We start from the raw sequence: 70,368 nt of genomic DNA, 5'->3' as shown, positions 1-70,368 counted from the left end.
TATTCCTCCATGGACAGGCAACCATGCCCAGATGCAACAAATGTCCAACAGGAGCTTCCCCACCGAGTTCCTCCTCCTGCCATTTGCAGACACACACGAGCTGCAGCTCCTGCACTTCGCGCTCTTCCTGGGCATCTACCTGGCTGCCCTCTTGGGAAACGGCCTCATCCTCACAGCTGTAACCTGCGACCACCACCTCCACACCCCCATGTACTTCTTCCTCCTCAACCTCGCCCTCCTTGACCTGGGCTGCATCTCTACCACTGCCCCCAAATCCATGGCCAACTCCCTCTGGGACACCAGGACCATCTCCTTACCGGGATGTGCTGCCCAGGTCTTTATGTTTGCTGTCTTTATTCCAACAGAGTTTTATCTTCTCACCGTCATGGCCTATGACCGCTACGTTGCCATCTGCAAACCCCTGCACTACAGGACCATCATATGTGGTAAAACCTGTGTTTACATGGCAGCAGCTGCCTGGGGTAGTGGGTTTCTCAATGCTGTGCTGCACACTGCCAATACATTTTCGCTACCATTCTGCCAAGGCAATGCTGTGAACCAGTTCTTCCGTGAAATTCCCCAGATCCTCAAGCTCTCCTGCTCAGATGCCTACCTCAGAGAAGTTGGGATTATTGTTTTTACTGCATGTTCACTTTTAATGTGTTTTCTCTTCATTCTTTACTCCTACGTGCAGATCTTCAGGTCTGTGCTGAGGATATCCTCTGAGCCTGGACGGCATAAAGCCTTTTCCACTTGCCTGCCTCACCTTGTCATAGTCTCCCTGTACATCAGCTCTGGCGCATTTGCCTACTTGAGACCCCCATCCATGTCCTCCTCATCCCTGAATATTTTACTGGCAATTCTGTACTCAGTGTTGACTCCAGCAGTGAACACCCTCATCTACAGCATGAGGAATCACGTGCTGAAGGATGCAGTGTGGAAAGTGATGTCTGGGTGTTTTTCAGAAGCAATATAGTTACTGTCCTCTGCATATCACTGATAATGCGACTCATTACAGACCGAGATACAGTTTTCATTTTGTTTTCCTTTTATTTTTACTCTTACTTTGTTTTACTGATGATAAGATATCTACTAATGATGATAAGATGATACAGATGTCCAGAGAGAAATATGATCATTATTTGTGTTCCATAGACAAAGGAGAGCTCTGCAACACAAGGCAATGGGAAAGGGACTGGGAAAATTATTACTTATTCAACCAGTGAAATTTCTTAGTCTGGATCGAGTGAATCATCCCAAAACTTCTCCTCACATTGGAAATGAGTTGGACTTGAAAATGCTTGTGGGTCCCTTCAATGAATTTATTCGAGTCTCTGACTCTGAAGAAGGCGGGCTATCTGTGCGCGCCGTCCATGGCCAAGGAACCACTTGTGTGGGAGGCAGTCAGTGGCAGTGCCCCCCACCAGCTGGCTCTGCCTTCCCAGCCTGACCAGCACGACCCTGCAGAGTGCCTCATAGCCCCATGCACCACAGTCCCCTCGGTCTGCAGGGCAGCACCACCAGCTGGGGGCTCTGGGCAGCATGGGAAGGGGCTGCAGGAATGACTCCTCAGGCCAGCTCAGACGTGCTGGGCTGGTGCAAGGCTGTGTGGGATATGGGGTGTCCCAGGAGCAGAGTAGGGTGCTGTGTGTGTACAGTGGTGCTGCTTGAGGAGCCCCAGGGCCAGCAGTGTGGTGCTGTGCTGTGCTGGGAAGTGGCACTGGCCCAGGGGAGAGTGCAGGCTGTCTGGGAAGGTGGATCGGTAGGGTTTTTCTTCTGCAGATTGCAGCAGCAGAGACACTGCCTGTGACCTCCCCTGCTTCATTTGCTGCTTTGGGGCCAGCCCAGCCTGGACTTCTCTGCTGGGCTGGGTTGGGGAGAGGAGAGGCAGGTGTGGAGAGCTGGGGAGGGAGTGGGCTGGGCTGGCCTCCTGGGAGCGACAAGGGGGAACCAGAGAGCAGTCTTGGCTGGGCCTTTGTTCACTGCATATGGATATGACCAATGCTAGTCATCATGACTTTCACAGCAACTCCTCTGAAGAGTTCTCAACATTTTTCTAAAATATATAGTCAGTTCTTGAATCACTTTCCTACAGAGAGGTGGCCATTTCCTTCAGGATTCTCTGGACTTGCAAAGGCTACGTGGGGAAATGTGAGTCTGGATTTGTGCGAGGTCTTCTGAAGCATGAGCTGGTTGGCAGACGGAGTACCCAAAGGATTGTGCAGGGCATCCCCTGCACCCACTGCTCCTGGGAGACCTCGAAAGAGGCCTCCTGATCACCACAGCTCCTTGTAGCCCTGTGGATCCTGGCTCTTAGGTCACTTGTGTCCCAGCATCTGGCTGGCCAACAGCAAGGAGGCAGAGCCTCTGAGGTCACAAAGACCTTCAGAAAGCTGTCCCCAAGACGGTGACACGTATGGAAGGCCAAGGGAAATCCGGGAGAGTAAAGGTGCAAGACCTTGGTGAGAGAAGAGGGACTTGGCTAAGAGAAAGGAAAAATTTCAAAGAGGTGATAGGGGTTCAAGTAAGGCTGATGCTTCTGCAACACTCACTGGGAAAGCATTTGTGTTAGGCCTTGGCAAAATTTCCAACCAGCAACCTGAAAACCTAGTGCTAACCTAGTACTAAATGCTCTCCCTCACCCTGAAAAGAATCCACTGCTCTAAACCCCAACCTCATTTCCTACCTTGAAGTCAAACCCCAAACAAATTACTTTTTAACTTTAGTCTTAACATATTGCTCTTGCTAATCCCTAGTTCTTAATTCCTTGAATTATATTGCCAGATATCATCCTGTAACAAGGTACATAATAAAACCCTAACCAAAAATCTAGCTTACACCCTAAACACTGACTGTCTACCCAAAGCAGAACTCACAAGCCTCCCTTTAAGACCTTGCCCAGTTCCTAAACTTGGAAGGTAAAATACAATCCCTAAACTCTAAACTGAACAACCAAACCTCAAATCCCTCATTCCTGCACTCTTATGATGTAAATGAAGGGATTTGGCCCCACGAGGCTGGGCAGGGCTTGAGAGGTTCTGCAGCAATCACTTGGTCTTGGAGGAGGCAGGGGAGGTGACATAGGTCTGGTCGGGTCACAGGAATCAATGAAGAGATGGGTGGGGATGCTCTGCGGAGGTCGGAGGTCGGCTGTGCCTCAGGACATCAGGAGGCAGCAGGAGGCCCATGGCTGTGCAGGTGGGTGTCAGGGCACTTCTGTCTGAGGACCTGATGTGCCACCTTCAGGCTGATGGCTGGTGTAAACGTGTGTCGTTTTAGCTGTGCAGAAGAAATTGAGAAAGCAGTTCTTGGATCACTTTTCTACAGAGAGGCGTCCATTTTCTTCAGGATGCCCTGGAGCTGATAAAGGCTACATGAGGAAAAATTACTCTGGACATGTGGAAGGCCTTCTGAAGCATGAGCTGGTTGGCAGGCAGAGTATCTGAGGGATTGTGCAGGGCACTCCCTGCAACCCGTGCTCCTGGGTGGGCTGAGAAGAGGCCTCCTGACCACAACAGCTCCTTGCAGCCCTGTGGATGCTGGCTGTGAGGTCACGTCTGTCCCAGCATCTGGCTGGCCAACAGCACAGAGGCAGAGCCTCTGAGGTCATAAAGGTAATCAGAAAGCTGCCCCCAACAGGGTGACACATTTGATGAGGACAGGGAAAAGCTGGGAGAATAAAGGTGGGAGATTTAGGGGAAAGAAGAGGGGTTTGGCTAGGAGGAAGGAAGGATTAGGAGGCAGTGATAGGGGTTCAGGTAAGGCTGATGCTTCTGCAACACTCACTTGAAAAATATTCATGTTATGTCCTGGTAAGATTTCTAACCAGTAACCTTAACACCTACAGCTACTCTAAATCCCGCACCCTGGAAGGAACTCATTGCTCTAATCCCCATCCTCAAATCCTACCTTGAAGTCAAACCCTAGACATGTTACCTTTTAGCATTAGTCTTAACTCTCAATAAAGCCTAGCTTTTAATCATTAGCATTAGATTGCCAGCCTTAACACCAGCCCTCACCCAGTAAAACACCATAAAAACAAATAAACAAACAAAAAAATAACCAAAAATCTAGCCCTTACACTAAACTCTGACTGGCTCCCCAAAGCAGAACACGAAAACCTCCCTCTAAGACTCTGTCCTATCTCTAAACATGGAAAGCAAAAAGAACTCCTAAACCTCATCTACCAGTCTGGTCATACGATCATATAACAGACCCCCACCAAGATGTCACCCCTACAGGCCTTTCCCCTGATTCCTATCCATAGACACTCTACCATTCCCAACCCCAAGCTCTTCAACATCAAAACACTCTTTAATATAAAGAGCCACACCACCACCCTTCCCTCCTTGTCAATCCCTTCTGAAGAGCTTGTAGCCATCCATCACAGTACTCCAGTAGTGGGAGTGATCCCAGCATGCTTCCTTACAGCAACTAGGTCAGAGTTAGCCTGTTGTACAATCGCTTCCAGCTCCTCCTGTTTGTTGGCCGTGCTGCATTCATTGGTGTAGATGCACTTCAGATGAGACATCTGCCTCACCCTCAGCTTCAGCATTGTTCCCCCAGGCACTTCTCTGGTGATCCCTGTTTTATCCCCTTCCCCGTCATAGTTAATGCTCTCTCGATGAGTCCTGCTAGCTCCTGTGCTAGGATTCATTTCCCCCTTGAAACTCTTTCAATCTCTATGGTTCTACTTAGAGAAGCTCATATGGAGCTGAGTTTTGCATTTGAGACCTAAGCAGTGTTGTTAACAGAGCAGTGTTTCACTTACTGCTGAACCGTATCAATGGGTTCTCCATGTCTCATACTGTCCCCACAACATGTAGGTTGGGAGTATGCAGGACAATGCCATGGCACACAGCCAGGACAGCTGACCCAAACGGATTAAATAGATGCTCCAATAGGTGTTCCAGCCCACCATCCCACTACCAAAAACACCTCCCAGCCTGCAGCAGAGAAGCCTACTGGGAAAGAACTGGAAGGCTGTGGGGACCCACCAGCAGGAGCTGGGAAGGCAGTCTGGGTTCCAAGCCCTGCCCAAGGGTCCCACCTTTCTACTTATTCAACACCTGCAAGAGAGGTATCCCTGCCAGTGGGTGCTGGGCAGGTATCCTTGGGCTCCATGGGGGCCCAAGGCAGCAGAGGGTGGGCACTGCCAGTGAGTGCCTCACAGGGCTTCCCAGAGATCCACTTTGCCTGGAAACTGCCTGTGGCTGGCAGGACAGAAATGTCTCTGTCAGTAGGAATAGTGCCCAGGGACCAGGGGCTCTGTCAGCACCACAGCCAGACACTGACCCTATGACGAGACCCTCCCCGACTGCTGTGTTTCTCAGCTCTGCTCCCCTTGATCAGCCTCAGGAAGACACCCAGATACATGGTCAGGGAAACACTGGACGTGGAGCAAAGCCCCCAGAGGGTTTTAATATGAACAAATACCAACATGCAGCATAAAAACAGGGGAATACCAAGAGGGGAAATACCCATGTGCGTCTGCTGACTGCTGGAAAAGGGACACCATTCCCTGATGCTCATGGCTCTCCCAGTGGCACTGAGCTTTCCTCCCTCCCGGCTGCACCCAGCTGCTCGGCAGGGCTGGGCTCTGCTGGCCTGGGGCTCTGGAATTCTTGTGCAGGGGGCTGCGGTGTCACATCCTGGGTGTCCTCATGGGGACATGCCAGAGACACCTCTTCAACATCGTCATAGCCCGTGCTCCCCAGGAAAGGTGACAAGGTGTCTCCCTCAGCTCCAGGGTCCCCAGCACTTCTCCAGGAGTGCAGGCTTCCCCCTGTAAGCATCAAGGCAGGCTGTTGTGGTGGGGCCTGTGGGGTGCCCCTCGGGGCTGTTTATCACCTTCCTCATCCTCACCAGCCTGATACATTCAGTCCATTCTCCAAGCCCCCACAAAATATCCCAGGACAGGTTCTCCATGGATGGTCAGGCTTTCAATATGGCATGGATTCTCCTAGGCCTGGGGTTGGCACCTAGGAAGTGGCAGTGCTGCATTGCCCTCTCACCTGTGACTACATCCCTGTGCCCAGCTCCTTCCTCTGGTGTCCTGGGCACTTCCCAGTCCCCCTGCCCAGGGACAGGATCCTCCCCAGGGTCAGAAACCTCCCCAGCATCATCATAGCCATCTGCTGGGTAACCTCCAGGCAGGACAGGGACATCTGAAAGGAGAGGGAAGGTGGTGGCAATGAGAAGAGATGTCCTGCAGAGCAGAGGATGGGAGGGTGTGTGGGGACACAGGGCTGACATGCTGCTGGTGTCAGGGTCACAGCAGAGCCTTCATGCTTCCAGCTCTGATGATAAGACTCGGTGGCACTGCTGTCCGTCTGGTCTGTCTGCAGGGAGGAGAAATGGAGCCCTTCCTCCCCTCACCACCTCTTATCCCTGGGTCTAGGGTCTTACCCCTCACCACTTACCTTCCCTCCCCACCTCTTATCCCTGGGTCCAGGGTCTTACCCCTGGACCATCCTCCTCCTCATGTGCCTGGGGTAGGGCTGCAGTTGGGTCAGGGACCCCTCTGAAAAGGAGCCTGCAGAGAGCTGCAGTGGGTGCTGTGGGATGAGCCCTGCTGCCCTGACTGGTGGTCAGCACTGCTGGGGATGGGCACCCACAGAGCTGGGGGTGCATGGGGAGGAGACCAGTTCCTTGGAAAGAGACAATTCTCAGAGGGACTCCAACAGCTGCCCTGGGAAAGCCCTTCACTTAGTCCTTGATTCAGGGACAAACAAAGAGGGGCTATCCGCTCTGGGATGGGCAGAGCTGGTGGGGAAGAAGCTCCTTTTTGGGGCTCAGCACCTGGATGCTCTCCCAAAATCCCCACAGCCCAGCGATTTTGGGGACCATGGGCAGGAGCTGCAGGACACAGCCCTGGTCTGGGGCAGGGAGAAAGGGCCCCGCAGATGTGCCTCCACAGGGACCTGCACCCACCTGAGAGACTGAACCTCGGCTGCTTCTCCCACGCCAGGCTGTAAGCGATCTCCTCATACACGGCCTCAGCGAAGGGCTCCCCAGCTCTCCCGGAGCCTGGGGACAGAGGCAGGGCTGGTCTGGGCATGGGCAGAGAGGGACAGGACCCCACTGGGCTTCCCCAGCCCCATTATCGGGGCCAGCACAGGGCTGTCCCCACAGCACAGCCCCACTGTGTTGTGTTGGCACTGCAACCACATCCCCAGGGAGGGCAGCATCCCCATGGAGATGGTCTGGGGCAGCCTCACACCATCCCTTTGGAGACAGCCCTTGTGCCCCTTTGGTCCCTGGGTCACATCCCACTGCAGACCCTACACCAGTTCCCTCATTTCCCCTTCCCATGGAGCTGCTCCATCTCTGCCCCACACATCAATAGCACAGCCCGTGCCCTGTTGCGGGGTGGCTGACACCACAGTGATGGACCCCGCTGCCCCATGCTCCTCCTGCCAGTGCTGCCCAGAGCACTGCCAGCAGTGCATCCTCCCTGTCTCACCCAGCCCAGCTCTCACATTTCTCTTCTCACCCCAGAACTGATGCCTCAGGTTCTGGGCTCTCTCCACCCCTTGATGTTGGTGCCCCATGGTCTGTCAGTCAGTGGGGCAGCACATGGGGCAGGAGGCAGCACAAAGCTCTGCCTGTACCCATCTCCAACACCCTCAGCACGCCCAGCCCTGCCAGGAGGCATCTCCCCCCCAGGACCACTGGGGAAGGACCCACCTCTGCGCCGAGCCCTAGCGCTTCGCACCTGCCCAGCCAGGAGGGCCAGGAGCAGGCAGAGGAGGACCCCCAGGATGATGCAGAGGATGACAGGCACCGAGAGTGTCTCGCTGATGGTGGTCGGACGACCCCGTGGGGGATCTGCATGAACAGGAACATGTCAGGGGCAGCATCAGACAAGGGAGAGGTTGGGGGCAGGACATGCCACTGCTGACCACACAAGGCAACATGGTCTTGGGGGGACAGGGCTGGGTGATGGGGCAGCTCCCACCCCACTGGGTCCATCACAGACTTCTCCCAGCTCCTTCGACCTCCTGGGAGTCTCACAGCCCAGCAAGGAGCCCCTTCCCTTGGCTGTGGGTCACAGCGTGGACATGGACAGCCCCAGCCCCAGGGGAAGGACAGCTTACCTGCTTGTGGGGGGGATGTTGTTGTCCTGGGTGCAGCTGCAGGAGAGGAGAAGGAGAGCTGGGCTGAGAGGCTGGGGCTGTGGCACCAGGCAGCCTCTCTGGCAAATGACCCCAGCATGTGCCCCCTGAATTGTCCCTCCTTTGGGGCTGGGCAGGGTGGCAAGGACAGGGCCCAGCACCTCTGCTCTGGGCTGCTCACAGGACAGTGCAGGCAGCCCAGGGGATGTGCTGGCACATCCAGCCCCACTGAGGCTGCTCCCCACCCACCACCAGCCCCCCACCCTGCAGAAACACCCTTGCTCAGGCCAGCAGCGGGGCCATGCCAGGATCCAGCAGAGCAGATGCCCAAGACAGCTCCTTGCCAAGCCCCCAGCCATGTCTCGCAGCCCCACTGCTCACCTGAGCAATGCACAGCCGCATCTGCCTTATGCTGGCAGGCACCGCTGTCCCCTGGCTGGGCCCAGCAGTCCTGCAGAGACAGCTCCGTTCCCCTGCACTCCATCAGCCACATGGGGCCCGTCCCCTCTCCAGCAGCAGCCTGGCCCAGGGCATAGACCACGGGGCCACAGCCCAGCTGCCTGCACGCCACCTCGGCGTCCCTCATGTCCCAGGCATTGTCACACAGCGTCCCCCAGGTGCCGCGGTGCCAGATCTCCACTCTGCCCGAGCAGCCGTCCTTGCCTCCCACAGCACGGATCTTCTCCCTGTCTGGGGAGGCAGCGATGTCCCATGGCACCAGGACAACTGGGGGAGCCCTGCCAGGTGAGGGGGGCACGTGCAGGGGCAGCTCCCTACCTGTGCAGCTGGTGGAGTTGGGGCATGCAGCCACCTGCGGCCTTTCTGTCCATGTCCCAAAGGAAAGAGAAGTTGGGCTGAAAAGGGCTGCTCTGGGGGTCATGCAGAAGAAAGCAGGGCTGACCTCTGCTTGCACATCCCCATGCTGGGTCAGGGCAGCAGCAGAACCCTGTTCACTCAGGGGACACACACGGCACTGCAGGGGGGACCCAAGTGCTCGGCCCTACAGGGTCCCTGGTTCACAGAGCAGCAGGAGGCTGTCCCAGGAGGGGGGACTCCTGAAAGCCCTGCATGGTCTCCTCTGAGACCTTGCCTGGAGTTGCCTCTGCATCCCCCAGGCAGCTGCTGGCAGCCCGGCTGTTTGCTGCTGGTGGACATGGGTGGCTCTGAGAGCTGAAGTCACCTTTGTGCCACTAGCAGCAACAGGGTCTAATGCAGGAAGTCAAAGCCCCTCTGGGTTCCTTCTCTGCATTTCACCATACCCAGTGGGGAACAGGACCTGGTGCCTTGATGGCTCAGATTTACCATTGCAGGTGATGTGGGTCTCTTCTCGGAGGTCATCACACGACTGCGGATTCCAGGGACGAGAGGGACACTGCCAGAAGGAGCTGTTGCTCTTCCCACACTCCACGTGATCCAGCCATGCAGTGCCAGACAGCTTGGCAGAGTTTCTGATTATTTCCCAATCCCCCTCATTCCCACAGCCCAGCTCCTTGCACACCAGTGACACCGTCTCGGTGGTCATGGAGTTGGAGCAAACGCTGCCCCACGTCCCGTTGTAGAAAACCTGCAGGCGCCCGGAGCAGCCGTCGCTGTTCTCCAGCCTCAAGGCCATGAACTCTGGAAGGAGGAAAGGCCCCAGGGATGTCCTTGGATGTCAGTCACTGATAGCCTTAGCCCTACCTGGCTCTACCCTCGCCCCAGCCTCACTGGCCCCAGCTCTCAGCCCCACGCCCAGCACAGACCTGAGCAGATGACTCCCGCGTCCTCCTTGTGCCTGCAGTCATGCTGCCCCCAGGCCTTTGCAGGGCAGTCCCAGAGAGCAGCTTCGGCCCCGGAGCAGTTGACGCCATCCAGCCAGATCTGCCCGGAGCCCTCCCCAAACCGAGCAGAGCCGGCTGCCTCCAGGGCCCCTCCGCAGCCCAGCTGGCGGCAAACGACGGCGGCATCGGCCAGGTCCCAGGCGTCGTCGCAGACGGTGCCCCAGCGCCCCTGGTAGTAGATCTCCACTCTCCCGGCACAGCGCCCGGCCCCGTCCACCAGCCGCACCCGCTGGCTCCCTGCAGCAGGGAGAACCCCAACCCTCAGGGACTGGCTGCCCTCCCAGCCCCACACCTGGGGGACGTGCAGCACCACTCACCCCGGCACACGACCCCCACGTCCTCCATGACCCCTGCTGCCGGTGTGCTCTGAGTCAGGGAGGTGTTGCAGAGGCTCAGGTTAGCCTCGTGCCCTGCACACCGCACCCCACGCAGCCCCACAGGTCCTGGTCCTCGCTCGGCCCTCACGGGGGTGTAGGCTGCCTCTGCCTCTCCGCACTGCAGCTGCCGGCACACCACGCTGGCCTCCTGCATGTCCCACTGCTCATCCAGGACTCTGCCCCACGTCCCGTGCTGGAAGACCTCCACGCGCCCATCGCACCGGCTCCCTCCGCCCACCAGCCGCAGGGACTTGGGGCCTGGCGAGAGGAGAAATTCAGCCTGGCACTGCCGTGGGGTCCCCAGCTGTGGGTGGCCGTGTCACACACCAGGGGCAAATGGACTTTGCAGCACTGCCCAGCACTCACCTGAGCAAATGACAGCAGCAGCGTTCTCCTGAGAGCACGGCGAGGCCCCCAGGGCAGTCACCGGGCACTGCCCCACGTGGGCTTCAGTCCCGTCACAGTGGAACGAGTCTCTCCAGACGGGGCCGGTTCCTCTCCCAAAATGCCCTCCTCCAGGAATGGACTCAGCAAAGCCACAGCCGAGGTGCCGACAGAGAACGTGGGCGTCCGACAGGTCCCAGCGGGAGGCACAGAGGGTGCCCCATGTCCCCAGCACGTCGACCTCCACCCTGCCCTCACACGCTTTGCTGCCGTTCACCAGCCTGAACCCTGTGTACACAAGGACAAAGGAGGGTGAGAGAGGCCACATTTGTGCTCTTGCTCCCACAGGAGCTGCAGGAGTGACCAAAGAGACAACGTGCGTTTCTCCTCCTGCAGCACTCTAATTTTAGGGCTGCAGACCACCACCTCTCCTCACATCTCCCCCACCCAGCACAGCCTAGTGCCCACACTGCTCTCCAGCTCCAACCACAGCCCCCATGGCCATCATCCCACTCAAAGTCCTTACGTGTGCAGGTGACATGAGTGCCATTGCTGTGGGTGCAGGCCTTGTCCTTGGGGGCCCCCGTGGGGCAGAAGGAGAGGACGGATTCATTCCCCACACACTGCAGCTCTCTGTCCCAGACAGGACCGGCCCCTTCTCCCAGCTGAGCTGCCCCATGGACAGACAGGGCTGTGCCACACTGCAGCTCCCTGCACACCACCTCGGCAGCTTTGGCACCAAAGTGGGAGTGACAGACAGCTTTCCACTGGTCCCTGTCGTAGATCTCCAGACTTCCTGAGCAGGGGCTGTCCCCTCCGACCAGCCGCACAAATCCTGGAGCAACCAAGGAGACCTGTGAGTTCCCAGAGCCCTCTGGCACTTCCATGCCCACCTCCCACCTCATCCCTGAGGTGGCCACATGCAGAGCCCCACGGCAAGCCCAGCAGCTCTCAGTGGGTGCTGATGGCACAAAGAGGTCCAGGCTCCCCTGCTGATCCTCAGAAACCATTCCAGATTCAATGGTGCCCTCTCTCCAAGCCCCCAGCCACAAGCACTGCTCAGACAAACTGCTGCTGCCCAGAGCCCCTGGGCTGCCTGGCCCCAGACCAATCACTGCAGCACCCACAGCACGTGGGCCCAGGGAAATGGGCCCAGGCACTGGGGGCTGCTGTAGCTGGCTCTGCCCCACCAGGCTCAGGCGAGGTTGAGGAACCCCTTGGAATTGCCAGAGAAGCTGCCTGTTCCCTCGGGCTGCTAGGGCTCTTGGGAAGATGCTGTTACATGGGGCACATCTGGGGAGCAGGTAAACGGGGGTCCTCAGGCAGGGACAAAGTGTGGTGTGGACAGGCACGTGCCCAGCCACCAGTTGAGCAGAGGGCAGGAGAGCAGGCAGAGAGCAGCCCTGGGCTGACACGAGCTCCTGGTGTGAGGGCAGGCAGAGAGGAGAGCCAGGAGGTGCTGGCACAGCCCCTCGGGCACAGGGCAGGCAGGAGAGGCTGGGCAGTGGGTCAGCACTGCCTGGAGGGGCCATGTCACTGGGGGCTGCCTCTCTTGGGGTGACCCCGGGACAGGAACAAGGTGCTGCCTGCCACCCTGCTCCTCTGCCCAAGTCCAGTGCTCCTGCCCTCTGAGCAGCCCCTCTGCTTTGGCCAACGTTCTCTTGTCTGCTGGGGGTACAACCCAAAATTCTTGGGCCATTGCACGCCCTTCCCTGGGGCTGCTGGTGGCTGGGGGAGCTGCTCTAGATTCCCCTGGCATAGGGACCAGCCTGCCAGACAGGGCCTGGGTGAATGGAGGAGAAAGATGGGAACCAGGCAGCACAGTGGGGAAGGGTGGGGGCTTTCCTCTCCCAGCCCCAGGCACCTCCTCAGGCTTGGCTGCTCCAGCTTCAGGGCGAGGCTCAGTGTGCTCCCACTGGGCTTTCCCCAGGGACAAGGGACACCAGCAGTGACAGACCCAGCTCAGAGTGCAACTTGACACACAGAGCCATGTTCTGGTGTGCACTTGCTGCTTCCTGAGCTCACAGCCAGGTCCCTTAGACACTTAGACACTTCATCCCAGAGGTAGGGAAGAAGTTCAGTCCTTACCTGAGCATGTCACTCCAGCATCCCAGCTGTGATAGCAGTATGTTGGACCCCATCCTGCGTGTGTGCAGTCAGACAGGGCAGACTCCATGCCATTACATTTAACTTTAGCCATCCAAATGCGTCCAGATCCTGGCCCAAAGTGTGCATCCTCAAAAGCTTCGAGAGCAACCCCACAGCCCAGCTGCCTACAAACCACTGCAGCATCGGGCATGTCCCAGGAGTCATCACACACGGTCCCCCACTGGTCCTGGTGTTTCACCTCTACTCTTCCAGCACAGCGACTGCCGCCATCCGCCAGCCTCACCTCCGCAGCCCCTTCAAACACCAACACAGGAAGGGTCAGGAGAGTTTTGAGCTCCACATTACAGGTCTGTGAGGACTACCTCCCCAGGCAGACTCCCAGTTCCCAGGGTGGGATCCCTGTCCCCATAGGCTGTCTCAGGGGCAGTGGGGGGTTCCTCCTCTCCCCATGGGCTATGCTGGGATGGGGATACCCAGCTCTAGCCCTCCTGGGCCATTTGCTGCCCCACAGCCCTCACCACCTCCTCCCACCCCAGTGGCGCCCTATCCTGCCCATGCCCACCCACACACAACCCCCAGCCCTGCACAGGGCTCCCACTCCTCCCCATCCCAGTTTCCCCCAAACAGACCCATGCCCCTTGAGCAGCTTCCATTGCCCATTGTCTGCCACAGGCACCTCCAAAACCCACTGTCTGGGTTGACCACAAGGATACCAACAGCCCACGTCCCTTCCCCATCCCTGCTGTCAGACTGGCCCCTGTGCTTGACCAGGGCCCCCAAGAAGAGCACCTCTTGGTGCAGATGCCCCAGTCCCCTTCTGTTAATGGGACACAACCTGCCCTCCTGGAGTCAGTGTTTCTCCAGATCCCAGGGGCAGGGAAAAGCACACAACCCCCCTGGGGCATCCCAGACATTGGCTGTGCCCTGGAGATCACTGAGGACCACCCTCATTGTCTGGGACTCCTCCAGATCCAGAGGCACAGTGGTGGGAATCAAGGGGTCCCAGAAAGGTATCCAAGGTCAAGGTGTCTAGAAATGAAGTCAGGCTTGGGCTGCCAAAAACATGGGAGATATGAAAATGGATTACCCCTCCCACCCAGACAGGCACAGATTAAAGAACAGAGCTGAGAGACTGAGAATCTTCTGCCTCTCATTTCAGTGGTGCCTGAAAACAACCCCACTCCCAGAGAGATCCCAGTGACCCCACTGCCACCCAATGTCCCAAGGCTGTGGAACAGAGAAGCTGGCACTTACCTCTGCAAGGCTGCACCCAGAGGAACAGCCACAGCACCCAAGGGGACAGGAGTCCTTCTGTCCCCATCCTGAGGCTCCTGTCCTGACAGCAATGCCCTGCTGCTGGAGCTCCTGGGGACCCACGAGGCAATGACGATGTTGGGAGGGCAATATATCTGTGCAGATGCTGTCCCAGCTGCAGGAGGAGCCAATCGAAGCAGCAGGCACCTTTTTAGAAGTTATCGGCACTTATCTCCCCTCCGACGCAGCCCAGCTCTCCAATGAACTTCTCCAGCGCTCTTCATGACCATATATGAGGGACGGCTCCGCTGCGGCTCTCACGTCACTGCGGTGGGAGATCATCGTGGGGTAGGGCTGGGTGTGGGGGCAGATGGCTCTGACACCCCTTGCAGCCTGCTGTGGGAGCACGGAGCATCTCCTAAGCTGTAGCATCCAAGAGCCCAAGGTGCGATTGTCCGGCCGTCTCCGCGCCATGGGATCCACGGGGCTGGTCCTGCAGCAGGGCTGTGTCAGGCTGGGAAGGGACCAGCCCCTGCCCCTGATACAGCCCCTGCTGTGCTGGCAGCAGCAGCTGGGAAAGGCCCTTGGGCAGGGCCAGAGCCCCATTATGGGGGTGCTGGCTGTCCCGTCCCTAACCAGGGAGCCTCCTGTGGGGTCCCGGCAGCAGCCAGAGCTGGTCCAGGGCCTGCCCTGGCAGCAGAGCTGCAGCCCAGAGCCTCAGGCGTCTCCCTGGCTCTCAGCGTGTCACCCAGGGGCCGTTATTCCCCGCGGCGGGTCGGGAGCTGGAGCCTGCCTGCCACTGCAGGTGCACAAACCGCAGCCCACGTGACATGGCGCCCGAGCAGGAAGACGGTGGTTTCCTCCTGGCCCCGTGCCCAGGCATGGCCCTGCGGTGCCTTCCAGCCTCCTCACAGCTCCAAGCCTGGCACAGTCCAAGAAGTGTTGGGACAATGCTCTCAGATGTACAGTTTATTATATATATATATAAATATAAATACACACATATATATATATACATTTTATATTTTTAGTAGAACACACATTTTTATGAATATATACAATATATATATTACTTATACATTATTATATTTTTATATATTTTATTAGATTAAATATTATTCTTATATATTTTATGTATTATTATATAGTTCATATTATATAATATATAATTACCGATATTATATTATAGATTATATTATATTTTTATTTGATATATATTTATATTACATACAGTATTCCAGTATATTATACATATTATACAGTATTATGTTATATTATACTGTATAATATATTAATTATTTTATTTTATTTTATTTTATTTTATTTTATTTTATTTTATTTTATTTTATTTTATTTTATTTTATTTTCCTTTTTTTATTTTATTTTTCATTACATTAATTTTACATGTATTATACATACGTAAAAGGTTTATTTTTTATAAATATATACATTATATATTTTAATATTTAATATGTATTTACAGTTTGCATAGTTTTTTAGATACATATATAATTTATTTTATTGTCTGGTGGCTGGAGTTGGACTCACTGATCCTTGATTCTTTCCAACTTGGGCTATTTCATGATTCTGCCCAATACAGCTCCAGGTGATGCCATAGCATCTTCACCTGCCATGCGCCTGCTCCTGGCCTGTAGTCAGGCAGCGATGACCTCACAAACACCTACACAAGTTCTTGGCCTGTTCCAGGCCTGCCACCTCCTCAGGCACCAGTGACCTCACAGGTACCTGTACAATCCGTGGGCCTTGCCCTGACCTATCAGCTAATTGATCACCAGTGACCTCCCCACAGACCCACACAAGCCATGTGCTTATTCCTGGCCTCCTGGCTTCTCAGGCACCAGGGTCCTCCCAGCATCTAGCACAGGCCACCCTTGCTCTCAGCCACTTAGTTACACAGGCACCACTGGCATCCAAATGACATCCACAGGCCAGGGGCCTGCTCCTGGCCTATCAACTCCTCAGCTGACCATGACCTCATAGGCACATGCTGCCTAATGGAAGGTGTCCCTGCCTGTAGCAGAGGGATGTGGACTAGATGGTCACTAGGGTTCTTACAACCCAAACCATCCTATGACCCTGTGATTCTCTGATATCCTTGCAGCTGATGCATACTCGCCATGGAAGTAGTCAGGCTCCAGTGACCTCCCAAGAACTTATATGGCCATGCACCTGCTCCTGCCCTGTTGGCTACTCAGCCAAGAGTGGCATCACCAGTCCATTCCCCAGGCATGGGTCTCCTTCCTGCCTGTCATCTTCTCAGGCTCTGGTGACCTCACAAGCTCTTACGAGAGCTGTGGGCCTGCTGGCGGTCTGTCAGCTCCACAGGCACCACTGACCTGAGCACCACATAGACACCTGTTTGGTTTCTGTTCCCAATGAAGTAGTGTGATGCACCAGTAGACAGGTGCCTGGGGTTTCTGTTGGATTTCAGGAATAATCAAGCATGGGGTGCCATCGCTGACATGACATCATAAGCTCCCAAAGACCCACACAAGCCATATGCTTATTCCTGGCCTATTGGCTTCTCAGGCACCAGGGTCCTCACAGCACCTAGCACAGGCCACCCTTGCTCTCAGACTGTCAGCGACTCAGGCACCACTGTTATCACAGGAATATTCACCTGCCATGGGCCTGCTCGTGGCCTATCAGATCTTCAGCTGACAGTGACCTCATAAGCACAGATGATCTATTGGAAGATGTCAGAGTCCCTGTCCATGATGGGTGGTGGCTGCTCATGTCCAGCTGGCTGTTGACCAACATCCCCAGGTGCTTTTCTTCTGGACAGCTTTCCAGTCACTCTTCCCCAAGCCTATGTTACTGCATGGGGTTGTTATGATCCAAGTGCAGAAGCATTGTTGAATGTCATGTGATTGGACTCAGTCCATCAATCTAGCCTTTCCAGATCCCTCTGCAAAGCTTTCCTACCCTCAAGCAGATCAACTGTCCCACCTAACTTCTTGTCATCTGCAAATATACTGAGGGTGTACTTGATCCTCTCATTCGGATCGTAGATCTATATATTAAATAAAACTGGACCCAATCCCAAGCCCTGGGGAATGTCACTGATGACTAAACTGGACATCTGGACAACTGACACCAACTGGACTGAACTCCCTTCACTCACTCACTCTTTGAGCATGGCCATTTAGAAAGTTCTTCAACCAGCAAACTGTACACTTGTCCAAGCCATGAGCAGCCAGATGGGTTGTCATTCTGCAGGGCTACTTCTGGTGAAGCTGAGTGCATGTACACTTGTCCAAGCCATGAGCAGCCAGATGGGTTGTCATTCTGCAGGGCTACTTCTGGTGAGGCTGAGTGCATACTAAGATTTATGCTTTTTCTAAAGTCCTGTTCTCAGTCCTTTCAAACCAACTAAGCATGAAGCTGGTGCTTGTGATGAGCTGGTGCTCAGGTCGTGTTCCAGTTACTTGCTATATCATGTATCATTGTCCCTGAGTTTGTACAGCACTGGCATTCTCGCACTCCCTTTTATCTCTGTTTGCTTGAGTCTGCAGTGTCAATGGTAGTTCAGGAAGACTGGGAGGGGAGTGGCTTCAGGGGAAGCACGAGGTTGCTTCTGTCACAGTGGGACTTCGGTCTGTCTGCACAGTTCAGTGGCTCAAGCTGTGACACAGCCAGGAGTTCCACACTTCAAGGGAATTGCAAAGGTAGTTCCTTCCTGAAGGGCGATGCCATCCTGAGTCCTGTCCTTGCCTGTGCATCTATCAAAGGGTCAATACAAGTTTGTCCTCAGAAGAAAGGCCCCATAACAAGGGGCTGCCTAGAGCTGGGCTCCTCTCCACAGTTTTGACCTGGAGTCTTCTCCTGCAGGACCTCTCCCTGGACTGCATCCTCCTTCAGGCCACATACAACTGCTCCCACATGGGGTCTTCCATCAGTTGCCATGTGGAGATCTGCTCCAACATGGTGCACCATGGGCTGCAGGGGAACTTCTGCTCTACCACCTGGAGCACTTCCACAGCCTATTTCTTCACTGACCTTGGTGTCTGCAGGGTTGTTCTCTCAGCTTCATGAGGCCAAACTGCTTCAGTTAGGTGACTAGACCGCAGGAATGCAGCATTTGGGGATTAGGTGTTCAGGTTAGGGTTTAGGGATTAGATCTTGCCTTCCAGGGTTAGTAGTTGGGCAGAGTATTAGAGGGAGGTCTGTGTTTACTGCGTTGGCTTCTAGTCTGTGTCTAGTGTAGAGACTATGTTATGTTATGTTGGGATTTTCTTCAGGGCTCTGTTGAGGAATCATGTTAAGGCTGGAATTCAATGCTAGGGATGAAAGGCTGAGGAATAGGGTGAGAATTGAGCTAAGAGTGTACGGTAAGGCCTTATGGATTTGGGACTTGGCAAACCCACGCCAAGTGAGATTTGGGGTTAGGAGTAAGAGTAGTGAATTCCTTGCAGAGAGAGGGATAGCATTTAGATGTAGGGGTAGGGCTTACGGTTACTGCTTCAAAATATTGCCAGGGCTTGACATGGATGTTTTCCTAGTAAGTGTTGCAGCAGCACAGCCTTGCCTGAACCCCTCTCACCTCTTCCAGATCTTTCCTTTCTGTTAGCCAAGTCCCTCTTCTCTCCCCCAAATCTCCCACCTTTATTCTCTCAGCTTTCCCCTGGTCTCCCCAAATGTGTCACCCTGTTGGGGGCAGCTTTCCGAAGGCCTTTATGACCTCAGAGGCTCTGCCTCCCTGCTGTTGTCCAGCCAGCTGCTGGGACAGAAGTGACCTCACAGCCAGGATCCACAGGGCTACAAGGAGGTGTTGTGCTCAGCAGGCCTCTTCCCAGCCCATCCAGGAATACCCGGTGTAGGGGATGCCCTGCACAATTCCTCAGGTACCCTGTGGGTCAAGCAGCTCATGCTTCAGAAGGCCTGCCACATTTCTGGACTCACATTTCCCTGGGAGTTCTTCAGCTCCTTTAGGGCATCCTGAAGGAAATGACCACCTCAATATGCAAAAACTTATCAAGCACTGAGTGCACATGTTAGGGAAGTGTTCAAAACTCTCTGTGGTGGGTGAGAAAGTCTTTATGTCTAGATTTGTTTCATTCAAGTGCATTCCCAGGGCACATTGCCTGCAAAGGAAGATGACCTTGAGTCACTGTCTGTCCCACAGTATACTCCTAGGGAATATCTTATGGAACTTCTGCTCACTGGTAGTCATCTCTCCACGCCCACATCTTGTGCACTCTCATATGGAGAATAAAGACATGGACTCCTGATACATTAATTCGATATCCCTCAGAGGAGGAAATATAAACCACTTGTGTAAGCTGTGGCAAGAGCCCAGTCTGGGAATGGTGGTTGCAAGGAGCTGTTCTGGGACCATTGCCCTGAGGCAGCATTTCCCAGAGTGTGCAGAGAACAATGGTCCATCCCAGCCGGTTCTCTGCTGGTCCTCCCTGTCTCACCCAGGAGGCCAGCTCAGCCCAGACCCTCCCAAGCTCTCCACACCTTCATCTCCTATCCTCTCCCCAACCCAGCCCAGAAGAGCATCCCAGGCTGGGCAGACCCCAAAGCATCAAATGGAAAAGTGGAGGGCAGTTGCAGTGTCCCTGCTGCTGCCATCTGCAGGAGATTCCCCTCCCACAGGCATCCTGCAGCCCCCCAGGCCAGCCCCACTCCCCAGCACAGCACAGCACCACACTGCTGCCCCTGGGGTTCCTCAAGCAGCACCATTGCGCACCCACAGTGCCCTGCTCTGCTCCCAGGACACCCCATGTCCCACACAGCCTTGCCCCAGCCCAGTACATCTGAACTGGCCTGAGCAGTCATTCCTGCAGCCCCTTCCCATGCTGCCCACAGCCCCCAGCTGGTGGTGCTGCTCTGCAGAGCAAGGGGGCTGTGGTGCGTGGGGCCATGGGGGCACTCTGAAGGGCCGTGCTGGTCAAGCTGGGAAGACAGAACCAGCTGGTGTGGGGCACTGGCACTGAGTGCCTCCCACACAAGTGGTTCCTTGGCCATGGATAGCCGGCACAGATAGCCGGCCTTCTTGAGAGTCAGAGACTCATGGAATAGCCCGAGCTGGAAGGGACCCACAAGGATCATCGAGTCAAACACATCTCCAATGTCAGGATATGTTTTGGGGTGATTCACTGTATTCAATCTATGAAATTTCACCAGAGGTATAACAACCAATTCAACAGAGAGCTTTCCTTATGCCTGCTGTGTTCCCTGGAGTTGCAGAGCTCTGCTTTTCCTTTTCCCACCCAGATTTAGCACCTCAGGGTGGCTCCACCTGGGACGTGCCCGTGCTTTATGGGTTCCATGTGCTACTGAATCCTGGGCACACACTGTCCCTGCCAAGTGCTTGGGGTCTCCAGGAAGCTCCCGCTTTCCTCCAGAAAGATGCCTGCCTGCCATCATTCCTCTCGCCTATTGTGTACAGAGGCAGGTGAATTCACTGTCTCTGTGGTGCTATCCAAGAATAGGGAACAATCACAGGTACACCCTGGCAGTGCTGCTGTGGCAGGATTCTTCTCCCCTCCCCCTCTGCCATGTGTCTCTGAAGCTCCACCACAGGTCTACAAGGAAGGGTATCAGGCAAGTAAGTCAATGTATGATCCTTTCTTTTATTAAAATACACAGAAAGCCTGACCCACCATTTATACAAAGACTTGGAGTCACATGAGACAGGTACATACAGTGTACGAAGGTATGACCAACGATGTTTCTTTGTGGGGAACACTATGAGAAGTAAAGCAAAGTAAAAAAGAAAAAAAAAATAGAAACAAATAGAAAGATTTCTGGGTCTGTATACAGTTAACATTAAGAACACAGACAGTTTATTCCTTCTGAAAAACCTCCATTCATCACTTTCCACATGGCTTCCTTCAGGTCCTGATTCCTCATGCTGTAGATGAGGGGGTTCACTGCTGGAGGCACCACCGAGTACAGAACTGCCAGCAAAAGATTAAGGGAGGAGAAGGACATAGAGGGGGGTTTCAGGTAGGCAAAAAAGGCAGTGCTGATGAACAGGGAGACCACAGCCAGGTGAGGGAGGCATGTGGAAAAAGCTTTGTGCCGGCCCTGCTGTGAGGGGATCCTCAGCACAACCCTGAAGATCTGCAGGTAAGAAAGCACAAGGAAAACAAAACACGCAAAGGCTAAACACACACTAGGCACAATAAGCCCAACTTCTCTGAGGTAGGCATCTGAGCAGGAGAGCTTGAGGATCTGGGGAATTTCACAGAAGAACTGGTCCAGGGCATTGCCTTGGCAGAGGGGAAGGGAAAAGGTATTGGCAGTGTGCAGCACAGCATAGAGAAAGCCACTGCCCCAGGCAGCTGCTGCCATGTTGACACAAGTTTTGCTGGCCATTATGGTCCCGTAGTGCAGGGGTTTGCAGATGGCAATGTAGCGGTCATAGGCCATGATGATGAGAAGAGAAAACTCTGCTGAGATGAAAAAGAAAAAGAATAAAACTTGTATAGCACATTCCGAGTAGGAGATGGTCCTGGTGTCCCACAGGGAATTGGCCATGGCTTTGGGAACAGTGGTGGAGATGGATCCCAGGTCTAGGAGGGTGAGGTTGAGGAGGAAGAAGTACATGGGGGTGTGGAGGCGGTGGTTGCAGGCTATGGCGGTGAGGATGAGGCCGTTGCCCAGGAGGGCAGCCAGGTAGATGCCCAGGAAGAGCACGAAGTGCAGGAGCTGCAGCTCGCGTGTGTCTGCGAATGGCAGGAGGAGGAACTCAGTGGGGAAGCTGCTGTTGGACATTTGCTGCCTCAGAACATGGTTGGCTGTCCATGGAGGAAAAGACTGTGTCAACTTCGAAAAACTTCTCTGCACAAAACCTCATTTGTGTTTCACAGAAACCCTCTCCACAAGACGTACTGTCTATTCCCTATGAGCTCTGTTTCTTTCTGTCTAAGGGTGCCTAAGGGATCAGGTGGATCATCTGTGTGATCAGCATGATTCAGTACTGTGCTACGGTATGTGGTAAAGTGCATTGCACACGGATCTCAGATGCCCACAGTCCAGAGGCATGCTCTTTGAGCTTCTGCCCCTTCTAATAACCTGACAACTCTTATCATCATTATCATCCCCATGATTCACCCTCATGGCAGGCATGAAAGCAGAGAGTCCAGAGAGTGCCTTCCCTTCAGGTAGCTCCTGCCTTGGACTTCCCTGACAAGAATCTCCCCACAAAATTCCCTGGGGGTGCTGTGGAGCTCTGAGGAGCCTTCCCCAGGCAAGAGCCTTTGGGCACCAGCAGGACCCTGCCCTACCCTGTCCTGTAAGGGGGCTCCTTCCACCCACAGCTTCTCCCCATAACACCCTGGGCAGCTCCCTGAGCAGGCTGAGTGCTGAGCCTGGCAGGCAGCAGAGGCTCTGTCCCGGCACACAGCCCCTGGGGCATGGCAGAAACCCTGCTCTGTACCACAGCCCTGGCCACCCCTGCCTGCACCCTGGCTGCACAGCCTGCAGCTGGCCCTTAAAGAAGGAACCCTCATGTCCTGTCCCTCTGACAGTTTGGGCAGGCAATCCCTGCTCTAGAGCTTGTCATACTCCTCTGCAGTAGAGAAACTCTGAGAGTGCTCCTGAAAAATTCCATAGGCTGCAGGATTTGCCAGCAAATCTGGACATGGAATCAGGAACAAGAGCTGCATGGTCCTGTAGCCACACACTTACCCTGTTCAGGGCTGTGAAGATTTCTCCTGCAGTGAGCTCTCAGCATCCCCCCTCCACACTGCCTTTAACATCTCCCTCCCTTCTCTCAGCTGCTCTTGTCCCCTGCAGGCAGTGCCCCCAGCCCTGCTGCTGTGCAGAGGAGCTGCTCCTGGGCAGAGCTGTCTCTCTGCAGTGCTGCCCGCTTGCCAGGAGCTCCCCTTGGGCCCATGAGCCCGGCCCAGCTCATCAGCATAGGGAGTGCTTGATAAGTCCCTGGGCCTCCAGGGGAATCAACTTTGAAAAACACTAAAGTAATCATTTATGTTCCTTCCCTCCATTGTAGTGGGAGCACTGTCCTTTTTCATTTCAGAATAGGTATGACGTCCAAGGATCACCTTTCCATGTCCTGGTTTTGGGCAGAACACCCACTCAAGGATCTCCCTCCCCCTGCTGAGGGAAGGGTTTCAGCTGAATCAAACCAGGCATCTCATACTTTGTATGCAGTTCAGAGGCTAGAAGGGGGCTTATCTTCCTCTCCCATGCCTCACAGAATCCCACTGTAGTTGGGATTCCTCTTGCCTTGGTTCAGGTGGGCACAAACCAGGCAGTATGTAAGCTGCTTGTCTCAGCTTTCAGCACTTTGAATGGAGACAGAGGCCAAAAGGGAGCTGTTCAGAGGCAGACACCAGGTGATATTGGAGATGGCAGAGTGACATCTGAGTGACATTTGAAGTGCCTAATTCCTCTGGGTCATAAACAGAGATTTTATTATTGCATGTACAATATAATATAACTGTAGCCATTGCTCAAAAGCAAAGAAAAAAAAGAAATAAAAGGCACTCTGTGACCTGGTTGCCATCACTGGAATGCGGTGGGACCACTTCCATGACTGGAGTGCTGCAATGAATGGTTATGGGCTCTTCAGAAGAGACAGACAGAACAGAAGGGGTGGTGGTGTGGGTCTCTATATTAAGGAGTGTTTTGATGTTGCAGAACTTCAATCTGGGAATGATATTGTTGAGTCCCTATGGGTTAGGGTCAGTAGGAAGGCCAACAAGGCAGGCATCGTGGTGGGGATATCTTATTGACCGCCAAACCAGGATGAGGAGACAGATGAGGCATTCTACAAGCAGACTTTGAGCTGGTCAGGACACTGGTTGGAAGAGTGCCTTGGGAGGCAGTTCTGAAGGGCAGAGGAGTCCAGAAAGGCTGGACTCTCTTCAAGAAGGAAATCTTCAAGGCTCAGGAGCAGACTGTCCATCCCCACGTGCCCAAAGTCCAGCCAGTATGGAAGGAGAGAGAGCTGAACAGAGAGTTGTGGCTAGAGCTTAGGAAGAAAAAGAAGGCTTAGGACCTTTGGAAAAGAGGGTAGGCCACTCAGGAGGACTATAAGGATCTTATGAGGATGTGCAAGAACAAAATTAGAAAGGTCAAAGCTCATCTGGAGCTCACTCTCGCTACTGATGTTAAAGATAACAGAAAATGTTTTTATAAATACAAAAACACAAAAAGGAGGACTAAGGAGAATCTCCATCCTTTACTGGATGTGGGAGGAAACTTAGTGACAAGAGATGAGGAAAAGGCTGAGTTGCTTAATGCCTTCTTTGCCTCAGTCTTTAGCAGCAAGACCAGTTGTTCTCCAGGTACCCATCCCCCTGATCTGGTGGAAGGGGATGGGGAGCAGAATGTGGGCCTCATAATCCATGAGGACATGGTTGGAGACCTGCTACAGCACTTAGATGTACACAAGTCAGTGGGGTCAGATGGGATCCACATGAGGATACTGGTGGAAGAGCTGACCAAGACACTTTTCATCATTTATCAACAGTCCTGGCTACCCGGGGAGGTCCCAGTCAACTGGTGGCTAGCAAATGTGACACCCATCAACAATGAGGGTTGGAGGGTGGACCCAGGAAACGATGGGCCTGTTAGTTTGACTTCAGTACCAGGGAAGCTCATGGAACAGGTTATCTTGAGTGTCATCATGCAGCACTTGGAAGGCTCTGCAGAAGTATCTGGATAGGCTGGATGCATGGGCTAAGGCCAACTGTATGATGTTCAACAAGGCCATGTGCCAGGTCTTGCACCTGGGGCGCAATAACCCCAAGCAGAGCTACAGGCTGGGAGATGAGTGGTTAGAAAGCTTTCTGGCAGAGAAGGACCTGGGAGTATTGGTGGATAGTTGGCTGAATATGAGCCAGCAGTGTGCTCAGGTGGCCAAGAAGGCCAACGGCATCCTGGCTTGTACTCAGCTCTGTTGAGGCCGCACCTCAAGTACTGTGTTCAGTTTTGGGCCCCTCGCTACAAGAAGGACATCGAGGTGCTCGAACGAGTCCAAAGAAGGTCGACGAAGCTGGTGAGGGGTCTGGAGAACAAGTCCTACGAGGAGCTACTGAGGGAGCTGGGCTTGTTCAGTTTGGAGAAGAGGAGGCTCAGGGGTGACCATATCTCCCTCTATACGTACTTTAAAGGAGGCTGTAGCAAGGTGAGCATTGGTCTATTCTCCCATGTGCCCTTTTATAGGACAAGGGGGAATAGGCTAAAGTTGTGCCAGAGGTTTAGGTTGGATATTGGCAAAAACTTCTTTACGGGGAAGGCAGGAGGAGCCTGGCCAGGAGAGATGTGAGATTTGGGGGAGGAAAGAAAAGCTTGGATAGCAGAAGCTAACAATTTTGGAGAGGTAAGTATATTCACGTAAAGTCGAATCCACCTTAAAGCTGACAAAATAGTCATGTGAGGCCCTTACCCTATTTTAACCTGTTACATTAATATTTAAATCTAAATGCCACTCCACACCCTTACAGGAATCCACTGCTCTAATTTTTGACCACAATATCCTTAGCCAAAATTAGTCCATAACCCCTTTCCTCTCTTGCTCACCCTCATCCCTGCCCTTAACAATACCATTAAAATGCTCTATTTAACCCTGGTATTCTTGCAGACCTAAATAAAACCTTCAAACAAAGAGCTTGCCCATACCCTAACCACAGACCTGACACCCCAAGCAGAACACCAAACCGTCCCACTAAACATCTGTTTAATCTCTCACCCAGAAAGGTTCGCCATAGTCTCTAATGCCATACATGAACAACTATTATCCAAAGCCTGTCTTCCTGTGCATTAACCTGCTCACCCTTAACCCTTTTCCTAACCCTTAAGTTTAGGTTCTTGTTCCCTTGTGGCAGGACAGGAACCATGAGATTGCTGTGCAGTCACATGGCATTCAAAATGAATGTGAGGGGCCATGGATTTGATCAGCTTGTAGGCCACAAGGAGGAGATGGGTGGGAATGCTCTGATGAGCTCAGTTCTGCATCAGGATCTCCTGAACCAGCAGGAGGAATTGGCCTGTGGCAGTGGCTGTGAAGTCACTTCTGTCTCTGCAGTTGATAGGGCAGCAACAAGAACGTGTCACAGAAAGGGGCTCTGAGGTCACTTCTGTCTGAAGTAGCTGACAGGTCACACTTCTACCTGGGATCTGTACTTTTCAGCTGACATCTGCCAATGGTCCTGGTAGGCCAGCAGAAGGCACCTGGTTGGCATATTACTGTGGGATCCACTCTGCCCACATACCCAGGAGGACCCAGACAGAAAGAAGGCCTGAATGTGGGATGTCCTGTCCCTTCTGTTTGAGTACACAACTGGACAGCAGGAGGCACAAGGCTTGGCTGTGTCTAAACAAGAAGCTGCAAGGCCAGCAGCAGGCCCATGGCTAGGAAGATGCTCGTGAGGTGAATTCTGTCTGGTTGGCTGACAGGCCGCAAGAAGGCCAATGGGTTGGGATGCCTACTTTAGGAGTGGTTTCCACCCAGGTGGAACTTTCTTTGGTAGTAGGAAAGAGCAGGAGAGAAAAACCTGCCAGAAAATGCACCTTGGAAGGTTGGCATTGGCCATGAAGAAGACAAAATGTCCCAAAAAAAGAGTTGTGCTGTGGTGCTAGAGGTCACCCAAAGAGTGTCTTTGATCAGACACTTTGATCAGTTTTGTGTTTCAAGGAACAGCTGGTGAGGGTTAATGAGACATTGGTGAAACCACGGAAATGCTAGGATGAGAGCAAGGTGGTTAACAGAGATGGGTGTCTGCAGATTTGAAGGAAATAGGGCAAAGTGTGGGGCAACATAGGAAAGTCTGGAGAGGACAAATTGGTGGGCACTGTCAAGAAGAGAAGGCACCAGCAGCCCTGACATTTTTGTCCCCTTGGATAGAGCTTCTGAGGAGATGAGATACAGTCATTGCAAGGGGGCTCATTGCTTTCTTGAGACCCTGTGCAGAGGCAGGAAGGTGTCATACCATTGTTCTTCTTATGGCATCACACTGCCCACCACACCCCACAAACCCCCAGAAGGAGCCCAGAGCCAGACATGGGGGTGCAGAACATTCCCTTCCAGTGGCTGGAGTCAGGACCTGGCCCTTTTACTGCAGCACAACAAACCCAGACTTTTCTCAGCACTGTGCTTTGCCTATCTGTAATCATGGCCTCCAATTATCTGTCCTAACAAGTCCCTGAGGAGAATCTCTTGGTAACAGCCCTCAGTGGGGCCCATTAATACTCCAAGTCACTTCAACTTTTCCTTCTGACTTTATGTTCTCAAGTAGTTGCATCATTCTCCTCTCAGTACCTGATGTTCACAGACTGAGCACCAAAATCCACCATGGAACTCATTAAAAGGCAGAAACACCTAAGGAACCATATGTCTTCCATAGTTTTATTCAAGTCTTCAAGACTTGGACAACTAATTGGGGAGCTTTCATGCTGTATTTAAGGAGGAAGATTTCAAAAAGCACCTAATACAAATCTTTTCTCATTTGGAAGGATGAATATTGTTGCATTTCAGTATTGAGCATCTTTCTTCAATTGATATTAATCCAGGGCTTCTCCTATGCAGACACCCATAGGGAGGAATAGCAGAGTCTTGAGGCCTGACAGTGCATGGACAACCTTGCTCCTCACCACCCCAACCCTGACATTTCTCTCATTGGCCACCTGGTGCTTGTATCACTTTTTCTTACACCACACTTCTGCACTGAAGTCTGCAGCTGGATGTTAGAGCCCCTTTGCACCAGCTCCCACCTCCTTTCCTTAGAGACCTGTCTACACACAGAAGGGTTTTTCCTTATTTTAAAACAAACAACAGGAAAACATGCAGCAATTTTCCAAACAGCAAAGCAAGCACCTCATCTTGTATGTCTCCAGTCAGATTTATAGGTATTAAGATTAGTATGATTCCATATGATCTTAATTCAATGATAAATGATGAGGAGCTTACTACAGAAACAATTAGGCAGACTGCTAATCGATGGGCAAGCTTGAACTCAATGAAGCTCAAAGCAGAAACTGGGTCAGTGAGAGCGGTCTGAATGATCAAAGAGTAAGGGGAGGACAAAGCAGGAGAACCATGGGAAGTGCATAGGTCCAGACAGGCATCTGGAAAGGGGACATTCAAGAGGGATTGTTTATTCGAGATGGGTGGAAGTACCTGGAAGATGAGGGAGTACACCATGATGGAGAAAGCGATGACAATGCAAGTACAGGTGAACATCAGTATTTCTTCTCCTGTGATGAATATAGATCCTGAAAATTCACCTGAAGGACGTAGATCCTTTGGGGCCAGCCATGGCTCTGGAAATGGAGGTCCATGAAGCTGTAGGACTCCTGGTCTCTTGCCTGGGAGATCCCCAGCACAGAGTGCCTGTGTCCCACAGGTCCAGCCCCAGTCCCCAGGCCAGCACAAGAGACCTGGCCCAGGCACAGGGCAGCTCCAGATTCCCCTCCAGGATACCATTTGCCATCAGTCCCAGCACCTTTGGGACACTCCCAGGCTAGTAAAAGGCCAGCTACTATTTGCTAGGCTATGTGCAACCAAGAAGACATCTCACAGTCTTTCAGTGATCTCTAGGGGACTCTGATCCATGGTGAAGCCCAGAAAAGTAACAGGCCTGTCCAGGGAAGGTGTCCTGGGTTGTATTTCTGACACTATCTTTGGAAGATGAGTGCAAAGATATGGCAGAGATGCCACTGTGGAGACATCAGGACTGTCACCTAGATACTCGTGATCTGAGGGCTAAGAGAAATGCAAAGGAACAAGAGAACAAAGTGGAAGCCAAAAGAGAGCAGCAGGGAAACAGCCATTTCCTGCTGCTGGCCATGGCCATGGCTCCAGGGAAGCAGCAGCCCCGACCTGCAGGCCGCAGAGAGGCAGAGCCCAGTGGGCAGTGAGGGACAGCCCCAAAGGCCACTGGGGCTGCTCCTCCATGTGGCAGCTGGGCTCTCGGTCTGAGCTCTTCGTGCATGCTGGGGCTGCTCCCCCAGGTGCAGAAGAGATGGGAGGAGATGGGACATGAGACCAGTAAAATTCTGCTCTCTTCTTTATTGTCATTATCTGCACAAGAAGCCCACTTATATAAGTACATTAGAGCATTGGGTCAAAACTTAAAAACAAACAAACAAACAAAAAAACACATAGCAGACACTAAGAATAAAAGTAAGACAAATTCACCAGCTTTAGACGGTATTAATAAATAAATAAAATTAAAGACAATTGTCGTAACAGTTTATTTCAGAAAACGTCAGTGTCCTGAAACGATTGTAGGCACATGATTAATGTAGAAGAAGAATGTCTGCAAAGACTTGCTTGAAGCATGTATTCAAAGAGTTTCCTCACTGCATCCCTGAGCTCCTGGTTCCTTATGAAGTAGATGAGGGAGGTCACTGCTGGAGGCACCACTGAGTACTGAACCGCCAGCAAAAGATTCAGGGATGAGTATAGAACTGCCACCAGCAGGTCCGTGGATGGGGTGGAGAAAGAAGGGAACTTCAGGTAGGCAAACGAGCCAGTGCTCACAAACAGGGGGACCAGAGCCAGGTGAGGGAGGCACGTGGAAATGGACAGTGGCAGTGTCCACCCTGTTGGTCCTCCCAGTGTCTCCTAGGAGGCCAGCACATCCCAGACCCTCCCCAGCTCTCCACACCTGCCTCTAGTCTCCCCAGCTAAGCCCAGCCCAGCCCAGCCTGGCCCAGCAGAGCAGCCTAGGCTGGGATGGCAACAAAGCAGCAAATGGAGAAGTGGGGGGTCAGTGCAGTGTCCCTGCTGCTGCCATCTGCAGGAGATACCCCAGGACACTACTCACCAGGGAAGCCTGCAACCACCCAGGCCAGCCTTATTCCCCAGAACAGCACCACACTGCTGGCCCTGGGGCTCCTCAGGCACCACCACTGCACACACACAGAGCCCTGCTCTGCTCCCAGGACACCCCATGTCCCACACAGTCTTGTCCCAGGCCAGCACGTCTGGGCTGGCCTGAGCAGCCATTCCTGCATCCCCTGCCCATGCTGCCCACAGCCCCCCAGCTGGCAGTGCTGCTCTGTAGAGCGAGGGGACTGTGGTGCATGGGGCTGTGAGGCACTCTGCAGGGCCGTGCTGGTGAGGCTGGGAAGGCAGAGCCAGCTGGATGGGGGCACTGCCACTGAGTGCCTCCCACACAAGTGGTTCTTTGGCCATGGAGGGTGCACACAGATAGCTGGCCTCCTTCAGAGTCAGAGACTCATGGAATAGCCTGAGCTGGAAGAGACCCACAAGGATCATTGCATCCAACTTATTTCCAATGTCATTAGATGTTTTGGGGTGATTCACTGTATTCAGTCTACAAAATGTCAACTGAGGTATGACAATGCAGCAGACTGCTTTCCCTGTACCTGCTGTGTTCCCTGCAGTTGCAGAGCTCTCCTTTGCCTGTTCCCACCCAGATTTAGCACTATATCTATACTTCAAAAAGTTATCTTTACTTTGCAATATCCATGGGAGTAGCTTTGGGAGAATATCTGAGCCTTCAGGCACTGCCCTCAGCAGATCCTTCTATGCTGCAGATGCTGGTACGGAGCCAGCTGTGTTAGAGAAGTGCCCCTGGCCTGTCCCTGCCTGTGGACACAGAACTGCCCCAGAGCAGCACGGTGAGCAAGAGACAAGAGCAATGAGTCCTCGCAGCAACACAAGGGCTCTGTAGGAGAGTACTAGGTGAAAGGGAGAGCAACTTGGGAAAGAAGCAGCTCTGGGGCTCCTTGGCAGTTCTGCTGTACCAGGACACTTCTTCCCTCCACCCCTGCACACAGCCAAGTGCCCCTGCAGCTTCACTGCAGGTCTCTGAGGGAGGATCTCGGGCAAGCATATCACTGCAGGGTCGTTTTTTTATTTAAATACACAGAAAGCCTGCCTCCTTGTTTACACCAAGTCCAGGAGTCACATGGGACATGTAGATACTTAAATGAAAGAATATGAACAAAGACATTTCTTTGTGGACAATAATTTCACAAGCAATATAAAGAAAAATATATACTCAAACAAAATAAAAAACTAACAAACAAACAAACAAAAAAACTAACCTGCATCTGGGCCTTTAATGAGTTACATTATGAATGATATGCAGAAAAAGAACTAGACAGTGGGTTCGAGAGCATCCTCTGCAAGTTTGCAGGTGACACTAAACTCAGTGGTGCAGTTGATGCAATAGAAGGGAGGGAATGCCATCCAAAGGGATCTGAACTAGCTTTTGAAGTGGGTCCATGAGAAACTGAAGATGTTCAGCAAGTCCAAGTGCAAGGCGTTACACCTGTCTCAGGGCAATCGCAGACATGAGGACAGACTGGAAGAAGAACGCATTGAGAGCAGCCCTGCAGAGAAGATTCTTGTTCTCGTGGACATGAACTGTTCAACATGAGCCATCAGTGCGAGCTTGCATCCCAGAAGGCCAACTGCATCCCGGGATTCATCAAAGGATGAGTGGGTAGAAGGTCGAGGGAGGTGATTGTTCCCCTCTACTCTGCTATTGTGAGGCCCCACTTGGAGTACTGAATCCAGGTTTGGCGCCCCAGCACAAGAAGGATGTTGATCTGTTAAAACAGGTCCAGAGGAGGGCCACAAAGATGATCAAGGAGCTGGAGCACCCCTCCTATGAAGGAAGGCTGAGAGAGTTGGGTTGGTTTAGCCTGCAGAAGAGAAGGCTTTAGGGTGAATTCATTGCCTACAAACCACCTGTCTGAGCTGGAGCAAAAGCCCAGTGCAGGGAACGGTGGTTACGAGGGGCTGTCTGTGATGATTGCATCTTCTCAGTAATTAAAGGGGGCATAAGAAAAGATGGAGAATAACTCTTTGCTCAATCAAATAATGACAGGACAAGGGGGAATGGTTTTAAACTAAAAGAGCAGAGATTTTGATTAGAGGTTAGAAGGAAATTCTTCACTCAGAGGGCGGTGAGGCACTGTAAGAGGTTGCCCACAGAACTTCTGGATGCCCCATCCTTGGAGGTCTACAAGGCCTGGGTGAATGGGGCCCTGGAAACTTGATCTAGTGGGTGGCATACTATCCCAGGGTGGGGGGGTTGGAACTAGATGATCTTTGAGGTCTCTTCTAAACCAGGCAGTTCTATGTTTCTATGATTCTAAGACAGGCAGTTTATTCCTTCTGAAAAACACTCATTCATCACTTTCCACACCGCATCTTTCAGCTCCCGGTTCCTCATGCTGTAGATGAGGGGGTTCACTGTTGGACTCACCACCGAATACAGAACTGCCAGCAAAAGATTCAGGGAGGAGGAGGACATGGAGGGAGGCTTCAGGTAGGCAAATATGGCAGTGCTGGTGAAAAGGGAGACTACGGCCAGGTGAGGGAGGCATGTGGAAAAAGCTTTATGTCGGCCCTGCTGTGAGGGGATCCTCAGCACAACCCTGAAGATCTGCACATAGGTCAGCACAAGGAAAACAAAACAACCAAATAATAAAGAGGCACTAACCACAATAAGCCTAGCCTCTTTGATATAGGCATCAGTGCAGGAGAGCTTGAGGATCTGGGGAATTTCACAGAAGAACTGGTCCAGGGCATTGCCTTGGCAGAGGGGAAGGGAAAAGGTATTGGCAGTGTGCAGCACAGCATAGAGAATAGTACTGCCCCAGGTAGCTGCTGCCATGTTGACACAAGCTCTGCTGTCCATTATTGTCCTGTAGTGCAGGGGTTTGCAGATGGCAATGTAGCGGTCATAAGCCATGATGGTGAGAAGAGAAAACTCTGCTGTGACAAATGTGACAAACATAAAGACCTGGGTAGCACAACCGAAGAAGGAAATGGCTGTGGTGTCCCACAGGGAATTGGCCATAGCTTTGGGAACAGTGGTGGAGATGGAGCCCAGGTCGATGAGGGCGAGGTTGAGGAGGAAGAAGTACATGGGGGTGTGGAGGCGGTGGTCGCAGGCTATGGCTGTGAGGATGAGGCCGTTGCCCAGGAGGGCAGCCAGGTAGATGCCCAGGAAGAGCGCGAAGTGCAGGAGCTGCAGCTCGTGTGTGTCTGCGAATGGCAGGAGGAGGAACTCAGTGGGGAAGCTGCTGTTGGACATTTGCTGCTTCTGGGCATAGCAGCCTATTTATGGAGGAATTTAAAGAGGCAAGTTAGATAGTGTTTTCTGAGCAAAACCTAAGCCATATCTCACTGAAACATCCTCAACAAGACACACTGCCGTTTTCAGGGAAGAATACATGCTTCTGCCTGGAGCTTTTGATTTGGTTGCCTAAGAATGCCTAAGAGACCAGGTTAGTCAACTTTGCTCTCTGGAAGGGTCAGTACTGCCCTGTAGGTACATGATAAAGACCACCAGGGACTGGTGGTGGTCTCTGAGACAGGTACCTGCCCCAGGTAGCAGGCTCTGGGAAGCAGAAAGACTCCCCCCTACTCTTCTGGGTGGCCTCCTTCCTCCCACAGCTTCTCCCCGCAATGTCCTGGGCAGCTCCCCAGGCAGGCTGAGTGCTGAGCCTGGCAGGCAGCAGAGGCCCTGCCCCGGCACACAGCCCCTGGGACACAGCAGGGACCCTGCTCTGCACCACAGCCCTGGCCACCCCGTCTAAACGCCCGGCTGCACAACTTGCAGCTGGCCCCACAAGAAGGAAACCTTATGTTTTGTCCCTCTGACAGCTTTGGAAGGTAATCCCTGCTCTGGAATTTGTCATTTTCCTCTTATCCAAAAAAACTCCTCCTGAGTCCTGAGTCCTCCTGAAAGCTCCCATAGGCTGTGGGATTTGCCAGCAAATCTGTAGATGGCACCAGGAAGAACAGCTGCATTGCCCTGTAGCCAGAGACTTACCCTGTTCAGGGCTCTGAAGATTTCTCCCGCAGTGAGCTCTCAGCATCCCCCCTCCACATTGACTTTAACATCTCCCTCCCTTCTCTCAGCCGCCCTTGTCCCCTGCAGGCAGTGCCCCCAGCCCTGCTGTGCTGTGTAGAGGAGTTGCTCCTGGGCAGAGCTGTCTCTCTGCAGCGCTGCCCGCTTTCCAGGAGCTCCCCTTGGGCCCAGGAGCCCAGCCCAGCTCAGCTGCAGAGCTCCATCCCAAGGCCTCACTGTCCCCCAGAACCTTCCTTATCAGCCACAAACCCACACAATTTGGGATTTCTTTCACCTCTGCTCAGATATGTAAAAAATAATATAGGCTAAACTCCCACAGTAATTACAGGAGATAGAGAAGAGCAGTGAGTTGTTCAAATGTAAACACCACTTGACATTTGAGGTGCACAAAGGTGTCTGTCTTAGCGGTAATCCTTTAAGTTAGGACTTCAGAGACTGGGAATGTAGGTATTAGAGTTTTGTCAGTGCAGACTGCCTAAAAATGTGGCCTCTATTTGTGCCTTGTCACTCACCTGCGAGCTGTCCCTTGTCATTTAGCTAAATAATATAAACCTCCCCTTTAACATCTCTCTCTCCTCCCCAAAATTGGGAGTAGATTAATGGAGAAGTGGTAATTTAGAGACAGTACTTTCTAAAAGGTGTTTGAGAGCTTAGGCACATGAGTGGACTGCCTGTGGTGTAAATGCCTGAAGTAACTAGGAAAATAAAACTAACATTCCCATTTTTAAGGAAAAGGTACAGCATTGAAGAGGCTTTCAGGGTAGGGCATAACTGCATTACCTGAGCGTTTCCTGGGCTCCCAACCTTAGATGCTATCGCGCTGGGGAAACTTGGTGTGCTAGCTCCAAGGAACAGCACAGAACGTAGAGTGGAGTGGAGACACCACGGCTAGGCTCTGTAATCAGGTGGGGCCTCGATTGTTCTTGTGCACAAAGCTGCACTTTTTGCCACCCTGAGCCAAAGATCTGTCATGTTTTGACAAATGCTGTACCCTAGTGTACTTTTTGCTCATTATAATATCATTATAATACCAAAACACACCTCCATCCCAAAAGCTACCCGCCTCCAAGGTGCGACCACCCCTCACTAAGCATGCGCCCTGAATTTCTCGAAGGCTATTACTTTAAATGGAGACGGGAAAACTTTACACCAATCATAACTAAGATATGCTTGACTAGAGCCACTCAAGCTCCACCTAAAAAATAGAAAATAATATAAATTGGCCCAAGAGAAAGGGGATGTTAGGGAAGATACCACCGTCAGGAGAGATACCATCCCGAGGAAATACAACATCCTTAGGACCTCCTGACTCCTGGGATCAGTCAACGGGCTGAGCCTCTCTTCCCCCCTCATTGGGATGCCTTTGGGTGACATCTGAATACTTGCTTATAAATCTCTATAGAGTCTTTGATCCTTTTAACGCGTTTATTTCTAGGCTGCGCACCTGTGACACCTGTGACACCTGTAACACCTGTAACATCTATAACATCTATAACACCTGTAACATCTGTAACACCTACAACACCTATAACACCTGTAACATCTGTAACACCTATAACACCTGTGTATTTCATGCATACTAGCTTGCTTTTGCAGACAGTCCCTATCACCGGCAATCCAAAAGAACCTGATTATCTGTTGCTGTAATAAACCATACTTGATTGCATTGTGATAGCTCTCATGAATGCAACGAGGGTGAGGGTGGTTATCCATGATAGTCCAGTGTTCTGAATCTAACCAGACCCCCAGACGGTTAATGCATTTTTGGTGAATGTCCAAACGGACCCCCAGACGGTTAATGTGTTTTTGGTGAATGTCCGACTGGTTCAGTACCCTGAATCTGACCGGGCCCGTAACGGTTAATCAGCTACACCCCTTAACGCGACACCCACGCCAGGTGAGATTTGGGATTAGGAGTAAGAGTAGTGGATTCCTTGCAGAGAGAGGGACAGCATTTAGCTGTAGCGGTAAGGCTTACAGTTACTGCTTAGAAATATTGCCAGGGCATGACATGGATGTTTTCCTAGTAAGTGTTGCAGCAGCACAGCGTTGCCTGAACCCCTCTCACCTCTTCCAGATCTTTCCTTTCTGTTAGCCAAGTCCCTCTTCTCTCCCCCAAATTTCCCACCTTTATTCACCCAGATTTCCCCTGGCCTCCCCAAAGGAGTCACCCTGTTGGGGGCAGCTTCCTGAAAGCCTTTGTGACCTCAGAGGCTCTGCCTCCCTGCTGTTGTCCAGACAGGGGCTGGGACAGAAGTGACCTCACAGCCAGCATCCAAAGGGACACAAGGAGCTGTTGTGCTCAGGAAGCTTCTTTCTAGCCCCCCCTGGAGCACCAGATGCATGCCGTTCACAGTCTCTCGGGTACTCTGCCTGCCAACCAGCTCATGCTTCAGAAGGTCTTCTACATGTCCAGACTCACGTTTCCTCATGCAGCCTTTAGCATCTCCATTGCATCCTAAAGGAAATGCCCACCATGTGTGGAAAAGTGATTCAAGAACTTTATATATACTTTGGGAAAACATATATTTTAGGCAAATTCTGCAGAGAAGGAGTTGACATGACAGTTATGATGACTAGGATTGCTTTATTCAGATGGTATTCTAGGGGACCGTACCTCCAATGGGAAGTGAACTTTAGACTCTCTCTGTCCCACTGGAATTCATGGCTGGCTCCCTTAGGGAACAGCTTATGGCACTTGGGCTCATTCAGGTTCATCTCACCACACCCACACCGGGTGCAGTCTCATATGCAGAAGGGAAACATGGACTCCTGATGTAGTCATTTAGTGTCCATATCCAGAGGAAGAAACCATCTGTGTGAGCTGGGGCGAGAGCCCAGAGCTGGGAATGGTGGTTGCAAGGGGCTGCTCTTGGACCATTGGCCTGAGGCAGCATCTGCCAGGGTGTCCAGAGAACAAGGTCCAAGCCCAGCCCCTGCTCTGCTGGTCCTCCCTGACTCTCCCAGGAAGACAGCCTTTCATGCTGCGGATACAGGCCGGTGAAGTCAAAATCTCATGGGTGCTGGGCACCAACAGGCAGGAATGGAATCATCCCTTCCTGCCTAAAATATGATCCTGGGACTCCTATCTTATCTGCCTGAGTCCACAGAGAAACAAGCAAAGCCAGGAACCTCTTTCAAGTCCGTTTCTTTGAAATATCCATGAGAGCATCTTTGGGAGAAGAGCTGGGCTTTCAGGCACTGCCCTGAGCAGATCCCCTTTTATACTGGAGATGCTGGTATGGAGCCAGCTGTGTTAGAGAAGAGCCCCTGGCCTGTCCCTGCCAGTGGACACAGGACTGCCCCACAGCAGCACAGTGAGCAAGCGACAAGAGCAGTCCTCGCAGCAACACAAGAGCTCTGTAGGAGAGTGTGGGAGGTGAAATGGAGAGCTGATTTGGACAGACCAAGCCCTGGGGCTCCCTGGCATTGCTGCTATGCCAGGACTTTTTTCCCCTCAACCTCTGCACACAGCCAAGTGCCACCACCTTTCTCTGAGGAAGCATCTCAGGCAAGCAAGTCACTGCAGGAACCATCTTTTAGTTAAATACACATTAAATATTTAATTGCCCATTAAATACACCTCTTTTATACCAAGTATCAGAGTCACATGAGACATTCAGTAGTGAACTGGAAGGGGAAGAAAAAGGGTTTTTTATTTTTTTAAAATATATCACTACATAATTAAAGCAAAAAGAAAAAACAAAACAAAACAAAACAAAACAAAACCAAAAAAACACCAAGATCTTCCTTGGCCTTTAATGAGTTACATTATGAGATACATTATGAGTGATATGCAATGGACATGCAGTTATTTGCTTCTCAAAAACCTCCAGTCATCACTTTCCACACTGCATCCTTCAGCTCCTGGTTCCTCATGCTGTAGATGAGGGGGTTCACTGCTGGAGGCACCACCGAGTACAGAACTGCCAGCAAAAGATTTAGGGATGAGGAGGACACGGAGGGGGGTTTCAGGTAGGCAAATGTGGCAGTGCTTATGAACAGAGAGACCACAGCCAGGTGAGGGAGGCATGTGGAAAAGGCTTTGTGCCGTCCTTGATGGGAGGGGATCCTCAGCACAACTCTGAAGATCTGCACATAGGACAGCACAAGGAAAACAAAACAACCAAATAATAAACAGACACTAATCCCAAGAAGCCCAACTTCTCTGAGGTAGGCAACTGAGCAGGAGAGCCTGAGGATCTGGGGAATTTCACAGAAGAACTGGTCCAGGGCATTGCCTTGGCAGAGGGGTAGGGAAAAGGTATTGGCAGTGTGCAGGACAGCATAGAGAAAAGTACAGCCCCAGGCAGCTGCTGCCATGTTGACACAAGTCCTGCTGGTCATTATTGTCCTGTAGTGCAGGGGTTTGCAGATGGCAATGTAGCGGTCATAAGCCATGATCGTGAGTAGGTAAAATTCTGCTGTGACAAAGACAACAAAGAAAAAGACCTGGGTAGCACAGCCTGCATAGGAAATGGCCCGGATGTCCCACAGGGAGTTGGCCATGGCTTTGGGGACAGTGGTGGTAATAGTGCCCAGGTCGATGAGGGCGAGGTTGAGGAGGAAGAAGTACATGGGGGTGTGGAGGTGGTGGTTGCAGGCTACAGCTGTGAGGATGAGGCCGTTGCCCAGGAGGGCAGCCAGGTAGATGCCCAGGAAGAGCCCGAAGTGCAGGAGCTGCAGCTGGCGTGTGTCTGCAAATGGCAGGAGGATGAACTCTGTTGGGAAGCTGCTGTTGGACATTTGCTGCCTCTGGGTATGGATGCCTTTCCCTGGAGGAAAAATAGAGTCACAGTAGTGAGACTTGTCTGAGCAAAACTGCTACTGTGTTTCAGAGATTCCTCCTCAACAAGATACACTGTGTCTTCCTTATGAGCTCTTTTTTATTCTCTCTGAGGTGCCTCAATGTCCAGGCAGATCCTCTGAGGGCTCAGCAGAAGTCAGTACTACCCTACAATATCCGGTGAAGGGCGCTGGGGATGAATCTGTGGTGCCCAATAGCCAGAGGCACCTCTATTTTCAGGTTCCATGCAGGACATCCAGCAATCCCATGAGGAACACTAAAGGTGGTGTTGGTGTTCTCTGTAAGGAGAGGGGTGTGAAGAGAAATTCTGAGGCTCTTCATCGACCTACAGTTCTCTTTCAGTGTCATGCTCTGAAAGCCTCAGTGAAGGACACAGCCTGACAACTCCATTATCATGCCCCATGACTCTCCTTCAGGGCAGGTAAAAGAAATGAGAAACACCAGAGATTTCCTTCCCTTCCGTTAGTGCATGTGCTAGCCTTACCTTTTGTTCTTGCCTAAGGTTGCCCCTGGGGTGCTGTGGATCTGTGAGCAGTCTGAACAAGGCAGCAGCCTCTGCACACCAGCAGGACCCTGCCCTGCTCCTACCAGCCACAGCTTCAGCCCACAGCTCCCTGGGCAGCTCCTCTGCAGGCTGAGTGCTGAGCCTGGCAGGCAGCAGAGGCCCTGCCCCAGCACATTGCCCTGGGGCACAGCATGGACCCTGCTCGGCACCACAGCCCTGGGCACCCTGCCTGCACCCTGGCTTCACAGCCTGCCACCAGCCCTGTGAGAAGGAAACCTCATGTCCTGCCCCTCTGACAGCTTAGGCAGGAAATCATTGATCCAGGAAACAGCCCCATCATCTGCACTGGAGAAGTTAGTATATAAGCCAGGAAACCTATATTACTGTAGTTTAGAGCCACAGATCCCTCGGGACTACCAGCCATGGAACTGACAACTGTAGAAGAGACCCCCAGGATACTTGCATCTGCCTTGCCCTGCAGACAGAGACTTACCCTGTTCAGGGCTGCGAAGATTTCTCCTGCACTGAGCTCTCAGCATCCCGCCTCCACACTGCCTTTAACATCTCCTTCCCTTCTCTCAGTTGCCCTTGTCCCCTGCAGGCAGTGCCCCCAGCCCTGCTGCTGTTCTGAGCAGAGGAGCTGCTCCTGGCCAGAGCTGTCTCCTTGCAGCACTGCCTGCTTGCCAGGAGCTCCCCTTGGACCCAGGAGCCCAGCCCAGCTCAGCTGCAAAGCTCCATCCCAAGGCCTCACTTTCCCTGCCCTCTTTTGTGTCCCTTGAGATGTCTGTCACTGGGCCTTCAGGGAACCAACTTTGAAACAGGCTGACGCAATCCCCTATGATCCCTCCGCCAGATGAGGAGTGACACTTACTTTCAGCAGTGTCGTTTCTCCTATCAGGAGGAGTTGCATCAAAGAATCACCTTGTCCTCTTCCACTTTTAGGCAGAACACCCAGACTGTGACTGGCAGGAATCCCATTTTCCCAAGCTGAGACAAGAGATCACAAGGACTCAGTTGAGACATCTCATCCTGAGTTTGTTGTCTTAAGGCTCAAATGGGGCCCAGAACTTTCAATACAAAAAGTTGGGATTTCTCTTAACTTCTTCTCAAGTACAGCACTTCTGAGGTGCCAGACGTTGTATAAGATAGATTCCATGAGAACTTCAGAGACTGGAAATGTAAGTATTAGCATTTTGTCAGGGTATGCCTCCTAAAAATATTGCCTTCCTTTTTGCCTTTTCCCTAACATGGGATCTTTACCTTTAGCTAAAAAAATATATAAAACTCCCCTAGAACATCTCTCTCTCATCCCCCTCTAAGGGACATCCCCTCTCTGACTTCTCTTCTCCAAGCTAAACAAGCCCCACTCTCTCAGCCTATCCTTGTATAAGAGATACTGCAGTCTCCTCATCGTCTTTGTAGCCCTCCTCTGGACTCTCTTCAGTAGTTCCATGTCCCTGTACTGAGACAGTTCCATGTTCCATGTACTGGGAGGCCCAGAACTGGACACAATGCTCCAGTTGAGGCCTCACCAGGGCTGAGTAGAGGGGGAGGATCACCTCTCTTGACCTGCTGGCAACACTCTTTGAAATGCACCCCAGGATACCGTTGGCCTTCTTGGCCAAGGGAACATTGCTGGTGCAAGGGAACATTGCTGACTCATGGCTAACATGCTGTCTACCAGGACTGCCTTGTCCTTCTCTGCAGAGCTGCTTTATAACAGGTCACCGCCCAACCTCTACTGGTGCATGGGGTTATTCCTCCTAGGAGAAGGACCTTGCACTTGCCTTTCTTGAGCTTAATGAGGTTCCTCACTGCCTTGCTCTACAGTCTACCGAGGTCCCTCCAAATGGCAGCACAGACTTCTGGAGTATCAGCCCCTCCTCCCAGTTTTGTATCTTCAGCACATTTGCTAAGGTTGCACTCTGTTGCATTGTCTAGGATGAATAAGTTGAACAAGACTGGACCCAGTACTGACCCCCGGGGGACAGCTGGGGATGTTCAGCCTGGAGATGAGAAGGCTCCGGGGTGACCTCATTGCAAATTTTCAGTACTTAAAGAGGGCTTATTAAAAGGATGGAGGTTTTTTTTTTTATTATTTTATTTTCTCAATCACTTAATGACAGAAGAAGGGAGAATGGTTTTAAACTAAAAGAGGGGAGATTTAGGTTATGGGTGAGGCTCACATGGGTTTCTTTGTGGAACTATTGGAGAACGTCCAGAGAAGGACTACAGAGATGATGAAGGACCTAAGGGGTAGACGTATGAGGAGCGGCTGAGGTCACTTGGTCTGTTCAGCCTGGAAAAGAGGAGGCTGAGGGGAGACCTCATCGTGGTCTACAGCTTCCTCATGAGGGATAATGGAGGGGCAGGCACCGAATTATTTTCTTTGTTTATTATTTTATTATTTTCAGTGGTCGCCCACTGGAACAGGCTCCCCACGGACATAGTCACGGCACCAAGCCTGCTGAAGTTTAAGAAGGGTTTGGACAGTGCTCTCAGTCATATGGTCTGAATTTTTGGGTAGACTTGTGTGGTGCCAGTAGTTGAGCTCGATGATCCTTATGGGTCCCTTCCAACTCGGGATATTCTATCATTCTATGATACACCAGCCATGTGCCTGAAGGCGGCCTATCAGGCCCTTAGGCACAATACTCCAACACCCACCTGCACAGCCATGGGCCTCCTCTTGAGATCCTGAGGCACAGGTGACCTACCTCAGAAGAACATCCCCACCCATCTCCTTGAGCCCTATGACCTGGCCAGATCTATATCAGGCTCTTGGGGCCAACCTGATTTGATTACATGATCAGAGTGCAGGGATTTGGGAGTTAGGTCTTCAGGTTAGGGTCTAGGGATTAGATCTTGCTTTCCAGGTTTAGGGATTTGTCCGAGTCTTAGAGGGAGGCTTTGGTGTTCTGCTTTGGGTAGCCAGTCACTGTTTAAGGTATGGGCTAGATTTTTGGTTACGGTTTTATTATCTACTTTGTTTGGGGATAAGGGCTGCTATTAAAACTGTGAATTTAATAATCGAAATTAAAGGCCTGAGATTAGGGTGATCAATAGGTTAAGACTAATGGTAACAGGAGATGTGTTTGGAGTTTGAGTTCAAGGTAGGATTTGATGTTGGGGATTAGAGCAGTGGATTTGTTCAGGGTGAGGGATGGCATTTCAGGTAGGACTACATGTATGTCCTAGGGTTGCAAGTTAGAACTATTGCCAAACTTGAATATTTTCCAGCATCAGCACCCTTACCTGAAACCCTTTTCTCTCTTCCAAATCTTTCCTTTCTCTTAGCCACTTCAGTCTTCTCTCCACCAAACCTGCCACTTTATTTTCCTGGCTTTCCCCTGGCCTCCCATAAATGTCATCTTGCCGGGGGCAGCTTTCTAATGGCCTTTATGACCCCGGAGGCTCTGCCTCCCTGCTGTTGGCCAGCCAGGGGCTGGGACAGAAGTGACCTCACAGCCAGCATCCACAAGGCTACAAGGAGCTGTTGTGCTCAGGAGGTCTCTTCCCAGCCTACGTCCTCCCCCCCCAGGAGCAGTGGGTGCCGGGGATGCCCTGCACAGTCCCTCATGTTTCCCCATGTAGCATTTATCAACACCAGTGCATCCTGAAGGAAATGCCCATCTCTGTGTGGAAAAGTGAATCAAGAAATGAATTTTAGGAAAATGTTGAGATCTCTACAGAGAAGGAGTTGGTGTGAAAGTCATGATGTCTAATTTTGCTTTATTTAGCTGGTTTCCCAGGAGATCATACCTCTAAAGAGAAGGGACCTTGAGACTCTGTCTGTCCCACTGCACATGATAGCAACCTTAGGGAATAGTTTCTGGCACTTGTGTTCACTCAGGTTCATCTCACTGCACCAATAATATGGGCCATCTCATATAGACAGGGCAAGCGTGGATTCCTGATGTAGTCATTTGGTGTCCTTCCATGTAGAAACAAACCACCTGTGTGAGCTGGGTCAAGAGCCCAGTGCTGGGAAAGGTGGTTGTGAGGGCTGCTCTGGGACCATTGCCCTGGGGCAGCATCTGCCAGGGTGTCCAGAGAACAAGGGCCCAGCCCAGCCCCTGCTCTGCTGCTCCTCCTTGTCTTTGCCAGGAGACCAGCACAGCCCAGACCCTCCCCAGCTCTCCACACCTCCCTGTCCTCTCCCCAGCCCAGCCCAGCAGAGCAGCCCAGGCTGGAATGCCCCCAAAGCAGCAAGTGGAAAAGTGGAGGGCAGTGGCACTGTCCCTGCTGCTGACATCTGCAAATTACCTCACCTCCTCGCCTTCCCCTTGTAGAAGAGACACACAAAGCTCATTGAGTCCCACTCATTTCCAATGGCAGAGACATTTTGGGGTGATTCATTCAATCTAGTCTTTGAGATTTCACCAGAGGTTTAACAACTAATTCAGCAGACTGCTTTCTCTGTGCTTGCTGTGTTCCCTGCAGTTGCAGAGCTCTCCTTTGCCTGTTCCATCCCAGGTTTAGCATCTTACCTCTGCGTGGCTCCACCTTGGACATGCTCATGCTCTGTGGGCTCCATGTCCTGCTGACTCCCTGGCACACACTGTCCCTGCCAATCCCCTGGGCTCTCCTGGTGACTTGTACTTCCCTGACACCTGCCCACTTTCACACCTATTGCATGCTGTGGATACAGGCAAGAGAAGTCACCATCTCTATGGGTGCCAGACACCAGCAGGCAATTCCAAAATCAGCCCTCCCTGCCTAAAAGCTGATCCTTGATGATCAGCTGATCTCGTCACCCTGAGCCCACAGAGAAACAAGCAAAGCAAGGAGCCTCCTTTGAGTCCATTCCTTTGCAATATCCATGAGATGAGATGTGGGAGAAGAGCTGAGCCTTCAGGCACTGCCCTCAGTGCCAGATCCCCTTTCATGCTGGAGGTGCTGGTACGGAGCTGTGTTAGAGACCCTGGCCTGTGGACAAAAGACTTCCCCACAGCAGCACAATGAGCAAGCAACAAAAGCAATCAGAACTCACAGCAAGAGAAGGGCTCTGAAGGAGAGTGTGCGAGGTGAAAGAGAGCACCTCAGGACAGACCAAGCCCTCAGGCTCCCTGGCAATGCTGCTGTGCCAGGACTCTTCTCTCCTCCACCTCTGCACAGAGCCAAGTGCCCCTGCAGTTCCCCCACAGGTGTCTGAGGAAGGATCTCAGGCAAGAAAGTCACTGCAGGGTCCTTTCTTTTATTTAAATATACAGAGAGCCAGGCTCATTTTTTCCACCAAGTCTTGGAGTCACTCAAGCAGGCAAATATGAAAACGAAGGGGAGGAAAAATGTTATGTCTTTTCCATAAGTAAGGAAAAAGAAAAAAAAAAAAAAAAAAAAAAAAAAAAAAAACAGAAAAAGAAAAAACAGCAAGGCACACTCATAGAAAACAAACATTTGGGAATATAATGAGTTATATTATGAGTGATATGCAGAAGAAAACAGGCCATTTATTGTTTCTGACACACTCCAGTCATCACTTTCCACACTGCATCCTTCAGCTCCTGGTTCCTCATGCTGTAGATGAGGGGGTTCACTGCTGGAGGCACCACTGAGTACAGAACTGCCAGCAAAAGATTCAGGGAGGAGGAGGACATAGAGGGAGGCTTCAGGTAGGCAAATGTGCCACTGCTGATGAACAGGGAGACCACGGCCAGGTGAGGGAGGCATGTGGAAAAGGCTTTGTGCCGTCCCTGTTGTGAGGGGATCTTCAGCACGACCCTGAAGATCTGCACATAGGACAGCAAAAGGAAAACAAAACAGCCAGATGCTACAGCGACACTAAGCATAAGAAGCCCAACTTCTCTGAGGTAGGCATCTGAGCAGGAAAGCCTGAGGATCTGGGGTATTTCACAGAAGAACTGGTCCAGGGCATTGCCTTGGCAGAGGGGAAGGGAAAATGTATTGGCAGTGTGCAGCACAGCATAGAGAAAACCACTGCCCCAGGCAGCTGTTGCCATGTTGACACAAGTTCTGCTCTTCATTACTGTTCTGTAGTGCAGGGGTTTGCAGATGGCAACGTAGCGGTCGTAAGCCATGATGGTGAGAATAGAAAACTCTGCTGAAAGGAAAAAGAAACAGAAAAAAACCTGAGCAGCACAACCTGCATAGGAAATGGCCATGGTGTCCCAGAGGGAATTGGCCATGGCTTTGGGAAGAGTGGTGGTAATAGTGCCCAGGTCAAGGAGGGCGAGGTTGAGGAGGAAGAAGTACATGGGGGTGTGGAGGCGGTGGTTGCAGGCTATGGCTGTGAGGATGAGGCCGTTGCCCAGGAGGGCAGCCAGGTAGATGCCCAGGAAGAGCGCGAAGTGCAGGAGCTGCAGCTCGCGTGTGTCTGCAAATGGCAGGAGGATGAACTCAGTGGGGAAGCTGCTGTTGGATATTTGCTGCCTCAGAGCAAGGATGGCTGTCAGTGGTGGAAAAGACATGGAACAAGTTAGAGATATTTCTCTGAGCAATACCTATAGTTATATGTTATGTTTCATCGAAACCTCCTCAGCAAGGCAGACTATTCCTTCCCTTTGAGGAAGATGTGCTCCTGCATCTAGCGCTCAGTTTTATTTCCTAAGGGTGTAGAGGGACCAGACAGATCCTTTGTGGGCTCAGCCAGAGTCAGTACTGCCCTACAGCGTCTGCTGAAAACCAGTGGGATGGATTTCAGGTGCCCACTGGACACAGGTGTCTCAGTATTTTAGGTGCTGAGAAGGACATCCAAAAATCTGTCACAAAACAATGAAGTATATAGGTTATAGAGTGTGGAGGAAAACTGTGAGATTCCTCACAGACCTACAGATCTATTTCAGTGGAATAATCTAACAGCCTCACTGACTGACACAACCAGACAACTCCATTAGTGTTTTCCTGACTGCTCTTTAGGGCAGGAAAATGAAAGCAGAAACTCTAGAGAGTGCCTTCCATGCAGATAGTGCAGGAGTTGGTCCATCTTGTCAAGAATCACCCCCAGAGATGCCCTGGGGGTGCTGTAGAGCTGAGAGCTGCCTACCCCAGGAAGCAGCCTCTGGGCAACAGCAGGACCCTGCCTTGCCCTGCCAGGGGAAGGGGTGCTTCTTCCACCCAAAGCTTCTCCCCGCAGCACCCTAGGCAGCTCCCCCGGCAGGCTGAGTGCTGAGCCTGGCAGGCAGCAGAGGCCCTGCCCCGACACACAGCCCCTGGGACACAGCAGGGACCCTGCTCTGCACTCACGCCCTGGACACCCCTGACTGCACCCGGGCTGCAGCCAGCCCTGTGAGAAAGAAACTTCATGTCCTGTCCTTCAGTAATTTATGGCAGATAATCACTGTTCCGGAGCTTGTCGTTCTCCTCTTATCCAAACACTGAGAGTCCTCCTGAAAGCTCCCATAGGTTGAGGGATTTGCCAGCAAATCTGGAGATGGCACCAGGAACAACAGCTGTGTTGCCCTGCAGCCACAGACTTACCCTGTTCAGGGCTCTGAAGATTTCTCCTGCAGTGAGCTCTCAGCATCCCCCCTCCACTCTGCTTTTAACATCTCCCTCCCTTCTCTCAGCTGCCCTTGTCCCCTGCAGGCAGTGCCCTCAGCCCTGCTGCTGTGCTGTGTAGAGGAGCTGCTCCTGGGCAGAGCTGTCTTTCTGCAGTGCTGCCCTCTTGCCAGGAGCTCCCCTTGGGCCCAGGAGCCCGGCCCAGCTCATCAGCACTGGGAGCTCTTGACATGTCCCTGTGCCTCCAGGGGAATCAACTTTGAAACAGACAAGTAATCACTCATGTTCCCTCCCACTACTTCAGAAGGAAACTTTTTCAGCACTGTTATTCCTCATACAGAAAAACTATGTGGTCCAAGAATCACTTTTCCCTGTCCTGGTTTTAGGCAGAACACCCAGGCAAGGACAGGGAGGGACCTGCCTTCCCCCTGCTGAGAGAAGTGTTTCAGCTGAGTAAAACAAGGCATCTACTTCTTTATTTGCTGTCCAGAGGCTAGAATGGGGCTCAGCTTCCTCTCCCATTCCACACACAACCCACACAATTTGGGATTCCTCTTGACCGGGTTCAGGTGGGCACAAACCAGGCAGCTGCATGTCAGCTGCCTGTCTCAGCTCACAGCGTATTGAATGGAGACAGAGAGCAGAAGGGAGCTGTTCAGATGCAGACACCAGGTGACATTGGAGGTGCCATGGTGACATTTGAGTGATGTTTCAAGTGCCAAATTCCTCTGGGCCATAAACAGAGATTTTATTGATGCATGTCCATTATAATACAGCTCCAGCCATTGTTCAATAGCAAAGAAACAAAAGGCAAGCTATGACTTGGTTGCCATCACTGAAACTTGGTGGGAGCACTCCCATGACTAGAGTACTGCAATGTCTGGCTATAAGCTCTTCAGAAGGGACAGGCAGCACAGAAGGAGTGGTGGCATAGCTCTATATTAGAAAGTGTTTTGATGTTGTGAAACTCGAGGCTGAGAATGATAATGTTGAGTCCCTGTGGGATAGGGTCAGCAGGAAGGCCAACGAGGCAGGCATCCTGGTGGGGATATCTTATAGACTGCCAAACCACGATGAGGAGACAGATGAGGAATTCTACAGGCAGCTGGCAAAAGTTGCAAAATCATCAGTGCTTGTTCTCATGGGGGACTTCAACTTCACAGATATATCCTTGAAAAGCATTACAGCTCAGAAGAAGAAGTCCAGGAGGTTTCTGGAGAGAGTGGAAGAAAGCTTCCTGATGCAGCTGGTTAGTGAGCCTACCAGGGGAGGTGCCCTGCTAGACCTTCTCTTCACAAACAGAGAAGGACTGGTGGGAAATGTTGTGCTTGGGAGCTGGCTTGGGCAGAGTGACCGCGAAATGTTAGAGTTCTCCATTCTTGGTGAAGTCAGGAGAGGGATCGTAAAACCAGTCTTAGACTCCCAGAGGGCAGACCTTGAGCTCTTCAGGACACTGGTTGGCAGAGTCTCTTGGGAGGCAGTTCTGAAGGGCAGAGGAGTCCAGGAAAGCTGGGCACTCTTGAAGAAGGAAATCTTAAAGGCTCAGGAGCAGTCTGTCCTTATGTGCCCAAAGACGAGCCAATGTGGAAGAAGACTGGCTTGGCTGAACAGAGAGTTGCTGCTAGAGTTTAGGAAGAAAAAGAGGGTTTAGGACATTTGAAAAGAGGGCAGGCCTCTCAGGAGGGCTATCAGGATGTCATGAGACTGTGCAGGGACAAAATGAGAAAGGCCAAAGCTCATCTGGAGCTCACCCTGGCTACTGCTGTTAAAGATAACAGAAAATGTTTTTATAAATACAGAAACACAAAAAGGAGGACTAAGGAGAATCTCCATCCTTTACCGGATGTGGGGGGAAACTTAGTGACAAGAGGTGAGGAAAAGACTGAGGTGCTTAATGCCTTCTTTGCCTCAGTTTTTAGCAGCAAGACCAGTTGTTCTCTGGGTACTCATCCCCCTGATCTGGTGGAAGGGGGATGATCTGGTGGAACTAGCTGCTGTGCGTCAGAGAGGCTGGGAGTTCAGCAGCAGTGCCATGGGCTGGAAGGATCACAACCAGCTCACTTCAACCTGGGCAGATTCTGGTCCAAGAAGGGAGTGTTTTATAAGTATGATATTACGAGGGCAGTGGTGCCTCAGAAACTTCAGTAAGTCTAGAAAGTCCAGTAGGAAGCAAATGGCTGTTTAACAGCCTGTGAGTTGACTTCTTTCTGAAGCAGCTGACAGGTCATCCCTTGACTCCTGGTTGGGATCTGTGCCGTTAGGCTCACCTCTGGTGGTCTCCATGACAAGCGAGCAGATGCACCTGCTCTGCACATAGTTTGTGAGATCCTCTCTTCCTAAGTCCCTGGCAGGCCCCATAGAGGAAGAGGTCTTGAAGAGGTTTTGTCATGTCAGAGGTTTCAGCTTTTGCCTAATTCATCCTTCAGGACTGCTTTCAGTTTTTGACACAGAGGGGGCCACTGCCTCTGAGATGTCTGGGGGATCACAAAGACTTTGTGAGGGCAGGGAAAAAGTTACTCTGGGTCCATAGGAGCCATTCTAGAACCAAAACATGTAGGCAGGAAGCACACTTTTGTGGTGTTGCAGAGCTGCTGGGCACATTGCACGGGGTGCTCCGACAGCCTTTGTGTCCTTCTCCATGCTGGCTTAGGAGCTGCTTCTTTCTCAGGAACAGAGTAGCCAACAGAGGTGAGACAGATACTCTCAAGTTCATGAAAGCCATCAGAAAGCTGCCCCTAAGAAGATGACTGATATGGGGAAGGCAGGAGGAGCCTGGCCAGGAGAGATGTGAGATTTGGGGGAGGAAAGAAGAGCTTGGATAGCAGAAGGTAATGATTTTGGAGAGGTAAGAATATTCAGGTAATGCTGATCCCACCATAAAGCTGACTTAAAGCAGTCATGTGAGGCCCTTACCCTTTTTTAACCTGTTACATTAATAACTAAATCTAAATGCCACTCTACACACTGACAGGAATCCACTGCTCTGATTTTGACCACAATATCCCTTGAAGCCAAAATTAGTCCATAACCCCTTTCCATTACCTTTCCTCTCTTGCTCACCCTGATTCCTTCCCTTAACACAAAACATGTTCCACACTAGCACTGTGTTGAACTTCAAGTTGGTGATGGCAAAGTAGAGAGCCTTTGAGTAAGGATTAAGGGATGAACAAATAAAGGATGTTGCTGTGGGAATCCAGCTGGAGGAATGTGACTGTGGAAGTGACTGTAAGGTCACTTCTGTCTCTGCAGTTGATAGGGCAGCAGCAGGAACATGTCACGGAAAGGGACTGTGAGATCACTTCTGTCTGAAGCAGCTGACAGGTCACACTTCTACCTGGGATCTGTACTTTTCAGCTGACATCTGCCAGTGGTCCTGGTAGGCCAGCAGAAGGCACCTGTTTGGCATGCTGACTGTGGGATCCACTCTGCCCACATACCCAGAAGGATCCAGGCAGAAAGAAGACCCGCATGTGGGTTGTCCTGTCCCTTCTACTTGAGTCCATGACTGGACAGCAGCAGGCACAAGACTTGAGTGTGTCTACAGAAAAAGCTGTAAGGTCAGCAGCCGGACCATGGCTTAGAAGATGCTGGTGACGTGACTGCTGTCTGGTTAGTTGACAGGCCACAAGAAGGCCAATGGGTTGGGATGCCTACTTTAGGAGTGGTTTCCACCCTGATGGAGCTTTCTTTGGTAGTAGGAAAGAGCAGGAGAGGAAAACCTGCCAGAAAGTGCAACTTGGAAGGTTGGCACTGGCCATGAAGAAGACAAAATGTCCCTCAAAGAGTTGTGCTGTGGTACTAGAGGTCACCCAAAGAGTATCTTTGATCAGCCCATGGCTTTGTGCTTGAAGGAACAGCTGGAGAGGGTTGACAAGACATTGGTGAAACCAGAGAAATGCCAGGATGAGAGCAAGGTGGTGAACAGAGATGGGTGTCTGCAGCCATCAGGGAAATAGGACAAAGTGTGGGGCAGCACAGGGAAGTCTGGAGGTGACAATGAGATGGGTGCTGTCAAGAAGAGAAGGCCCCAGCAGCCCTGACTTTTTTGTCCCCTTGGATAGAGCTTCTGAGGAGATGAGATACAGTCATTGCAAGGGGGCTCATTGCTTTCTTGAGACCCTGTGCAGAGGCAGGGAGGTGTCACACCACTGTTCTTCTTGGGGCATCACACTGCCCACCATATCCCACAGACCCCAAGCAAGAGCCCAGAGCCAGACATGGGAATGCAGGACATTCCCTTCCAGTGGCTGGAGTCAGGGCCTGGGCCTTTTACTTCAGCACAATAAACCCAGACTTTTCTCAGCACAGTGCTTTGCCTATCTGTAATCATGGCCTCCAATTATCTGCCCTAACAAGTCCCTGAGGAGAATCTCCTGGTAACGGCCCTCAGTGGGACCCATTAATACTCCAAGTCACTTCAACTTTTCCTTCTGACTTTACTTGCTCAAGCAATTGCATCATTCTCCTCTCATTACCTCAGGTTCACAGACTGAGCACCAAAATCCACCATGGAACTCATTAAAATGCAGAAACAACTAAAGAACCATGTCTTCCATTGTTTTATTCAAGTCTTCAAGATTAGGACAACTAATTGGAGAGCTTTCATAGTGTAGTTAAGGAGGAACATTTTAAAAAGCACCTATTACAAATCTTTTCTCATTTTAAAGGATTAATTTTATGGCATTTCAGTTTTGAGCATCTTTCTTCAATTGATATTAATCCAGGGCTTCTCCAATGGAGACGTCCATAGGGAGGAAAAGCAGAGTCTTGAGGTCTGACAGTGCATGGACAACCTTGCTCCTCACCACCCCAACCCTGACATTTCTTTCATTGGCCACCTGGTGCTTGCATCACTTTTCCTTACTCCACACTTCTGCACTGAAGTCTGCAGCTGGATGTTACAGCCCCTTTGCACCAGCTCCCACCTGCTTTCCTTAGAGACCTGGCTGCACACAGAAGGGTTTTTCCGTATTATAAAACAGGCAGGAATAAACATGCAGCAATTTCCCAAACAGCAAAACAAGTTCCTCATCTTGTCTCCAGTCAGGTTTACCTTCCCAAAAGCATGACTATAAATTAAGTATTTTCTACTGACTGATAGGAAATTCTAGGTTTTAAGATTACTATTATTCCGTATGATCTTAATTCATTGAGGAGCTTGCTACAGAAACAATTAAGCAGACTGCTAATTGATGGTCAAGCTTGAACTCAATGAAGCTCAAAGCAGCAATTGGGTCAGTGAGAGTGGTCTGAATGATCAAAGAGTAAGGGGGGGCAAAACAGGTGAACCATGGGAAATGCATAGGTCCAGACAGGCAGCTAGAAAGGAGACATTCAATATGGATAGTTTATTCAAGAGGGGTGGAAGTGCCTGGAAGATGAGGGAGTACACCATGATGGACAAAGCAATGAAATGCAAGTACAGGTGAACATCAGTATTTCTTCTCCTGTGATGAATAGAGATCCTGAAAACTCACCTGAAGAAGGATGTAGATCACTGGTGAAGGAAGTGTCTTTTTGTGCCATCACCAATGCAGATTACAGAATACTTCCACACTCCATGGCAATATGTCCCACCCAAATCTTGTCATCCTGTGGGGCAGGGCAGAGGGAGCTGACAGCCAAGGGACACATTTGGGTGACAAAGAGGGAACCCAGCAGAGACAAGGAGTCAAGGCAGTGGGGTGGGGGAGGCCAGGAGAAGCAGCCCAAGGGGTGCTGCTGCTTGTGAGGACACGTTTGTGGCAGCAGCCTCAGTGGGCAGCAGCTCTGTGGAGGCGAGGGGAGTCCAGGGAGCACATGCCAAGAGCCCTCCTGCCAGCAGAGACAAGGCCGGGGCTGAGGCCAAGGGGAGAGGCAGGCCCAGGGCAGGGGGCTGCAAGGGCCATGCTGAGTTCCCTGCCCCTGCAGCAGCCGCACTGGCCCTCAGCAGATGTGCTGGCTGGCACACACGGGGAGGTCCTGGCATGCATCAGAGAGCAGCAAGGAAGGCGCTGGAGAGGGCTGGGGTGAGGCAGGTGGCACAGCCCCAGGCAGGGGATGGCTGGGGTTCCCCTCTGCTGCAGCCACCGCATGGAGTATGGCAGGAGGAGGGCACGCAGGGCTTGTGGCCACAGAGCAGAGCCTGACCCTGGATACTCCATGGCCGCCTTGCAGGTCCTGGCAGGCTGCGGGGAGGCGATGAATGCCCCGGGCCGCCTTCCTGCTCTGCCCAGGCCAGCAAGGGCCCAGAGCGGCCTCCTCTCCCCTACCCCTGCAGCTCTGGGTTCCCTTCACGCAGCCCTGGCTCTGCAGCACCGAGCCCTGCTGGGAGTCCTCCCCTGCATGCTGCCACCGCTCCCTGATGCTGCTCTTGCCCTCTGCCGGGCAGTGCCCAGCCCAACCCAGCCCCTGCCCACCTCTCCCCACTTTGATGCCCTCTCCCCAGCTCAGTGGACCCCAGGCCAGCCCAGCCCAGCCCAACAGCCCAAAGGTGGCTCTGGGCCTCCCCAGCAACCCCAGGGCTGGGGGCAGGCATGCCTCAGGAAATTGAGGTCCGTGAAGCTGTAGGAGTCCTGGTCTCTTGCCTGGGAGATCCCCAGCACAGAGTGCCTGTGTCCCGCAGGGCCAGCCCCAGTCCCCAGGCCAGCACAAGAGGCCTGGCCCAGGCACAGGGCAGCTCCAGATTCCCCTGCAGGATGACATTTGCCATCAGTCCCAGCACCTTTGGGACACTCCCAGGCCAGTAAAAGGACAGCTACTATTTGCTGGCACCACAGCTGCTGGGACAAATGCAACTCTGGGCTTCCTCAGCAGCCCCCACGCTGGGGCCAGACATGGCTCAGGAAATGGACGGACATTAGGCTGCATTCTTCTTCACCAATGTTATAAATTGCCCCCTTAATTAATTGTCAGAGAGCATTGTATTAATCATAGAAAGGAATTTATTGAGTAAGCAAACAGCAAGCAAAACAGTGCTGGGCGGCCAGGGAGTCTCTGCTCCGCCAACGGCGCACACCTCACCCCCGCCAGGGTCCCTTTTTATATCTTGGTAATTCCAGGATTACGCAGCACATCCTGGTATGTTCTGCGACTGTGCGCACTATTGCTAGGGGGTCGTCACTGTCCCTCTGGTGATCGTGAAGATGAAGGTAGTAGTCTTCCTCAAGAAGTTGTGGTTCAACTTCTTTTTTTTTTTATTTGGTCATGTTGGCCCAGCATGAGACAGGAAGGCAGGATGTTGATACACTAGTTTAGCAACTTATCAGGAGGTGGTTACATGAGCTTTGCAACAGTGTCTTTGAACAAAAGAGGCAACTGAGATGCAAAAAGAGAGAAGGACAGGGGGTTCTCTTTTTTTGTTACATTAAGCAAAAGAATTTTCATAGTGTCTAGCCAAGCATTATACAGCTCCTTACTTGAGCAGGGACCTTTCGCAACTCCCACTCCTCAAACAGAACTCCTTGTTTTTTGTAATACAAAAGACAATGAACAAACATTTATGGTTTGTTCATAAACCCTCTTCCTCTCTGCTCAAGTGTATCTAGCGACTCACTGATGCTGTCTGTGACCCGTCATCCTCATGGAGCGGTCACTGCCTTCATAGCCCGTGCGTGTCACCATCCTTCTTACTGTTACCGCCTGCTGAGCGTTGGTTGGGGAGATCTTAACTGTCCTAGAGAGCGATGGAATTTCTTTCCAGCTGACTTCTCAAGGGCAGAGTGGTCTGGAGTCAATCCTGTGTGCGATTCTGTCTGAAAGAGAAGAAGCTCCAAATAGAGCAGCATCCCTCTGTGAACACGGGCAGCCCCTGCCTCTCTGTCCGAGACTCTACTGTGACTCACCGAGGCTGTCCATGTTCCATCATCCTGATCCAGGGGTCATTCCCATCCTACTGCGATCGTGTCACCTTCCTGCTTGCTGTTAGAGCCTGGTGGGTGTGCGTTGGGGTGGTCTTACCTGTCCTGGAGAGCTTTGGCAGCTCTTTCTCCCAGAGGAGTGATTGAGTCCAGAGAGGCTAGGAGTTTGCCGTAGTCTGGTCTCATCTCTGTGTATGTCTGGCTGAAAGAGAAGAAACACAAAACAAAGCAGCACTTCCCTGTGACCATGGGCAGCCCCTGCCTCTCTGCTCAAGAGTATCTAGAGACTCACCGAGGCTGTCTGTGTCCCGTCTTCCTGATCAAGCATTCATTGCCGTCCTGCCCCCATTCTGTCAGCTTCCTGCTTGCTGTGGACCATCGGGGGAGTGGATTGGGGTGATCTTACCTGTCCTGGAGAGGGTTGGCAGCTCTGATTCCAGCTGAATTAACAAGGGGAGAGTGACCAGGAGTGTGCAGTGGTTTGGTCCCATCGCAGTGTGATTCTGGCTGTAGAAGAGAAGCACCAAACGGAGCAGCAACCCCCTGTGACCATGGTCAGCCCCTGCCTCTCTGCTCAAGAGTTTCTACCGACTCACCGAGGCTGTCGGTGTCCCGTCTTCGTGATGCAGCATTCACTGCCGTCCTGCCCCCATTCTGTCAGCTTCCTGGTTACTGTGGACCATTGGGGGTGTAGTTTAGGGTAATCTTACCTGTCCTGGAGAGTGTTAGCAGATCTTGCTTGCAGCTGAATTCTCAAAGGGAGAGCAGCAAGGTTGTGCCATGGTCTGGTTCCATCGCTGTGCGTTTCTGGCTGAAAGAGAAGCACCAAGAGACAGAGCAGCATGGCTCTGTGAACATGAGCAGCCCCTGCCTCTGCGCTCGAGAGTTCTCTAGTGACTCACTGAGGCTGTCTGTGTCCCGTCTTCCTCATGTAGCATTCACTGCTGTCCTGCTCCCATTCTCTCATCTTCCTGCTTGCTGTGGACCATCAGGGGTGTAGGTTGGGGCGATCTTACCTGTCCTGGAGAGTGTTGGGAGCTCTTCCTTCCTGTTGAGTTCTCAAGGGGAGAGTGGCCTGGAGTGTGCTGTTTTTGGTGCCAATGGCTGTGTGATTCTGGCTGCAAAAGAGAAGCACCAAAAGGAGCAGCATCCCTCTGTTAGCACGGGCAGCCCCTGCCTCTGTGCCTAAGGGTCTACCAGGACTCACCGAGGCTGTCCATGTCCCGTCATCCTCATGAAGCAGTCACTGCCCTCCTGGCCCGATCATGTCACCGTCCTCCTTGCTCTTACAGCCTGCTGGGCGTAGCTTGGGGCGATCTTACCTGTCCTGGAGAGCGCTGGAAGTTCCTTCCAGATGACTTCTCTGGGGGAGAGAGGCCAGGACTGTGCCATGCTCTCGTCCCATCACTGTGTGTGTCTGGCTTTAATATCAGAAAGAACAAACGGAGCAGCACCCCCGTGTGACCACAGGATGACCCTGTCTCTGTGCCCGAGGTTCTCGAGCATCTTACCAAGTCTGACTGCCTCCCATCATCCTGTTGGAGTGCTCACTGCCGTCCTGGACCAATCGAATCACCGTCCTGTTTGCTGTGGACCTTGGTGAGTGTGGTTTGGGGTGATCTTACCTCTCCAGAAGAGCATGGCAAGTTCTTCCTTCCAGCTGACTTCTCAAGGGGAGAGAGGCCAGGAGTGTGCCGTGGTCTGGAGTCAATTCTGTGTGTGTCTGGCTTTAATAAGAGAAGGAAAAAGAGGAGCAGCATCCCTCCATGACCATGGGCAGCTCCTGCCTCTCTATCCGAGGCTCTACCACGACTCACTGAGGCTGTCATTGCTCCGTCATCCTGATCCAGTGGTCACTCCCGTCCTATCCCGATCATGTCACCATCCTTCTTGCAGTTAGAACCTGGTGGGTGTGGGTTTGGGAGATCTTACTTGTCCTGGAGAGCGTTGGCAGCTCTTCCTTACAGCTGACTTCTCAAGGGAGAGCGGCAAAGATGTGCTGTGGTCTGGTTCCATCGCTGTGCGTTTCTGGCTAAAAGAGAATCACCACAAGACATGGCAGCATCCCTCTGTGTACATGAGCATCCCCTGCCTCTGTACCCGAGGGTCTCTAGCGACACACCAAAGCTGTCCCTGTCCCATAGTCCACATGGAGCGGTCACTCCTGTCCTAGCCTGATCATGTCACCTTCCTGCTTGCTGTTAGAGAATGGAGGGTGTGGGTTGGGGCGATGTTACATGTACATGCCCTGGAGAGCGTTGGCAGCTCTTCCGTGCAGCTGAGTGCTCGAGGGCAGTGAGGCCAGGATTGTGCCATTTCTGGCTGAAAGAGGAAAAGCAACAAACGGAGCAGCACCTCCCTGCGACCATGGGCAGCCCCTGCCTCTCTGCTCAAGAGTATCTAGTGACTCACCGATGCTGTCTGTGGCCATTCTTCATGCAACATTCACTGTCAGCTTCCTCCTTGCTGTGGACCATCAAGGGTGTGGGTTGGGGCGATCCTGCCTGTACTAGACTGCGTTGGGAGCTTTTCCTTCCAGCTGATTTCTCAAGGGGAGAGCAGCCAGGAGTGTCCTGTGGTTTGGTGCCATCAATGTGTTATTCTGGCTGGAAAAGAGATGCATCAAATGGAGAGGCACCTCCCTGAGACCACAGGCTGCCCCAACTTCTGTGTCCGAGGGTCTCCAGTGACTCACCGAGGCTGTCATTGTCCCGTCGTCCTCCTACAGTGGCCACTCCCATCCTACCCAGATCATGTCACTGTCCTGCTTACTGTGGACACTAGTGGGTGTGGGTTGGAGCGATCTTACCTGTCCTGGAGAGCATTGGCAGCTCTTATTCCAGCTGATTTCTCAAGGGGAGAGCGGCCAGCAGTGTGTTGTGGTTTTGTGCCATTTCTGTGTGATTCTGGCTGCAAAAGAGAAGCACCAAATGGAGCAGCATCCCTCTGTGAGCACGGGCAGCCCCTGCCATTCTGCCTGAGGGTCTCCAGCGACTCACCGCGGCTGTCTGTGTTCCGTCATCCTCATGCAGCGGTCACTCCCATCCTGGCCCAAGCGTGTCACTGTCCTTCTTGCTGTTAGAGCTTGGTGGGTGTGGGCTGGGGCAATCTTACCTGTCCTGGAGAGCATTGGCAGCTCTTCCTCAAAGATGACTTCTCAAGGGGAGAGCAGCAAGGATTGTGCCATGGTCTGGTCGAATCGCGGTGTGCTCCTGGCTGAAAGAGAACAAGCACCAAACGGAGCAGCATCCCTCTGTCAAACAGGCAGCCCCTTCCTCCATGCCCTAGGCTGTCCAAAGCTGTCCCTGTCCCATCGTCCTCATGGAGCGGTCACTGCCCTCCTGGCCCTAGCGTGTCACCTTCCTGCTTGCAGTTAGAGCCTGGTGGGTGTGGGTTGGGGCAATCTTACCTGTCCTGGAGAGTGTTGGCAGATCTTCCTTACAGCTGACTTCTCAAGGGGAGAGCAGCCAGGATTGTGCCATGGTCTGGTTCCATCGCTGTGCGTTTCTGTCTGAAAGAGAAGCACCAAGAGACAGAGCAGCATCCCTCTGTGAACACGGGCAGCCCCTGCCTCTCTGCCCGAGGGTTTACCGTGACTCACCGAGGCTGCCCTTGTCCCGTCAACCTTATGCAGCAACCACTCCCTTTCTACCTCGATCATGTCACTGTCCTGCTTGCAGTTAGAGCCTGGTGGGTTTGGGTGGGGGCAATCTTACCTGTCCTGGAGTGCATTGGCAGCTCTTATTCCAGCTGATTTCTCAAGGGGAGAGTGGCCAAGGTTGTGCTGTGGTCTGGTCCAAATGCCATGTGATTCTGGCTGCAAAAGAGAAGCACCAAATGGAGCAGCATCCCTCTGTGAGCACGGGCAGCCCCTGCCATTCTGCCTGAGGGTCTCCAGCGACTCACCGCGGCTGTCTGTGTTCCGTCATCCTGATGGAGCAGTCACTCCCATCCTGGCCCAAGCGTGTCACTGTCCTTCTTGCTGTTAGAGCCTGGTGGGTGTGGGCTGGGGCAATCTTACCTGTCCTGGAGAGCGTTGGCAGATTTTCCTTCCAGTTGAGCGGTCGAGGGCAGAGAGGCCAGAAGTTTGCTGTGGTCTGGTCTCATCTCTGTGTATGTCTGGCTGAAAGAGAAGAAACACAAAACAAAGCAACACCTCCCTGTGACCATGGGCAGCCCCTGCCTCTCTGCTCAAGAGTATCTAGCGACTCACCGAGGCTGTCTGTGTCCCGTCGTCTTGATGGAGCGCTCACTCCTGTCCTAGCCTGATTGTGTCACCATCCTGCTTGCTAATGGAACCTGGCGGGTGTGGATTTGGGCAATCTTACCTGTCCTGGAGTGTGATGGCAGCTCTTATTCAAGAAGACTATTCAAGTGGAGTGCGGCCAGGATTTTGACATGGTCTGGTCCAATCGCTGTGTGATTCTGGCTGAAAAAGAAGAACCAAAAATTGGAGAAGCATCCCCCTGAGAGCACAGGCTGCCCCTACTTCTATGCCCGACGGTCTCCAGCGACTCACCGAGGCTGTCATTGTTCCATCATCCTGATACAGCGACCACTCCCGTCCTACCCCGATCATGTCACCATCCTTCTTGCAAATAGAACCTGGTGGGTGTGGGTTGGGGCAATCTTACCTGTCCTGGAGAGCGTTGGGAGCTCTTCCTTACAGCTGACTTCTCAAGGGGAGAGCGGCCAGGATTATACCATTGTCTGGTTTGATCGCCGTGTGTTTCTGGCTGAAAGAGAAGCACCACGAGACAGAGCAGCATCCCTCTTAACATGGGCAGCCCCTGCCTCTGTGCCCGAGGGTCTCTAGCAACTCACCAAAGCTGTCCCTGTCCCATCATCCTCGTGGAGTGGTCACTGCCCTCCTGGCCTGAGCGTGTCACCTTCCTGCTTGCTGTTAGTGCCTGGTGGGTGTGGGTTGGGGAGATCTTACCTGTCCTGGAGAGTGCTGGAACTTCCTTCCACCTGACTTCTCAATGGGAGAGAGGCCAGGATTGTGCCTTGGTCTCATCCCATCTCTCTGTGTGTCTGGCTTTAATAACAGACAGAACAAACGGAGCAGCATCCCTCTGTGACCATAGGCAGTGACCTGCCTCTGTGCCCAAGGGTCTACCAGGACTCACCGAGGCTGTCCCTGTCCCATCGTCCTGGTGGAGCAGTCACTGCTGTCCTACCCCGATCGTGTCACCTTCCTGCTTGCAGTTAGAGCCTTGTGGGTGTGGGTTGGGGCGATCCTACCTGTCCTGGAGAGCGTTGGCAGCTCTTCCTTCCAGCTCAGTGGTTGAGGGCAGAGAGGGTAGGAGTTTGCCGTGGTCTGGTCTAATCACTGTGTGTGTCTGGCTGAAAGAGAAGAAGCACAAAACAAAGCAGCACCTCCCTGTGACCATGGGCAGCCCCTGCCTCTCTGCACAAGAGTATCTAGCGACTCACCAAGGCAGTCTGTGTCCCGTCTTCCTGATTCAGCATTCACTCCCATCCTGCCCCATTCTGTCTGCTTCCGGCTTGCTGTGGACCATCGGGGGTGTAGGTTGGGGCGATCTTACCTGTCCTGAAGAGCATTGGCAGCTCTTCCTCCCAGCTGACTTTTCAAGGGGAGAGCGGCCAGGATTGTGCCATGGTCTGGTCCAATCGCTGTGTGATTCTGGCTGAAAGAAAAGAAGCACCAAATGGAGCAGCGTCCCTCTATCTACACGGGCAGCCTTTGCCTCTGTACCCGAGGGTCTCCAGCAACTCACCACTGGAAGCCATTCCTTCCTCCTTGCACGAGGCTCTCCCAGCCTCACACCAAGGCTGTCCATCTCCCATCTTCCTGATGTCCAGGAGATCTTCCTTGTAGCTTAAATGTGCCATATTCCCACTTAGCGTGGTGACACCGTGGCGGGGAATGGCTTGGGGCTTTCTTATCTGTCCTGGAGAGCGTTGGCATCTTTTCTGGCTAAGTTCTCAAAGCAAGAGAGGCCAGCAGTGTGCCATGGTCTCACTGCTAGGGATGTTTCTATCTGAAAGAGAAAAAGCACCAAACGGAACATCATCCCCCTCTAACCATGGGCAGCCCCTTCCTCTGTGCCCTAGGGTCTCTAGTGACTCACCAAAGCTGTCCCTGTCCCATCGTCCTCATGATGCACTCCTGGCTCGAGCATGTCACCTTCCTGCTTACTGTTATGGGTGGTGGGTGTGGGTTAGGGTGATCTTACCTGTCCTGGAGAGTGCTGGATGTTCCTTCCAGATGTCTTCTCAAAGGGAGAGTCGCCACGATTGTGCCGTCGTCTGCTTCCCATCACTGCGTGTGTCTGGCTTTAATAAGAGAAAGAAAAAACAGAGCAGCATCCCAGTGTGACCAGGGGCTGACCCTGCCTCTGTGCCTGACGGACTCGAGCGTCTCACCACGTCAATCCATCTCCTGTCATCCTGATGGAGCGGTCACTCCCGTCCTGGCCCAAGCGTGTCACTGTCCTGCTTGCTATGAGGCCGTTGTTAGGTGTGGTTTGGGGTGGAATCACCTGTCCTGGAGATTGTTGACACCTTTTCCAGCTGACTTCTCAATGCAAGAGAGTCCAGGAGTGTGCCATGGCTTCATTCCAGCACTGTCAGTGTCTCCAGCTGTAATAGAGGAGGCGACAAACCGAGCAGCCACCCCCTCTCAGCACTGGAAGCCATTCCTTCCTCCTTGCACGAGGCTCTCCCAGCCTTACAAGAAGGCTGTCCATCTCGCATCTTCCTGATGTCCAGGAGATGTTTCTTTGTTGTAGCTTAAATGTGCCATATTCCCACTTAGCATGGTGACACCGTGGTGGGGAATGGCTTGGGACTGTCTTATCTGTCCTGGAGAGCATTGGCGTCTTTTCTGGCTGAGTTCTCAAAGCGAGAGAGGCCAGCAGTGTGCCATGGTCCAGTCTCATCGTGAGGGATGTTTCTGTCTGAAAGAGGAAAAGCACCAAACGGAGCAGCATCCCTCTGTAACCATGGGCATCCCCTGCCTCTGTGCCCGAGGGTCTGCAGCGACTCACCGAGGCCGTCCCTGTCCCCTCATCCTCATGCAGTGGTCACTCGCATCCTGACCCTATCGTGTCACCATCCTGCTTGAAGAGAGAGGAAAAAGAAGCTGACTCCCTCTGGTTGAGGTTGTGTCTGGAGCGGACACTTGAGCGGGAGGAGCAGGCAGCCGAGCAGCCTCCCCGTCAGCACGGGCAGCCGGTACAGGCCTGCCCAACCGCCCAACCGCCCTTGGGGCCAGCATTCCGCAGCCATGGCCGTCCCCAACGCTTTGTGTTGTGCCAGCCTGGGCTTTGCTCTGCCCTTGCCCCTCAGGGTGCAGCAGCCTGGGGGTTGCCACGTGCTTCAGCTTGCTCTCTGGAAAAAGGCACGTGTGGCTAGAAGCATGCCTGCTGTTGTAATCCAGTTACATATAACTGCAGTTAAAGCCACTTGGAGGCCGGTCACTAGTGGAGTCCCCCAGGGCTCAGGACTAGGGCCAGTCCTCTTTAATATCTTTATCGATCATCTGAATGAGGGGATCGAGTGCATCCTCAGTAAGTTTGCAGATGACACCAGGTTAGGGGTGTGTGTCGATCTGCTCGAGGGTAGGAAGGCTCTGCAGGAGGATCTGGATAGGCTGCACCGATGGGCTGAGGCCAACTGGATGAAGTTCAACAAGGCCAAGTGCCTGGTCCTGCACCTGGGGCACAACAACCCCAAGCAGCGCTACAGGCTGGGAGATGAGTGGTTGGAAAGCTGCCAGGCAGAAAAGGACCTGGGAGTATTGGTGGATAGTCAGCTGAATATGAGCCAGCAGTGTGCTCAGCTGGCCAAGAAGGCCAACAGCATCCTGGCTGGAATAAGAAGCAGTGTGGACAGCAGGGCTAGGGAAGTGATTGTCCCCCTGTACTTGGCTCTCGAGATTCTTTTCTGAAGGGGAAGCCACAGTATCTCTTGTCAAGTGTTCAGAAATTGTACTGATACATACTGGATCATTTCCATATCAACTCTTAGAAATAGGAAAAATCCTGCAAATAAGCAATTGACATGATTCTGCTTTTAGTGCTGCACAAGCTAACAGTAGTCAAGTAATCTTTGGCACTGATGCCATGGTATTTTGCAAGTTAAAGTACTAAGTTAGGTAAATGCATGTTTTTAAACACAGTTTTCTTGGTGTAATCATGTTTTCACCCTCTATTACTTATCTTTTACGTCTATATTCTTAATCTATTTCTACAATCGTTTTGTGTAATTTTGTTTAGTTTCTTCTCCTACATGCATTCACTTGCATTCTGAATTACCTTTTTCCTCTCTTATGCTGTCATACACTTTTTCCTCTCTTGGACTTTTTCTTCATTGCTCTGCTGATCTAGACATAGTTCTTCCTATATCTCCATTTGTTCTTATTTCAGCCCACAAATAATTAGATTCCATTTACTTCTGAGCAAGATATATCTCACTGCAGAAAGAAAGGAGTTCTCCAAGTAGCAAACAGATTACACAAGAGCTAGCAAGGTCCACCCTATCTATCAGTCACTTCTGAACTAACTAGTGATGCACTGCTTCCCATGCTCGCTATCCCATGATATAGCAAAATAGAACCACTTCCACGCATCAAAGGCTCATCTCCTACAAACAGGGATCAGTGTTATTTATGGTTCATGTGTTCAGTCATGTGTCAAACACGAACATCTAGATTCCAAGATCTGTGTCCACGCTGATGGGTTCACACGGCACTCTCAGTCTTACCATCTGTTCCATAAATCCTTAGAGCTCTTTGAAGTATGAGGCCCTCACCCTCAGACTTCAAAGTATATTCCAATCTGGATAAACACGTATTGCCTAAATCAATCTCCCTGCACCGTGTAGTTTTACTGTAATATAATATGGTGGATTTTTTTTTTTATTATTATTTCTCTTAATGGAAGGCTTAGAAGCAGGTGTTTTACTGACAGGAAGAATGAAAAGACGTCCCAGTTTTTCATTCCCTCTACAGCAGGTCAATCTTCATCAGCTGGCAGAATCATAATAGCTCACGCAGCTCACAGAACTGCAGTGAAATATGTCTCCGGTTAGCTAGACAAGAGAAGGTTGGTGTGCAGATGTAGACATGGGTTATAGGTAAATATATCAAATGAAGTGGGAAGCAATAGCTGTAAAATAGGGCAACTGGAGAGGAACAGCTGACAATAGGACATAGTGAAAGTGAGAAAGGAGGAAAGGAAGAGCGAAGCTATAAATCTGAGTTACGGAAGAATCACTTTTTCTTCAGGCTTTATTCAACTAAGAAACACATAGTTCTGAACTGCGCTTTTCACAGATTAGGAAAAGTGGTAAATCTACAATTTAATCAGCCATTTGGATAGTTAAGGTGCTGCCCTGTATTTAGGCAGAAGCAGCTGGAGTGAAGATTAGACTGGTGCAAAACAGAACAGGGTGTAATTATTTCATCCCTCTGAGCCCAGATTTGTACTTTCCCTGGGCAGCTGCAAGATAGCTAGAGAGCAGCTCTCTGCCATTTACAGATAGATAAGTGATTGTTTTCCATTTCCAAAATTCGATTTATTTTTGATTAATAAGCATCCAAACTCTTCTGTATCACCCTATCTCTGTCAGAAAAGGAGAAAAATGAAGAAAAAATAAGGGGGGGGGGGATGACGTGGTATAAGCAACCCAGACAAGTAAATCAATATTCCAATTCTCAACCAGACAAAAGTTCAAAATACTGAAAGGGTGTCAGAAAGCTTCCAGGAAGTTTAGTGCACACTGAAGGTATTGGCACCCAGAGAGGACTGACAGCATGAGTGTCTGCTTGACAAAGAAAGAACTAATCATGTGGGTCTACCATTTAAGTAACTTTCAAAGGGCAATCTGAATAAAGGAGGCAAAGGATTGATCTTATAGGCTAACTACTGGTATCCTGGTTCAAAATCCTCTGTGAAGAGAAGTTTGAGGTCTCTTACCTAAAGAGAAGGCTTAACAACCCTTAAAATTACGCCAAAAAGTAATGTTTTTAATGCCATGGAATCTTGTCCAATCTTTATGACTTCTCTATGGCTTTCTTCCTGCCTTCTCTGTTTTTATTTTTATAGTTGCCTGAATATTTACCTGGGTGAGTTACGTTGCCACACTAGCATTAGCAAGGTTTGATTATGTGCTTAAAAGTTGATTCAGATTTTGTATCTGTCCCATTTTTCAGTGATCAATACCCACTTGTTTTGAAATACTTTTGTTGATGTTTTTGAAAAGACTTATTTATTGACAAATGGTGATCCACTGTGTCTAAGGACTTCCAGAATGCTTCAGCCTATGTGTCTTGAATAATGTTTTTATTTTAGACTATTAGAAAGCTCTATAGCACATTATCATTCATTAATGGAAACAGCATCCAGGTGCATTATAATAAATAAATATTGTGTTTATTGTATTTATTTGAGTCATATATCAAAATTCTGGAACCTATAATGTTACAATGCACACATGCTTCTTGATCTCCACCTACTATATTTTACCACCAGCAGTTATTGCCATGAATACTGCACCAAAAATACAAAAGAGTTGCATGAACTCTATCATACAGGAAAATTAAATATGATGTTTTCTATTTTAGAAGTGTATCTGATTTTAAGCGGCACTTAGGCACTCACTCTAAGAATTTTTTAGTAGGAAGAGTGCGTGCTGTAAAGCTTTAATAGGATGTAAAATGCTTCATTAAGCATTATCTAACATGTCTAAACCAAAATGCAGACTAAAGATGTGGTACTTTGGATGTTATTATAATTTCCCCTAGCATCGTAAGTAGAATTACAATCCCAAGTGATTAATTTCCACACTTAAATGTCAGCAGAAAATGAAGTTCTAAGTTTGATTTCAGAATATAAATATACTGCGGTAGTGAAGAATAATTAAGGTCTTGATGTTCTCGTGTACTTTCTTGCAGATGGTTGGAGTCCTGTTAACTGAACCGTAGGCTCCACATGGCAGAATAGGTCTGCCCAGGCAGACTGTAGTGCTTATGTCTCAGGCCTTCAAATGCACTGGTGTTCAGACCTTTAGGACTGCCTTTGTCTCCATTTCATAATTCTTTGGGGATAAGGAACAGAGTTTAAAAAAAGACTGGATTTAGAAACATGGCATTTTTCAGGCTCAAGACTGGCGAACTATCCCTGATTAAACTGGTGTTTTTTAGAAATATTTTCCAACCTTTTTGCCTTTTGACTTTCTCATTGTTGGAGAAAAATGTGTGAATGGCAATACTGTCTAATAAGCAATAAAATGAGGAGAGATAATGTGTTATTCAGACTCTCAAAAACAAATCTGAAAGTTGTTCTTTTGTTTGTTTGTTTTTGTTTTTGTTTTTGTTTTTTGTTTTTCCTTGATGTTTTGTCTCAGTGCTAAGATGCTTGAAACAGGATCTAATCACATTCTCTGCATGGGTATGATCTTCAATGCTTCTGTTCAGATTTTTTAAAATCATTGCAAACATCTACTGACAGTATCCATTTAAAACATTTCTCAGATCTTTCCTGTACTGATAATTATTTGGCAGGGACCAGGACTTGCTACTACAAGACTGTTGTATACTAGGGTGAGACTACTATCAACGGAAGGAGAAATTTGTTGGATTATCGGAAATCCAGAGGAAACCAGCTGTGAGGCCTACCATTGAACACTGCTCTGTGAATGCCAAGCAACATATAAAATGTTAAAAATAGGCTTAAATCCTTAGAGCAACAGGCTTTCAAACCTCAACGTTTGTTCGAATTGTCTTGGTGTGAGAAAGCTACTGATACTCTCATTTCTTGAGTAGTTCCAGGAATTTAAAGTCTCAGCCTCTTGCTGTGTCATGGGTTTACGTGGCAAGGTTTTGGTGTTAGGGGGCCACAGGCGTGGCTTCTGTGAGAAGGATCTAGAAGCTGCCCCATGTTTGGCAAGGGCCCCACTGCTGGCCAGAGCTGAGCCAGTAAGTGATGTTGTTTTGCGCCTCTGTGAGAGCAGATTTAAGAAAAAAAAGACACAACACAGCAGCTGGGAGAGTGAGAGGAGTGAGGAACAGCCTTGCAGGTGCCAAGGTCAGTGAAGAAGGAACGGGAGAGGTGCTCCAGGCATGGAGCAGAAGTCCCCTGCGGCCTGTGGTGAGGCCCATGGTGAAGCAGGCTGTCCCCCTGCAGCCCATGGAGTACCACGGTGGAGCAGGGTTCCACGCTGCAGCCCGTGGAGGAGCCCACGCAGGAGCAGGTGACCTGGTAGGAGCTGCTGCCCATGGGGGAGCTGTGCTGGAGCAGTCTGCTCCTGAGGGATGGAGCCCATGGTATGAAGCCATGTGGGAGCAGTTCTGGAAGAGCTGCTGCCTGTGGGAAGCCCACGCCAGGTCAGTTCAGCAAGGCCTGCATCCTGTGGGAGGGACCCCACAGCACAGGGGACAAGAGGGATTGAGAAGGAGCGGTGGAGAAGCGCTACAGACTGACCATAACCCCCATTCCCCCACTCCCCTGCGCTACTCGGGGGGAGGAGGTGGAAGAGGGTGGATGGGGGGGATAGGTGCTTTTGGTTTCTTTCCTTTGTTTCTCACTTTTCTAGCTGCTTAGGAATAGGCAATCAATCTGACTGTCTCCCTGTGCTGTCTGTTTTGCCAGTCACAATAATTACTGCACGTTCTCCCTGTCCTTATCTCAGCCCTTGAGCCCTTTTGGTTGTATTTTCTCCCTGTTCCTCTTTGAGGAGGGGAAGTGAGAGAGCGGTTGTGGCGGAGCTCGGCTGCCCACCCGAGTAAAACCACCACACTGTGTAAGGAGAAAAGCAAGGCAGAGTACACATACCCACACTTCAGGTGACATAGCAATCCAGGTGGCCACACTGTGACCCGTGATGTTTATGCATGTATCTACTCCTTAGTGTTTTTCCCCTAAAATACTGTTCCTTTCAGGGAAAGGATTACATTCTGCTTTTTCTCTTTAATCATCAACTTGGTGATGAGCTTGAGACCTTGAGAAGCTACTTAGAGAACCAAAATTTTATATCAAACTATGACTTAAAAGTTGGACATGCAAAATCTACAGATCCAAAGGTAGATGCAGGGATAAAACTGTATGGAAACTGACGTTTAGATCAATAAAACTCACAGATACTTTGTTGTTGTTATTATTACAAGTCCATGCAATGGCCAGTTGTACAAACAGTCAACTGTCAATTATAGAAAACTGGAGAGCAGCTAAAACTGAGCCATACAAGGAAGTAAACGTCTGAATAGTAAATGCAATTACTTTTTATAAAATGAAGTTTTTTATTTTATTTTATTTATTTATTTATAAAGAAATAGCTTCATGAGTCCAATCTCTGTTAGCCAAAATATGGTCTTGAATCTAGGTTCCTCACATTGGTGTGAGTGTCTGCCTGTAAAGTGCTGTGGAGTTTGGCTGTTAGGCTTTGTGCATGGCAGCAAGGTCATTTGTGAACCTCATTCACTGGAAACAGGGACATGTCAGAGAAACTATTTAAACATGTATCATTTCTCTCTTCACAGCTAGTCTCTACTTTTCATCTGCAGTCCCTTCTCATCTACTCACATTTTTCTTCCCACATAAGTAGCAAAACAGATGGGCTCACAGGTCATGGGGAATTTATGGGGAATGCTGTTTCAGACGTGTTACTGGCCACAAGATGCTTCTTTTCCTATTGTTCAGTGAATGGGACTAGATAAAGCACTACACTTCCCTGATAAAATTGCAGTTTTTTTTTTCTGGCTTCATCCCCGATGAATTACTTGTATTTTGAAAATGTGTTCTTAAATATATCTCAGATTTTTCCCTGCATTCCCTTTGGTGAAGCTTGATTCTTTTGGGCTACTTTTAATTTATTTAATGTTCAGTGAGGGTCTGATTTTATTTAACAAGCAAGTGCAACTTACCCCCCCAGTCTTAATGGCATTGCAACCACATGCACTGCACTATATATTTATTGTAATACTCCTCACAGCTTTCATTGTATTCATCGTGTCTAGTTTATTTCTAGTCACTATATCCACATTACCCTTTTCCTGTGGCCTGAGTGGCTTTTGAGCATGTTCTGTAAGGAAGCAATCCTGTATTAGTCTTATAATCATGCTTGCTTGGCAGTTTTTCCCACTAACATTTTCCTAGGAAATGTCTAGGTAATTGAACTCCTCCACTGGATCATTACGCTGGATTCGATACAGACTTCATCTATTAAAACGTTTCCTGATACGCTTTCTCATCCTCTCCTGAAAGTCTCTGGCAAGGTCCAAGGACTAACTTTTTCCATAGCTCATTCTTCTGTTTACTTCAAACAGTCCCGGTTGTGTCATCCAAAATCCTAGTGTCATTTATTTCTGTTTATTCAGTATTCTCCCTGTACACAAATTACTCCCTCCCTCATTACTTTTGTTTTACCTCACCCATCCGCAAACTTTATACCTTGGTAATTTTATCTCCCAGTTGATAGCTTGATTTAACCAAGTCTCTGTCATTCCAATGTAATCATAATTTTCCCTCAACACATGTTTCTAATACAGCAATCTTGTTTCATACATGTATGTTTCTAGCATTTGTAAAACACATTCATCCTGTTCTTTGTCCTTTTTGGTCACTTTTTTTTATTGAATGTGTAGAAAGAAAGGGTTTCCACATTGACTTAATTTACAAATTCAGTGCCCCTTTCTCTAACCATTAAAGTCCTTATCTTTTTTGTCTACGTGAACTCTGGCTTCTGAGCAATACAAGAAAATTAAGACTCTTTAAATTACTTTTCTCATCTCAGTCTGAAAGTGTTTCTGCAAAGTAAATCTCTTTTGATTTTGAAGGGTTGTTAACCCTGCTTTTTAGGTAAGAGACCTCAAACTTCTCTCCACAGAGGATTTTGACCCAGTATACCAGTAGTTAGCCTATAAGATCAATCCTTTGCCTCCTTTATTCAGATTGCCCTTTGAAAGTTACTTAAATGGTAGACCCACATGATTAGTTCTTTCTCTGTCAAGCAGATACTCATGCTGTCAGTCCTCTCTGGGTGCCAATACCTTCAGTGTGCACTAAACTTCCTGGAAGCTTTCTGACACCCTTTCAGTATTTTGAACTTTTGTCTGGTTGAGAATTGGAATATTGATTTACTTGTCTGGGTTGCTTATACCACGTCATCCCCCCCCCCCCCTTTTTTTTTCTTCATTTTTCTCCTTTTCTGACAGAGATAGGGTGATACAGAAGAGTTTGGATGCTTATTAATCAAAAATAAATCGAATTTTGGAAATGGAAAACAATCACTTATCTATCTGTAAATGGCAGAGAGCTGCTCTCTAGCTATCTTGCAGCTGCCCAGGGAAAGTAGAAATCTGGGCTCAGAGGGATGAAATAATTACACCCTGTTCTGTTTTGCACCAGTCTAATCTTCACTCCAGCTGCTTCTGCCTAAATACAGGGCAGCACCTTAACTATCCAAATGGCTGATTAAATTGTAGATTTACCACTTTTCCTAATCTGTGAAAAGCGCAGTTCAGAACTATGTGTTTCTTAGTTGAATAAAGCCTGAAGAAAAAGTGATTCTTCCGTAACTCAGATTTATAGCTTCGCTCTTCCTTTCCTCCTTTCTCACTTTCACTATGTCCTATTGTCAGCTGTTCCTCTCCAGTTGCCCTATTTTACAGCTATTGCTTCCCACTTCATTTGATATATTTACCTATAACCCATGTCTACATCTGCACACCAACCTTCTCTTGTCTAGCTAACCGGAGACATATTTCACTGCAGTTCTGTGAGCTGCGTGAGCTATTATGATTCTGCCAGCTGATGAAGATTGACCTGCTGTAGAGGGAATGAAAAACTGGGACGTCTTTTCATTCTTCCTGTCAGTAAAACACCTGCTTCTAAGCCTTCCATTAAGAGAAATAATAATAAAAAAAAAAATCCA

The 70,368-nt window shown here is 50.9% G+C and overlaps 5 protein-coding genes across 5 annotated transcripts; all 5 read right to left on the bottom strand.

Moving 5' to 3' along the window:
• Nucleotides 1-6,020: 6,020 nt before the first annotated feature.
• On the bottom strand, nt 6,021-11,585 carry LOC309891035 (antigen WC1.1-like; the record flags this gene model as incomplete). Its single annotated transcript, XM_082785429.1, has 9 exons — nt 6,021-6,208; nt 6,934-7,029; nt 7,690-7,830; nt 8,499-8,854; nt 9,377-9,734; nt 9,860-10,174; nt 10,255-10,572; nt 10,681-10,986; nt 11,399-11,585. 9 exons carry the CDS (start codon nt 11,583-11,585, stop codon nt 6,021-6,023), a joined length of 2,265 nt encoding a protein of 754 aa, XP_082641555.1.
• Nucleotides 11,586-20,859: 9,274 nt separating this feature from the next.
• Nucleotides 20,860-21,810, bottom strand: LOC309891034 (olfactory receptor 14A16-like; the record flags this gene model as incomplete). Its single annotated transcript, XM_082785428.1, has 1 exon — nt 20,860-21,810. The coding sequence occupies one exon, from the start codon at nt 21,808-21,810 to the stop codon at nt 20,860-20,862; it is 951 nt and encodes a 316-aa protein (XP_082641554.1).
• Nucleotides 21,811-32,135: 10,325 nt separating this feature from the next.
• On the bottom strand, nt 32,136-36,295 carry LOC309891033 (olfactory receptor 14C36-like; the record flags this gene model as incomplete). The annotated part of the gene is made up of 2 exons (XM_082785427.1): nt 32,136-33,034; nt 36,286-36,295. The coding sequence occupies 2 exons, from the start codon at nt 36,293-36,295 to the stop codon at nt 32,136-32,138; spliced, it is 909 nt and encodes a 302-aa protein (XP_082641553.1).
• Nucleotides 36,296-37,685: 1,390 nt separating this feature from the next.
• Nucleotides 37,686-38,609, bottom strand: LOC309891032 (olfactory receptor 14I1-like; the record flags this gene model as incomplete). The annotated part of the gene is made up of 1 exon (XM_082785426.1): nt 37,686-38,609. One exon carries the CDS (start codon nt 38,607-38,609, stop codon nt 37,686-37,688), a length of 924 nt encoding a protein of 307 aa, XP_082641552.1.
• Nucleotides 38,610-44,312: 5,703 nt separating this feature from the next.
• LOC309891031 (olfactory receptor 14C36-like) lies at nt 44,313-45,603 on the bottom strand (the record flags this gene model as incomplete). Its single annotated transcript, XM_082785425.1, has 1 exon — nt 44,313-45,603. One exon carries the CDS (start codon nt 45,601-45,603, stop codon nt 44,626-44,628), a length of 978 nt encoding a protein of 325 aa, XP_082641551.1. The 3' UTR covers nt 44,313-44,625.
• Between the last annotated feature and the right edge of the window lie 24,765 nt (nt 45,604-70,368).

Source organism: Aythya marila (genome assembly GCF_965140915.1).
Source record: "Aythya marila genome assembly, contig: HAP1_HAP1_SCAFFOLD_154, whole genome shotgun sequence".
NCBI lineage: Eukaryota > Metazoa > Chordata > Aves > Anseriformes > Anatidae > Aythya > Aythya marila.
Note: the sequence above shows the minus strand (reverse complement) of the source record. Positions and strands in the feature narration are given on the sequence as shown.